This window comes from Tetrao urogallus (assembly GCF_951394365.1).
Source record: "Tetrao urogallus genome assembly, chromosome: 6".
Lineage (NCBI taxonomy): Eukaryota > Metazoa > Chordata > Aves > Galliformes > Phasianidae > Tetrao > Tetrao urogallus.
The window spans coordinates 32584435-32656523 of record NC_136819.1 but is presented as its reverse complement, the minus strand read 5'-3'; the positions used below and the strand labels follow the sequence as shown (position 1 = coordinate 32656523).

Sequence of the window (72089 nt, the reverse complement as noted above, 5' to 3'; positions counted from 1 at the left end):
AGTTTTTGAATCCATTTTCAAATAGACACTATTTTGGTTTAAATTTCTCTCATGGAGTTCTAATGGGTTTGTAGAATTTCTAGCATCTGGACAAGAGTCTGTCTTTTTATACTGCTTGTCAGCATCACCATTTATAGTCTGTACAGCACACAATCTACTTCCTGCTGTGAAAATGCTGAGCTATTCTAGCTTAGATGCACATGACCTATGAGTGTTGGATGCCTCTATCCTGTGCTTAATACCTCCAATTACTTCATGCTTATTTGTCATAAGTGTAGACATTGACCCAGTCTTTGTATTGGAATGTGTATGCAACAGAGGAATGACTGATGGAGCAATGTAATTGTGTGATGCAAATAACACACGTATTCTTCAGACATGGATGTTATATCTTGTAACTAGTAAAAATAGTCATCTTCTGGGCTGATAGGTGTCCATCATTTTCATCTGTCAAATGTTAGTTGATATGATTATCAAGTACTATATAGAAATTTTTAATCTTTTTCTAATGCTATTCAAACTAATTTTACATCATCAAAGGGACAGTATTTTCTGTTTTTAAAAGGCAAGTTTATTAATTATGATTTTAAGATACTTGTGCATATCTCATAGATACACAGCTTGGTGGTTGTGAGTTTGAACTCTTATGTAGCAGTGATGTCTTAAGTGATATAAATGACATCAGTAAGTAAGCAGGATAAAAAGATATTAAACAGGCCTATGCATAGCTTGTTTTCCATTCCCCACCACTTTTTTGTTTTTTTTAATAATAATAAAGTGATGAGATTTTGTTTGTTTGTTTTTTGTATAGAGAGATTTAGGAAAGATTCTTCTTGACATCATCTCCTGGGGAAAAAATACTTCAGGAAGGAGGCTACATTGTGGTGTCACTAAAACATTTTAGGCAATCACTAGCTATAAATGTGTGCTAAATGAGTCCTCCCCAGGAGGGACTGCATCTTTTAAAATGCTTTCCAGACCTGTCTTTCTCAATTTCAATTAGATGAGGTCAATTAATTTTGTGGAAGTCTAGCAACCACTCTCTAAAGATCTGTATCTTCTCATCTGAGGTCCTTATTGCCTTTCTTAAACTCAAGTAAGCACAAAGTCTTTGGTTCAATGTTGTAGTTGTCAGTGCATGACAGCTGATATACAGATGATATTACTGTGCAAGCTATGGTTGGGATGCACATGAAGTAAGTTTCCTTGACCATGTTTCTCTGCTGCCATTGGTTTTCTGCCCTGTAATTGTAGCCTCCATTCTTGTGTGACTTGTAGATTGTTATTTAAAACTTACTGAAAGCAAGTAAAAAAAAAAAAAAAAAAAAAAAAGCAAATGCTGTTGGCTTGATTCCTTCATTTATTTTTCCCTTTTTCACCATGAGAATGTAAATAGGTTTGCAATAAAAGGATTAAGTATAGACTTTGGATCTTTCTTGCTTGTTAATACATTTACTCAAGATGTTGCTAGTGTACCTTATCCTTGTGCAAATAGTTACTGATGGTTTAGAGACTTTCATCAGTTCAGCAGCATCAGGATGAGATTATTGAGAGGAACCAGGAACAAACACAGCCTGGGATGGTCTGACAGTGCTGTGGGTCCACAGGCAGCCCTCTCATGGCCACACAGATACAGGCTGTAGGCTCTGCTGGGTCTGATATGGAGACCTGGGCTGAAGAAGGGCAGGAGGAGCCCTGAAGTAGTATGATCAGAGACAAAAGGGCCTTTCAGGGACCTATACAAGATTTTGGCAGCTAAATTAAGATAACTGTTCAAAATGCCTATTTAAATAGGATTTAAATTTTTTTAAATAGGATTTAAATAGGATTTAAATACATTTAAATTTAAATTTTTTACATGGGGGAGGGAAGAAAAAAATAAAAGATTGCAGAAGCACCAGTGGCAATCATACATGTCAAAGGCTGAATTGATGGGCTGTGTGCGTGAGTGTGTGTGTATGCATACATAAAAACAGACATCATGAATGTATTTGTAATCCTTTTACTGAAAAAAGACAACATATACTGAAAAAAATAACTATGGTTTATTTTACTAATACCAGCATCCTAAATTACTGTTCCATAACAAGACTTGTTTTTCTGCTGATGGTAGTATATAAATAAATGAATGTTATTATGAACACTGTGTAGAGAAAGTTTTATGAAAGTATTTTCTCTGGAGTATGTGAACAGCATATTCAATTTGGGAGAAATGCTTTCTGATTCTCTGTAAGATAGAAGGTAGACTAAAAGTGGCATAATTTTAGTACTGCTTTTTACATCTCTGAAACTGGATTCATTTGGAGTTGATTAGGAAAGATAAAAAGGAAATGTGTCCTGGCTTTAAAGAAGTTATTTTGTCATTTCTTTGGATGTTACATAGTGATCTACTGATGGAGATGCTACTAACTTTCTATGAAATAACTGAGTTGTAGCTGTTAAGTTCTGTATTTTTGTATGTTTCTCAGGTGGCTGACAATGTAGGTTGGAGTGCCACAGTTGCACATTGCTTGCTTTGTTAAGAAAACAGAAAAACAGCTATAGTAAGAAAGGGGTGATTATAGTATTGTATTTATATTTTTCATATCAAAGTAAACATATGCTTTACAAAGAAATTATGGAATGCTTTAAATAGTATTAATTTTTTAAGTCACCAATTCAGATTCCATCTGTTTGACCAGACTTATTTTTCTTAATTTGGACATCTATATCTCTTGTCAGTGCAGCTATGCATGTGTTGTCTAGTTGCTGAAGAGTTTTTAGAAATTAATGTTTCAGCTATATGAATGCATGTCTCCTTTTGCCCTGTAGATTTCACTAAGATGTGAGGATTTAGCTTCTGCTAATATTCTAAAGTGCCAGCTTTTTTTCACTGAAATGCAATATAGATGCACCTTCATGTTGTAAAGAAACCAGATAAAAAAAGAGGAAATGTTATGTTAGAAAATAATGAGCCATATGCAAAATACGATACAGTGATGACAGAGGGTGGGAGAGGAGATAACAAGTATGTATCATAAGTAAATATATCTTTGCTGAACTGGTTGTTTCTGGGATTCTGTGCATTTTAGGGTTGGACAAAAATAAATATTTACAGAGGGTAACAGTTACTTAAGTTAATGCAAATCCAATGATATTATCCAAATGTGTAATGAAAAACACTTTCAAAAAATTAAGAAGTACTTCTAAATGAAACCAGTCCTGAAGATGAGAATGAGTCATGGGTTTGGCAACTTTGCTTGTCTCATTGGGGTAATGCCACGTGCTTTCCTTTGAATTGAAATGACTTTGAAGAAAGGAATCTGCAGAGTTAAGGGTGTGGTTTCAATACTGGTTTAGCAGAGTGAGCTGGAGGACATTGCAAGAAGTGGTGCATGTTCTTAGCAGTTCCACTGGGCTGACACTAATGATGTGCAGATGCAAATTTTAGCAGAGCACTACTGTTCTGATGAATCAGCAAAACACTGAGAGATTGAGGAAGCTGACCACTTTATTTGACATCATCCCTCAGTTAAACTAGCATAAGCTGGTGCTGGAAAGCAGCTTTTGGCTGAGGATGAAACTCAATTGATTTCTTTGAAACAGTTTTTCTTACCTGTAATTGGATGTGTCCATCTTTGAGGAGTTGTATGGCATAGCAGAGGCTTGGATTTGCACACCTGCAGGATTTTCATAATGACATTTATATTGTAGGAAGAATATTGTATTTGGGATAAGCATGCATGTACTTGCTTGGATTCCTTTTCTAGGTTGACCAGTACAATGGGATGCATGGCTGGCAGTTTTCTCCTGCATTGTGTTCAGGAGCCTTGGTTAAAGATGCCAACTTTTTCTTCATATTGTTCTGGCAGAAATCATTTGTTGGATAAAAAATACTAAGAATGTATGGGATATGTTCTTGTTCTTTCAATTAGATGTAGTTTTATCTAAGGATGTTGCCAAGAAGCTTATCTCTTTTGTTTTGTTTTTTTTAGATGGCTTTTGTCAGTAAACAGTTTCAAGGTTGGAGATGGTATTACAAAGAAAATAACAGTGTTTGAAGCTCAGAGCTGGGTGCGTGTTTAAGTTGACTTTGGCACTGCATTATTGCAGAGGGTTTGTTGCTGTCGAGTTTGTTAATAATTATACTTATGAATTCGATATGGGGATGTCCTTTGATCAGATGAAAACGTGCATTTCTGAACTCAGTGTCCTTTGGTGCTGCAATTACCTTTGTGTAAACCTATGAAGATACATTGTGAGATTACATTATGTAAGGCTGCATAGCTGTGCACACTTCTTAGAGAGAATGTTAATTATTCACAGGTTGATTTTTAGTGAAACTAAGACTGGAAGGATATCTGATACATTGATTAGTCTGGGATCAGTTTACTGAATGGTGTAATTTATTTTAAAGCAGCCCTCCCACTTTGCACAATAAATTGGTTAGATGCCTGAAGGTTATAAATATAATTTCTATATGGAAGAAGAGGAGATCATTCCTAAACTTCTGAAATTAATGTTGTAGGATTTTGTGTTGTGTGTCTTGTTTCATGACACTTCTTCTACCCCCTAAGATACTTCTTAGTCAAGTTTGTCACTGTTTCTCCACCTTCTCATGATATGCTGTGCTGTCATTGTTCATATATGTAAAACGTAATTCCTGAAAATGAAAGCATTAAGACAATGGTATTTCAATTTCTTTCTTCATAAGGATATGATAGAAGGAACTAAAGAATGATGGGTTTTAGTTTTTGGCTACTTAGGTTCCAAGTTATGTCCCTCTGTATTGTAATACTTGCTATATCAGAATTAACTGTAAACTAAAAAATGTTACTGTGCATTGTACAGTTATATATTGATTAATATGCAACTTCTCTTCAAGATATTTTTGACTAAAAGTTAATAGTTTTTGCATATTCTTAAGCCAGATGAAAAATTTCATGTATTCAAGAAATCATCATCAAATCATGGAATCATAAAATGGGTTGGGTTGTAAAGAACCATAATGATCATCTAGTTTCAACCCCCTTTCTATGTGCAGGGTTGCCAACCACCAGACCAGGCTGCTCAGAGCCACATCCAGCCTGGCCTTGAATGCCTCCAGGGATGGGGCATCCACAACCTCCTTGGGCAACCTGTTTCAGTGTGACACCATTCTCTGTGTGAAAAATCTCTTGTAATATCCTGTGGTGTGGTTATATACATACATAGTACTTTTTTTTAAGTCAGGTTTACAAGGACTTAACATATGGCAGGAAGATTTCTCTCCATTGCTTCCATGTCTAATGGAAATTTACCAAATAACTTTTTAAAGTAGAATACAAATTTATGAGCAATGATCAGTGGTTGAAATATGAAGCATCAAGGGAATAGAAAAAGCCATTAGTTTGTTTCTAGCTTTCTCTGATTTAAGTGAGACATTCATTTAAAAAAAAAAAAAAAAAAAAAAAAAAAGGAAAAAAAAAAGCATGTTGAAATCTTTAAGGGCTTTTTGCAGTAGTTTTTCTGTGAATTCTGACAAGTGCAGAGTTGAGCAATCAAATACATTTGGAGGAGGGGACAGCAATATAAATACAATTTCTAATAATTTCAGAGATGGTAACAAAAGTATTTTTTGTAGTTTCTTCAATTTGTAGGATTTTTGAAATCTTTCAAGCTTAATTGGGCTCACACATTTTTGGAACGTATGATACTTACTATTGGAGGATTAACGGGATATGTTGTTGGAAATGTCTTCAGCTCGTTACCTGCCAGAAAATCATAGTTAACTGCTAGAAATTATCAAGACACTACCAACAAATGCTTTACTACTACTGCATGGTTCTTCTTTTCTCTCGAGTAAAATGCTGGTATAATACTTTACGGAGCTTTTATTATCACAGAACTGGGCAGTGGAATAAATCTTCTGATATTGGACAGTTGTTACTGATACATTCAATTATTTTATATATATATATATATATTTATATATATAATGCATATTTGCACATCTATTTTGAATGATAGAAAAAAAAAAAAAGCTTTCTACTTACCTGAAAAAGTGGAGTCACCTTGGATGTGTGAAGTAGAGAACTCGTCTTGGCATTATGTCTCATCCCACTTTATTGCTCTGTCAGTGTAGACACCTGTATATGTGGAAAGGCAGGCTTAGAACTGGATATGAACTTAGTACTGGAGAAATAGCATGAAAGTAGTAAACACAAAAATCCCTTGTTAAGTGGGAGTAGTGAGTGTCTTACATATCAAATGAGAAACTAATTGAGTAGTAGCATTTCTTCTGAAGAGGATTTGAAGAACGTAGCCTATGACAGTTCAACATCTTTTGCTGATCTGGGAAATATTCACATGTGGCAGTTTCACTATAAAGAGAAAGGTTAACTGTAAGATTTATGAAGTAACTCTTCCAGTTGACTTCACCTTAAAGAAACAGACTTGAGAATGGTGGTTCAAAAAAGATGTATGCCCATGAGAGGCAGTTTGGGGAGGCTAAGTGTCTGAAACCAGAAAAAAATCCATGAGGAATGACCAAGTAAACTGAGTTCAGTCTGCAAAGAATAGTCTAAGGGCAGATGCAATAACTGGCCTTAACACCTAAAAAACATCTAAAAGTCACATGAATTAAGCTGACATCTTAAGACCATGATTTTTCAGTATTGCTGTGCAGAAGTGTTAGTTCTTGCTGCTATGAATTTCCTGACATCTTGAAGTAATAAATATAGCTTTCCAGAAATGCAAATGTGATATCTATGTGGCTCTGTTATAACGTCTGGCATTTCCTAGCTCCTCTGTGAAGTTGTTTGTGAGGTTAAAAAACATTTTCAAGGGGTGGGGGATGAGGGTAGGGAGGGGGGCATAGGGATTATTCAGGAATTATTCCAAGATCAGTGTTCCCAACCAGTTATTGGTTGCTCTTTAATAAACAAATTCTTGTTTAGAATGGTGTTCATACTTCCTCAAAAAGTTATGACTTTCCGTTCTGGGACCCTTCTAATGCAAGCTTCTGTTAGTGTTCTCTAACCTGCTCACAGAAGCCTGTACCTCTTTGTGTGATGTGCATCCCTCATTGGGGCTGTCCCTGAAGCATCCCTAGCTGTCCATACTGGGCCCAGGGAAAAGTATGTTTAGGTAGCCCTAAGTTCTTGAGTTCTTCTCAACTGTAAGGAAATTTCTTAGAGAATCTTTTGTAGTTTTGAGAGAAATAATAATAATAGGCCTAACTCCTAACTGCCTATTAGGAGCAGATTTTTTTTTTTTCCCTGCAGTCATTTACAGAAAGGATTCCAGTACTGAAATCTTATAACTCTTACATTTTAATTTAATTTGTTTTATAGCTGGTAGTACCATAGGTCTGTGACCAAAAAATTAGAATTTTGTTGTGAACAAGCATGCAGATCCCACCATATTATTTTCTAGGGCATTTGTTTCTGGATCTGAAATTCCTTTTTTTTTTCTTGTTGTTGGGACCACAACAACAAAAAATTTGATCTGGAAAATGCAGTAACCTATCTGTCAATGTGTCTTCTTTTACCAGCTCTTTCATAGGTTTGCATACCTCTGCGGGGGAGTTTGGGACACAAAGAGCTGGTAATGGAATATAGCTGGTAATGCTACGTTTTCTGCTTTTGCTACCATCTAGCTTGAGGAAGTAAGGATAGTTGGTTACAATTATGTTGTATGTATGCCTCTTGCTGTATCAGAAATAGAATGAGGAAGATCTCAGGAATGAAAATGGCTGCTCTGTCTTCTGCACAGGTTCTCCTTGACCACTTGTAGAATTTCAGTGATGTTGCTGATAATTTGTCTTTGTGAGCAGTTATTTTGAGTTTTTTTTGAGTGATGAAGGGAGGGGAACGAAACTTAGGAGTATTCCAATTATTTAAAAAATAAGTATAAAAATTCATCATATGAGAGAGGCCCTGGATAATGTAAGCTCATGGTAGGAAATGAAAACTCTGAGTTGAAAAACTCTGTATTCCATTCCCATTTTTATTTTTTTTTTTTCATGAATACATATTCTGTTGAGAATTCCAGATGCTTTATAGAACTTTTTAAGAATGTTTTTAGGCTACAGGTCCATCTGAGTTGCATAGAACTCAAATCATTTCGCTTTGGGATGAAAGTTTGTAAGAGTTGCCTGTGACCTGAACAGTTCCTTCCTGCTTTGGGTAAAGAAACATGTCAAATACTGATATTTGGATGACCTATTACTTCTATCCATCTTTACTACTCTGTATTTCACCAGATTAAACTTAATTGGGTAGATAGCTTGCTGTCTAAGTATAAACACACTTTATGTGTCTCATCTGCCACTTAAGCAGTTGGCTGCACGAATACATTCACAATGTCTCAATTTTCATGTTTCGGAATTAATATTTATTCAAATGAACAACTCATCAGTGAGAGCTTATTTGAAAAAGCAAATTGGAAATGTGATTGAAAACAAAAACTCCAGAGAATGGGTTTGTTGAATTTGCTTATTTTGTTTGTTTGATTGGTTTGTCAGTTTTGAGGGGGGTTTTTTTGGCTTTTTTTTTTTTTTTTTTTTTTGTTTGTTTGTTTGTAAAACATTTCTTCTCTTGTTTCTTATGTCATTTCTTTGTGAACTTACTACTCATGAAATTCAGCGTGTTGAGGATTAGTTTCCTCAGTTCTGCCTGTCTTCCATTACATCAACAGATACTGTTATTTTCCTTTAAGCTTGCTTGCATGGCCTTGTGAAGTATCTGGATGCAGAGATAAGTCAGCTGTTTGTTGGAGATGTGCCAGAAAGCAGTCCAAACTTTTGACTGACCAAAAAAAAAAAAACAAACCAAAAACAGTCCTTGTTTACTGTTTTGAAGTGTATGGGATCTCTTAAGGTATTCTCTTATATTTATTTAAAATGTTTTTAGAAATTACCTTTAATTCCTATCTCTTCCTCCCTTTCCAAGCTTGTGGACTGATTGGCTGCTCCTAGAAGGACATTTCACTGATACAAAGGCCATGGAGATGAACTGTAGCAGAGAAGGATTTGAGGTGATGCAGATGAGCAGTGTGCTTCAGGCATCAGATCAAATATGTATGAGAACATCTTTTCTGTCTAATACCGTGGATAAGGTATATATTCAGGCATCCCATTCGATAAAATTGCAGTGGCTAGAGGAAAATGGATTTTTCTTTGTTCTGACAATAGCATCACGATAATTTGAGTGAAACCGAGTATGTAGAACAAACAAAGCATGTGAGACAGGGAACCTGGGTTCCCTTTCAGTATTCTTACATTTACTGAAATGTTCTACTTTCTTTTTCTTCAGAGGTAACACTGGGAGTGTGAACTTATTGTCTTCTGAGTGCTCAGAGAGCCTGCATTAATACTTTGTACTTTTCAGAGCATGTTTCCAGTTGTTTTTTTCTTCTTCATAAATATTGAAATGAACTCTTCTATTTACTTTTTGAAGGAAATGTGAATTTATTCAAGATAACTTTGGACAAAAGGAGCACCTTTTGTGCTGAGGCACAAAGCAGCTGATACAAGGACTGTCATGTAGAAAATGGAAGAGGTCAGAGGGAAAAATTGGGTTTTTGGCACATTATATCCAGAAGTAGGATGTTTAAGGTGCAATCTGTAGAGGGTCAGTCCCTCAGGGTTATTCTGATTCCCACAACTTCTGGATGAGATCCATGGAATAAAATTCAGAGAGGACTTCATGAAAGAAAAGGTGGACCTGGAATAAATTGCCTAATGTTTCAGAGCTGTGTATTTAAGAGTTAGATTCTGAGTCTTGTATATAAATGAGTGCATCAAAGGAATCACCTCTCTAAACTGATCCAGAAAGGGTTGTTATTTTTATGTATTTCTTACTCATGTGTTCATATTCAGGATGTTTGATTCAATCTCTACATCTACAGGGAGTCAGCATTTGGAAGTTGGAATGATGGCTTCAATAACCTAAATTGTATTCTGAATCTCTGTGCACCAAGCAAAAAAAAAAAAAAAAAAAAAAAGCTGAAAAATAAGCAAAAATAGCCCCGCATTGATAACAGGCATATATGTGTTAATAATCCAGGCAGTTGTGTGTCTTCCTTTTTCCATCTCTCTGGAAAAGATAATTGTAGTAAAAAGTCAATATGCAGTATTTCAATTATTTATCCATATATAAATATCTAAATTTTGACTAAAAATGAAGACAAGAAGCTGTAGGAGGCTGTGTGCTTTAGTGTGTGGATTTTGTTCAGTGCTTTCTTTTCATTGGTTTGTTTTGTTATTGCTTTTGGTATTTGTTTGTTGCTTTTTTTTTTTTTTTTTCTTCTCAGAAGCTAATTTTCCCTATTAAGTCTTCAGCAGTACCTTGACAGTAAGTCAAATACCAAGAGACTAAGGGTGAATTGCTTTCCTGGTGTTCTAAATACTTTCTATGCCTCATGAAAGAGTTATATTTTCACTTGTAATTATTGCTTCTCTTTAAAGTTCAGTAGGTTTCTGATGGCTAAAATAACTTGAACATTCATTAGAATAGCATATGGTGTGGAGGAAGATACTTGCGTTTTGAAGTGTGCCAACCCAAGTGCACCCATGGAAAACTGGTAATAATTTGAATTCCTCATGGAGCTAATGCCAAGAACATAACTGTATAAAGAAATCGGCAGGTACTACATGAAGTCTTGCATGTACAGACTGCTTTTTTTATGAAAGAAAAGGTATTTTTGTTGGAAGATTGGAGAAGTGGAGACTCATTTATGCATTCCCTGTTTAGTAGCAAAACAAACAAAAAAAACCCTGCATTGCATCTGCAATGCAAAAAAAAAAAAAAAAAAAAAAAAGAATACTAGAAAGTTTTATTTATTTAAAAGCAAAGGTTAAAGGTTAAAGTTATTTCCATGTATATTCACTAGTAAATATGTAAGTCTGCTTATTTACATTTAGCTGTTGATTTCTGACTTAGTTTCTGTTAAATTGTTTTGCTTTTTTTATCAACAGATGTGCCTTGGAAGTCTATTAGTTAGTTTGGTTTGTTTTTTGTTGGACTTTTTTTTCCACAGTAAACATTCTTTTGTTGCTAGCGTTGGTTCCCACAACAAATTCAGAAATCATGTCAAGTAAGCTTTATTAGATTAAGCTCATAATTCTGCCATCTGAGACTGTTGTAAGTAAGGTATTGAGAAAAGAAGGATTGAAATCTTCTAGGCGTGGAGTGCATACTTTGTCAGAGGTTTCAGTTGAAATGTTGGATATCTACTACTGTTCTTTGTGTGCAATTTAGGGTGGATGTATACAAAATAGCTTAATCACAAAGCTAATAAAAGCATGTGGATACAAACTGTGTGACTGAAGCTGTAGTCATGAATAGTTGCCTTGAATTTAAAAATTAAAATTAAAAAAATAGTTCTAATGTACCAACAGCATGCTGCTACAATATACACTTCCATAATACAGAAGAGCAGAAAAAATTTCATATGATAAGCAGAAGAAATATCATGACCTCTTGTAAGTATCTAGATGGTAGATTTTTATTCCTTTTCCATGCTGATATATTTGTTGTTACATGAAAGGTAACTTTTATGGTATTAGTTAAAAAAATCTCATCTCTTCAGAAGCCAAGCATTCATTTTTCAAAATTTTTTCTTTGAAATTGGTCTGGAAGTTTCTTTTGATAACAGACACTTTAAAATAAATCGATTTTTCTAAGGGTAAAGTAACTTCATTCTATAAGCTCTGTAGGTCCTTCAGAGGGACAGACAGGGTAGGAAGGGAGAGGGAGTTGTCCTTTATGCTAGGAAGTGGATAGACTGTGAAGAGCTGTGTCTGAGTAACAGCCTTGACCAGGTTGACAGTGTATGGGTTAAAACCAGGGATTGGTCCAGTAAAGGACATCTAGTGGCTGGAATCTACTACTGGCCACCTGATCAAGGGGAGCCTTTGACAAGGCCTTCTTGCTTCAACTCCAGAAAGTGCCGTGCTCACAAGCTCTTGTTCTTATGGGGGATTTCAGCCACCCGAATATCTGCTGGGGTAGTGGCATGGCAGGTGGTAGACAATCCAGGAGCTTCTTGGAGTCTGTTGAGGATTACTTTCTGGTCCAGGTACTACACGAACTGACCTGGGATAAGGCCTTACTGGACCTGGTGCTTACTAATGCAGAGGAGAACATTAGAGATGTTAAGACTGGAGGCAGCCTGGGCTGTAAGTGATCATGCCCTGGTGGAATTTGTGATCTGGAGGAGTGCAGGCCTGGCAGAAAGCAGAGTCAGAACCCTGAACTTCAGGAGGCAAGCTTCCAGCTGCTCAAGAAACTGCTGGATAGGATCTCTTGGGAAGCTGGCCTTTAGGGCATGGGAACAAACATAACTAGCAGCTATATAAGGACATCCTTCTGTGAGTGCAAGAGCTCTCCATCCTCCAGCGGAAGAAATTGCGCAGAGGAGGTGGGCAACCAGGACCTTCAGCTTTAATTGAGGGAAAAGAAGGAAATGTATGGGAAGTGGAAGCAGTGTTGTGTAGCCTGGGAAGAATACAGGGATGTTTTCTGCATATGTAGAGATGAGATCAGAAAAGCCAAGGCACAGCTGGAACTGAACTTGGTAAAGGATCTGAAAAATAACAAGGGGTTCTATGGGTACATAGACAGGAGGAGACAGACCGAGGAGGGTGTTCCAACTCTGATAAATGAGAGTGAAGGACTGGCTTCATTAGACATGGAAAATGCTGAGGTGCTCAATAAGTGCTTTGCCTCGGTCTTCACTGGTGATCAGGCTCCTCATGTCTGCCAGAACCCTGAACCTCTAGATCTGGGTGAGAGTGGTGTATTCCATCCTAGTGTTACAGTGGAAAATTCCAAGACCTCCTCGTGAAACTGAATATACATAAGTCCATGGGGCCAGATGAAATGCATCTCAGGGTTCTAAGAGAGATGGCAGATGTGGTTGCCAAGCTGCTTGCCATCGTATTTGAAAAATCATGGCTATCGGGTGAAATCCCCAGTGACTGGGCAAAGGGAAACATTCTTCCTTTCTTAAAAATGAGAGTAAAGGATGACCTGGGGAACTACAGGCTGGTGAGCCTCACCTCAGTGCCTGGAAAGATCATGGAAAAGATTCTTGTGGTTACCTGTTAAGGCACATAAAAGATAAAGAGGTGATCCACAACAGCCAGCATGGCTTCACCAAGAACAGATCTTGCCTGACCAATTTAGTGGCCTTCTATTATGGAGTGACAGCATCAGTAGAAAGGAAAGATGTCATCTACGTGGAATTCTGCAAAGCTTTTAATGGTCCCTCACCACATCCTTCTCTCTAAATTGCAGAAGAATGGATTTGAAAGATGGACTGTTTGATGAATTAAGAACTCGTTGGCTGGTCATAGCCAAAGGGTTGTGATCAGTGGTTCTATGTCAGAGTGGAGGCCGGTCACAAGTTATGTCCCTCAAGGCTTGGTCCTGGGACCAGTGTTCTTGGACATCTTCATCAGTGACATAGACAGTGGAACTGAGTACACTCTCAGCAAGTTTACGGATGATACCAAGCTGAGCAGTGCAGTTGATATACTGGATGGAAGGGAAGCCGTCCAGAAGGACCTGGTCAGGCTGGAGAAGTGGGCCCATGTGAACATAATGAGGTTCAACAAGTGCAGAGTGTTACACTTGGACCAGCAAAATCCCAGGTATTTATATAGACTGGGAGAAGATCGCAAGAGCAGCCTTGTGAAGAAGGACTTGAGGATCCTGGTGGATGAGAAGCTGAACATGAATCAGCAGTGTGCACTGGCAGCCTGGGAGGCTAACTATATCCTGGGCTGCATTAAAAACTGGGTGGCCAGCACCCAGAGGGAGGTGACTTTTCCTCATCTCTTGTGATGCCCTGTCTGGAGTATTGCATCCAGGCCTGGGACCCCCAGCACAAGAAAAATGCAGAGCTCTTGGAACTGGTCCAGAGGAGGGCCACTAAGATGATCAGAGAGCTGGAGCATCTCTGAAGAAAGGTTGAGGAAACTGGCCTTGTTTAGCTTGGAGAAGAGAAAGCCCTGGAAGAGCTCTCTGTGGCCTTCCAGTACTTGAAGGGAGCATGTAAGCAAGAGGGGAAACGACTGTTTACATGGGTTGATAGTGATAGGACAAGGAGGAATGGTTTTAAACTAAGACAGGAGAGATTTGAGTTAGATATTAGGAGGAAGATTTTCACCCAGAGAGTGGTGATGCACTGGAGCAGGATGCCCAGAGAGATTGTGGAAGCCCCATTCCTGGAGTCATTCAAGACATGGCTGGATGTGTCTTTGGGCAGCCTGGTCTAGTGGTTGGTGACCCTGCCCACAGTGGGGTTGAAACCAGGTGATCTCTGAGGTTCTTTTCAACCCAGGCCATTCTATGATTCTATAATATGTCAATTTCCACAGCTGTAATTCTGAAACTGGGCCTTACTATTATATAGTGTTTTGTACATGAAGGGTATAAATTAAGTCCTCAAATAAATAGGTTATTGACTAGATTTTAACTAAGTTGTGCACTGTTACACCTCCAAGAATACGTGTTTTGGAAGCAAAATCATAAGAGGTTACCGTGAAGAGATGCCAATAAAATGTTGAAGCTGAATAGGGCGAGACACTTATTTGCTAATACTATGCACACTAACATAATGATTCCATGGCTTTCTTGGCTTTATAATGTAATCTGACCAGAATTTATCTGTTTTCCAATGATAAATGTGTGGCAAGTATCATCTGTTAGTGTTTTCCTTCAAGTAGAATTTATTACTTCACTAGTTGAGATATGAAGGTTCTCACTTCGGGCAAATGAGAGCCTCATGTTGGACTGTCCTCTAGGAAGTTTGATTGAAATGCTTGGAGGTGCCACTGGTGAAATAAAAAATAAAAATATATCTTCACCCTCCAAGTAAACAAAAAGCTGAAGATGGTATTGTGGGAACTTGGTCCTAAGAAGTACAGATGATTCTTGGAGAGGATCAGGGACACTTATTTTAAGACTAATGTAAAGGAAGTAGAAAATTTTTAGAATGGAAAATCAGAGGCTTGAGAAGTTAGAAAGAACCTTGTTCGTTTGAAACTTTCCGGAGTCAACAACCACAGGGCAAGGTATTTCAAAGTTGTACAAGGATCAAGAAAAGAGATTTCCACCAGTTACCAGAGAGAACATTAATGAAGCTTTTATGCAGAATGAAGTCAGAACGTGTCCATCTGAGAAGACTTTGGGTCACACTAAAGTGCTAGCATGCACTGCTTTTGTCCAAAATAGGTTTAGCTAGATTGAGAACTGTGCATAACAAGAAGTACTTCTGGGACGACTCAGATAGTTAGAAAATTCTACCTCAAAGTACACAAAATTCTGTTGTAAATTCTTTAATGCATTAAAGACTTTATTTGAAGGGTCAGAGTTGCAAATACCAGTGTAAGACAAAGGGAATTTCACATAGCTTAGGGGTAGTTCCTAATAGTTTTTTATTTCTGATTTTGTTTTAGAGAGTGTCAGTCTGCTATATCTGATCTACAATGAATGCCAAATCTGCAATCAACAAAGAAATTTTTGCCCCACATGATGAAAGGATGCTGGGAGCTGTCCAAGTTAAAAGAAGAACGAAAAAAAAGATTCCTTTCCTTGCTACTGGGGGTCAGGGTGAATATTTAACATACATCTGCCTGTCAGGTAAGATTAAAGATTTTGACATCCAGTTGTCTGTTTTAGTTTATCTTCAATTAATTGATTACATGTTACCCATAGCTGTGCAGTGCTGGCTGACTTGAATCTTAGTAATGTAAGCAGAGAATAATAGCATTTGGAATGCAGGCTATTAATATTTGTGCTTCATAATAAATAGATTAGGTGTTTTCTTTGTTTAAAAAAAGCAGCTGATAACAGCATAACAGCATAGCTGAACAGCATAACTGCAGATTATGAAGAAAGAACATTTGGAAAAAATCTTTTCCTATCAGGTTTAAGATATTTCTTGGAGGGATAAAATTTATGTTGTACCTGCTTTTTAAGCCCCAAAATTTCTGATTTGAAGCAAATATATTTTCCTCTTACTTTCATAATTATATCTGTGTCACTGGGTCCTTAAAAATGAAACTTTCATCCAGAATATTTTTAGCTTGTTGACATACAGAACCTCTGTTGGTCTTCAGTCACTTGACTTTAAAAAAGTGAAGGAGGAAATAGATGCTTTGAAGGAGAAAATGATGTAAAGACCTGTTTTGAGACATCACAGGTTACAGGGAGTAATGACCTATTTGTCAGTAAGCTGTTCACGTGAATCATGAGTTTCTCCAAGGTCGAAACAGTACTAGTGAGAGTCTGAATTTTAGTTTTGTAGAACAGGCTGGGTAGTAGTTGTATGTTTTGCTACATACTTTTTATATTTTCTAATGAAAGTGGTGTCCAGTTCATTTACTTTAGTATATATAAATAAAACACATTGAATTAAGTCCCCTGTAGTTTTGGTGTCTGCCAATTGAGTTTGTGTGAATATATATGGTACCCTAAGGTGTTGTAGTCATGTTTTTAAGCATCAGTTGCTTCCTTAGAGGATGTGCACCTTAACAGAGGTAAAATCAGTAGTCAGAGGATAAGTGCTCTGTAAAGATCAGTAGATTACCATTGTGTTTGAAGTAAGCGGAAAATAGAGTTTAACAGACTCTGTCAAATCTTTTTTCACTGCAAATTAAATTAAAACTTTCAACATATAGAATTTATAGCAACCACGGAAATGCTGAGTTTTGAAACATGGTGCATAGGTGCAGAATTTATAAGTTGCCAAATAACATTTGTGTATGTATGTAAATATGTAAATAAGCATATATTAAACGTGAGCTGCACAGCATCTGTACACTCATACTGATCACAATTAGGCAAAACAGATTTAATATTTTCTACTTGCCATTTTCCCCCTTTACAATAGTTTAAAGAAAGGGTTTGATTCAGCTAGGATTTTTCCTGGATTTGTGGTTGGGATATCCTCTTAGGATGTATGGATTGGAGGTTTCTATTTCCTCACAAAATGAAGAAAAAAGGAGTTCTAATTTCTGACTTGTTATGGATCAAGGCTCAACTCCTTTTTGGTGGTCAGTTTTTGGAATTTTAATTTACTTTTCCTGAGTGGTCTTATTTAAAATAATAATTCTGTTTTAGGACAGCGCGGACATTCAGAGTGCATACGTAACACATCTGTGTTCATGAGTATAGGTTAGAGGCATGAGTTATGCTCACAGTATTATGTAGGTGAATTCTATTCATCTGATTGTTGGTTTTTTAATTTATTTTATCTTTTTACCATTCTGAGGAACTTCTCAACTCAGCCATCCCCATGTTCATGTGTAGCAGCCAAAATGAAAAATGTACATTAAAGATGTTAAATGATCTGGGATGCATCTAGTGTCTTTCTGCAACAGGATAATGTGTCATGAGTAAGAGAAATAGCAGAGGTCTTGATTTCAGCATAGCTTCTCATTAATGACAATGAGAAGTATTTACAGTTTAAATAAAATTACTGTGTGTTGGGTACTGGAAATCTGCATTATTATATTAGGAGAGTTATATGTGCCATGCTGTTAGTAATGTTCTGCAGTAGTATGAAACAGATTTGTATTAAGTATCATAGTAGTCTATGGTATCAAACATATTGTATGACTGGGAATTTCAGTAGATGACAACAAGAGACTGGGTCTACCAGGCTGTACTCACGTTTGAGGGCAGATTTATAATTCTAACATAATCAAAAATATGATCAAATGCATAGGATTGCAGGCACGGTTAGTCAAGAGTAATTGATGACACAAAACTAAAGGGTAGGTAGTAACTCTTTCTGCCACTATTATTAAAGGAAATTGAACTGATAATGATCTTAGTTGCAGCAAGGAGTTGTGTTATCTTTATGGATTTATTTTATTTTTTTTTAATTTATAAGTTACTGTATGAATGGCAGTTCTGCTGTATCCACAGCCAAACATGAATTTTATCTTGGGGTTGCTGAATGTACTAATATACTCTGTTACCATCATTTTTCTGTGATTTAGCATTAAGTGTGAGAAGCATTGGTGGAGAGCTCTGAATGTTAGTTTCCACTTAAAATGAGTGTTGCTGAGTGTTGCAACACTAGTTTTAGAAACAAATCTGTAAGCCTTTCACTCTTGTCCAATTTTTTACCCCCTAGGTTTCTGTATATTAGGTAAATATAGTCAGTGACTAAAATATCTTCGTGTTCTTAGTTTCCTTAAACCGATTCAATCTGTCTTTTGCTAAGGGAAATTTGATAAAGTTTAAGGCAGAATTCATCAGTTGAAAGAATCTGCTTAAAAACTAACTTGTTAAGAGACTTATAAATGTTTGGGAATACAAATGTGTCTTGCCTAGTTACAGTTTAATTCAAGATTAAGCGCAGAAATCTAGATACCTGACATTGTAATAGCTGCTTTTACTTTCTACTGAGTTTGTAACTGAAAAATTACACAGTTTTTTGTAATTTAGTTGGTTCGTTTTTTGTGTTGGATTGAAAAAGCATTACAACCTAATTGTTGTCTACCTGCTTTTTTGTAATTGAGGGCAGAGATCCTGAGCAGGGACAGCGCACCACTCTCACCTTTAGGATTCCAAGATAACATAGCTGGTGTACTGAAGCATTAAAATAATCAAATGCTTAACAGAGCAAAGTGGGCAAGTAAGGGAGGTTCTTCCTTCAAAATTACATTTGTTGTATATACTGGAGTTTGAGTTTGAATTGTTTAGAAGGAAATACTCATTAATGCTCCAAAGAGGTGTACCTAAAGCCTGACTGTTATGACTGAAGGCAGGAAAGAATGCTGCTGCAAAACTGCTTACTGCACTTGTGAAGACTGAACAGTTGGATTACCTGCAACCTTCATGCCCTTTGTATTTACATATATGACAAAGACAGATGGGCAAGCATAGCCCAGGGAGATCCTAATGGAGTTATTTAGCTAAAGAACTGCAAGCAAGGAGTAGACAAATAAGAAAAACAAAGGTGAGGTGTGGTTGTAGGCAGAACAGAGAATATAAAAACTGGAATTATCATTATTATTATTAAATGTAGGAAATTATTTGATATAGAGAAAAGGCAAGAAATTCAGAGCTGAAAGTGGGAATTTATCACCTCCTCCACACTAGGAGACCTACTAACAGTTATTGGATCAGATTTAAGTTTTCATTTTATAATCATTGTCTCATAATTCAAACAAATCTGTTTAGAAGAGCTCTCAAACTTATTTGGAATGTTATCTGAATTATGAAATACTTAAAAGGTCACTTCAGAGGTATAGGACGTAGGCAATAATTTCTGAAACTAGTTCTGTGTTATTTCCTTTGACGTGATATCATTATGATTTCTTAGTAACTTTGAATATTAAAAGGGGTTTTAATTTGTTATAATGCATTGGAAATTTTCCAGTTTGTACATATGGAATTGGCATCGACCTTTCCAGAACTGAAAGTATGTTGCAGTTGCAAGTAACTGAATGAATCAGATGGTTCCTTCTGAACCTGAATTCTTATGTGCCGTAACTCTTAGCTGCACCATTGTCTTTCTCATCCTCCTTGTTAAAATGTTGGAATTTGTGTGTAAATATTAAAAGATATTATTGTTTAAAACTTACGGTGGAAACTTTCTTTTTTGTTGTTGTTGTTACTGTTCCTCTCTTTACTGTCTCCAAATTAAATTAACATGCTGTCAGTTCAAGGATTTATTTATTTTTAGTGACTTCTATGTGAAACTGCAATTTTCTGAGAATGATGAAAGAAAATCTGAAAGGAAATGGGGAGAGAAGAGGGAAAGGCATATAAAAGAGTATACAAAAATTAGGTGTACATGCAGGGGAAGAGCATACTTATTTTCTCTTCTTCCACTAAAATGTAACCTTATTGACCACATCATGTTTTTTCTCAAACAAAAAGTTAATAAGCTTTAAAAGAGATTTGTAGTTACCACAGTGTGTGGGGGTGGATTTTTCCCTTCTCCTGCTTCAGAGTATACAGAGAGACAGAGATATACCTTGTTATCTTAATTAGTTCTATGAATACCCTCTGTATTGGGCTCTTAGAACACACTTCAGCTAAAATCTAACCACACCACTAGGTTTCACTTTCAATAATAGCTTCATATTCTGTTTTTGTCTCCAGCCAGTGGTGCCATAAAGTTGTTTTTCAAACATAAACTTGTTATTCCTTTCAAAGTGACTGCTTGTGGAATGGAAAGTTACTTGAAAATGACATATATCCCTCCTTCCTTTGATGGTAAGTTAATGTGGCTGCCAGAAATTCACCGTAATTTAATTGGAAATTCCAGGGCAGGTTTTGTGCAATTGATTTTTCAGTGTGGTACCTGAGGTGAAAATTGAAAAGCAGTGATAAGGCATTTTTGATTAAAATAACTCACTTTCTTGTGTGTTCTTACTTGTCATGTCAGTTTTGATCCTGTGCTGAAGTTACCATTTCCTAATTTATTTCTTTAATTTTTCCTTTTCCCATTTTCAGGATCTTATAATGAAGAGAATTCTAAAGGTTTCTTTTTGTTAGGATTCAGGAAATGAAAGTAAATTTCATTTTTCCACTCTTTTTCCAGGAGAATTTTGTAGGTACTTTGTCATATGGTGTAAAGAGTTGTTATTGGTTATTTTTCTAGGGTTATTTTCTCTCTGTTTAAACATAGTATTAAGGAGTGAGGATAATACTGCAGTGTTGATGGTCAAGCATAGGGCACTCATTTTGGAGGGGTCTCTGGCTTACTTAGGTGTCAGGCTTTGCACTGTATGTTTCATTACTTATGCTAAGTAGAACATAAATCATGTCTTCTGCAGGTTCTGTCCAACATGGACAGCTATTTGAGGGCTACTGCGGATCAGTTGTAGTGGTTGCTGTAACCTCGTGGACTTAGATTAGAACAACAGGTGGAAGATCAGGCCTTCTATTGATATGTGAGTTTTATTAGGGAAGACATTTCGGGATCTGTACTCAGTGCAAGGACTGCCAGTTACATACAGTACCTATAAGGTAAAGAAGAGTGGGGCTACCATTACCAGTTCTCTGCCTAAATTTTTTGCCATTTTATCTTAAAATATGTGTTAACTTTCTGTTGGTCTATGAAAAAACTTCTCCGAAGTTCAATTCTTATTGACTAAGTCAATGATGCAGTTCAGTAGTGTGAATGGAGTTGCACTGCACAGGTGTAATTCAGTTCCAATTCAATGGCAGGTTCTTAGCATATATTCTTCTGTGCACTGAAGTTTGTATGTCTATATAGTGAGTTGACTCACTCTGCTTACAGAGGCTTTTTGTCTGAAGTCATACAGCTGAGCTAGTGCAAGTACATGAATATGGCTCTCTGGACACGGGAAACAGGAATAACTTCAGTTGACTTATGATGTTATAAAACAGTTAAGACTCACATGAATGAAGCACAATGATAAAGATACTATAAGGAAAACTGTTTTTTAATGGTAAGATCAGCGAAAATAAGCGTACGCAACTTCGAAAAATTGTATAATCTGTCATTGGAGACTTTAGTAAGAAGCTGTAGAATTGTGCCAAGAATTGCATAAATATGACAAGTTTTACATTTAAGATGAAGAAGATGCTCTGAGAGATCATTTGGGTTTACTTCTAGATCAGTAATTGTACTATTTTCTCATGCATAAGCTGCTGGTTATTATTTTCCTAACTGTACAGCTTGATATGCTTAGATGTAATTGTTGATGTATGCCCCTGTAAAACACAATGATAGGCTGGTGCGTGTATTTGTTGCCAGGCAAAGTTAAATTCACTGATGGAGTTAATTTCAACAGTTTGTTACATACTATACAAAGAAAAATGAAAAGCTTACTAACTCCTGTGGAATTAATATTAAAGCCATTTCTGCATAACAAATTATAAGTTGGAAAACATGCTTATATTGCCAGATACACAAGAATGATTATGGCTTTTCACTGATCCATTTCACCCTTATTAATGTTGCTTCAGAAAGGAAGTAGAATCCCTTCTGAAAGCTATAGAAGATAATATGTCTCTTCAACATTCTCACCTTTATTTTACCAGGGTTTCTTTTAACCTTAATTAACCACATCAGGAATTTGGATGAATTTTGACATTGATTCATGCCTCTATTTTTCTATTTAAAATAGCTAAATCAAAATGTACTGATGATTGTTCAGGTATTTTAAAATATTTTAAAAACTTTAACTAGAAATGTAGTTATACAGAGGCATAATGTTTTCATTAATCTGTCTATGGAGTAAACAAAGGCCATTACAGCTACATTTTTCTTGTAAGAAAAATAAAACATCCAAGAGATGCCTCAGGACTTCTTTAATATGAGCCTTAACTGTTGCACTTATTTTGCTTTGAGTTTAAGTATTAGCTGAGTGGATTTTTTTTTTTTTTTTTTTTTTTCTTTAAACAGTACTTAAACATCAGTTTTGTAATGTGCTTAGTCCTGCAAATGGAAATCCTTCATAAACTAGAACAGGGAGAGGGAAAGATAATAAATGTGAAAAAGCAAATGAACAAAACAACACATGCAAATTTCTCTTCTCCCAGTTCTTTCAAGGGGAAATTCCTAAGCATCACTGTCCTATCTTGGTAATAGCTTTAAGACAAAGGTTCAATTATTCAGTTACCTTTAGGATAAATGCATGTCTTCGGTGTTGTGCTCAGTGACTGGTATTCATTGTTCATACTGGCTATTAAGTTGGTCAAAGGGAGTATTGATATTTGTGTTTAACTTGACATGATTTGACATTTGAAACTTGACATGATTTGATTCAGGCTGTGGACATGTGTGTCCACATATTGAATATATACATGTCTATATATACATACATGTATATCTATATATACATATGTACATATACATACATCTATATCTATACATGTATGAAGTCTAATTCATACTCAGCTACTAGCCTCAGTGCTTGCTGAAACTAGCAGAAATTGTTTGCAGTAATGCTGGCTGATTAGAGCTGGTGGTGTTCAGACATAGCCTGTGTCATGTCATGGAAGACTGACACTGCTGACAAGGGTAATGTTAGTCTCAGAACAGCTTTCCTGTTCCATGGCAGCCTAATGAATTTGCCACAGTGTTGAGATTGCAGGTGCAGTCACTGCTCACATGAAATTGTTGAAGTATAATTGTTTTCATCTACTTCTAATTATGATGGGTTGTAATACTCAATGCTGTTCTTAACTAAGCTTTTTTTTTTTGAATCAGAACTTTTTATCGGGATATTTTTGATATCTTAGCTCTTTGGTACTCAAAGGGGTTTTTAGAAGTCTAAATACCACTTTCTCTTAATGCTCATGCCAAGTTCCATTTTATAAGGGAATTTCCAAAACGTCCTCTAAGAGTCTTAGAAAATCTTTGAGCAATAAGATAGGCAATTGATTGCTTTTGGAGTTATCTTTCTGTTCTTCATTATTGATCTTTGTATCTATTTAAAAATAGAAAAATAAGAGGTTTTTTTTGACAGAAGAACTAATTTATTGATGGTATTAAGAGTAATACCCTTAACATATGTTGATGCTCTGAACATTTCTGATTGTGTCCAGTTGTTCAATTTAATGTAACCAAAACTTTGCACAAAATGTTTGCTTAGGTGGGAATCCTGTTTTAACAAACCTACAGAATTGCTTATTTGAAAGTATATGGTCTAGGATTTGTGATTTCTTTCTTTATTTATTTTTCTCTTAAAAGCGAAGGATGAATGCTTATAAGCTCCTGTCAATCTATCTTTCTGTGCTTAACCTAATTTACATGCAGGAAACTTTTTTTTTTTTTTTTTTTTAATTTAAGATGCAGGTATGCAGTTGTGCTTCTGATCACTGCTTGCTGTTTCATAGTCTTGCCAGTGGTTTGTTTTTCCAGTTAACTATCATGTATGAATTTCAGTTTTATAAGGTGAAATGGTCATCTGGGAATCTTGTGTTACTGCCTCTTATTTTATGGAGAGTTAAGATTTTTGTGTTATTTTATCTTCCAACTCTGTGCACACATGCACTTCTTGGAAAATTTTCAAAACCCTGAAGTGTGATGTTGCAGAGGAGAGGGAACAAAACAAACAAAAAACATGGATAAAAATCTAGAAATCTGTATGAGATAAGTAAGGAATCAGGCATAACTTTGCAATAATAAATGGGGATAGACTTAACACTCACGTATAGGAAATGTTTATTGATGCAGTAAAGTTATGTGTAAAAAAAAAAAAGCAACAAAAACAAAAAACAAAAACTTCACAAAGCTGTATGTTGGAGGCATTATATTATCCTTTTACTCACAAAAGAAGCTTAATGAGGTTATTCTTGGCTGGAATTTGTAGCCTTTCCATGGAGGCACCCCAAAATTACTAAATGTCTTACAGAAAGTAATTAGGTTGCAGAATGCTTTTCCTCCATTGCAAAAGATGATGGCAAGTGTATTTCTTTATCCATTCATTGGAATTATTTCTGATGGGTAGGTTTACATTCCTGAGGAGATGGAAGTAGCTTCCCTCAGTGAGCACAGCATATTTTACTGCACTTTTTTTGCTCAGAACATGACAGATGCTAGCATCCAGTTTACTGGCAGGTTAAAGTGTTTGAATGTTATGCTGTCTTTGGAAGTAGTTTGTTCATTCTCTGTGCAAATGACTTTATTTTTATTTTTATTTTTATTTTGGCAGAGGTTAGTGCTACCTTATATGTGATTTAAAAAAAAAAAAAAAAAAAGTAAAAAAGAAAAAAGAAAAAAGAAAGAAATAGAAAAGCAGAGCTAAAAATAAGAATGTAATCTGCAATGTTTTATGATAACTTTGCCTTCAACTTGGAATATGGCAGCTATGGAAATAAGACCTATGTGAGTGTCTTCTGATTGCTAGTTTTTGTATAAATCACTCTCACTTTACAATAGTAATTCAAATTGTGTTTTGCTTTTAGGCAGGATTCAGTTTGAACAATTTTATGAAGTTTCATGGTACTGGAGTTTAGCATTACTGCACTCTGACTCATGATACAAAGTGAACAGTTTGTATCATATGGGGTAGGAAACATCTGGAGTTCTATCCAGTTGTATTTCAGAAAATGTTTCTGTCAATTACTATGTAGCTTTGCTCTTGTAACAGCTAGAAGATCTCTTTCTCCTAGACTATTAATTGCAGTGTTATGAACTCGTATAGATAACATCAGCTTAAAATCTTATCCTGTTACTGTACTGTAAGCTGTAGGAATTAAATCCACTAAGTTTTTTCATAGTTCTATTTGAAGTCAGTAGCATCAAACAATTTCCAGTGTAGAGCAGCCCATAATAAGTACTTTAAAAAGAAATTGCTAAGCCAATTAGAGTATTACATCAAGCTCCTCTGTCATTAGGTGGGCTTTTATTGTTGCTTTGTCAAAGACGAGTAACATGTTCCTGATCTCCAAACATTTTTTTGTTTCAACTGCAAATAATCATTTTAAAGTGAATTAAATACAAAACGGATCAGGATTTATAACTTCATCTGCTGTTGTGCTGTTGTGGTATGATTGTGACCCAAGGTCGTCCTAACTGCTGCCACAGAAGCTTACATGCTACTCAAGGAACAGGCCAGTTATGACACACTGCAGGGGAGGTATTTAGAGCTAATGCTTCCCAATTCTCCCCCAGTGGTGTAACATCTGAAAATTTCCAACTGGCAATATATATATTTATGCATACATGCTATCTGAAATAATTGTCCTGTATGTATGGAGCCAAACCTTTTAAGATTTTTACAGAAGTTGTTTTTTGTAATCTGATAATGCTTGTCCTAATAAGAAGGAAAAAAACAACATATGAAGGGTGGGGAGGCTGAATGAATATGAAGTATGCAAACTCTTTTGGCCTTGTGCCCAGGAGGAACTGCCCATTTGTGTAAGCTGAAACAATCTCTAGTAACTGTTTAGCTGGAACTGCTTCACAGAGAAAGCCTGCCCCACCCTTTCAGTGGCTCTTTTGCTGTGTTTTTTTAGAGCTCTGTGGTATGTAATAACCTTTTGTAGCCTCAGGGAAATGATCATGTTACAACTGTACTGCAGCTCAAATTTTCCAGTGTTAGGTGTTAGGAAAAAAACCCTCATTTTCTTCCTATGAGGAATCTCACCTATTTCACCTATGAGATGAAATTTTCCTCATAGTCTTTTGACTTTTTTTAATAGAAGCTTAAGTATTTACCTTATCTTTGAATGATCCTTCTGAAACACAGATCAGTTTTCTACAAGCAGCTTTTTTGAGATGACTACTATTAAATTACAGTATATGTAAATATAATAAAACCTCCATTAACATTTTTAATGCTTTACAGATATTTCATTTAGTATGTCAGAGGGCATCATCTCAAAACAAAAAGCAAAAAACGAAAAACCAACTTGAGCAATTTTAAGAGGAAGTCTGAATCTTGATTATTTAGTCTCCTTGAAAGTTGTTTGACACAGGATTTTCTCATTCCTGTTGGGATGTTTAAGCTAATGAAGGACATTAATAAGACTTAAGGTAAATTCATTTTCAGGGGATTAATCTGAGTTATCATTTTAATCTGAAACACAGTCATCATGTATGTAAAATTCCTCAGGCAATTTTATGCTCTAAATGCAGAATCGGGTTGTTTGTCTGTATTGCCTCCTCAGATGTGTCTTCAGAGGAGTCACTCAGCTGGAAGGGAAGCTGCAACATAAGCTTCTTGCTGGATGAAATAACTACTAAATGCTGTTCATGGATAATATGATATTAGCCCCTGCTGTGTTAGTTTTCTTAAATCTCTGCCTCTTTTCTCTCTGTAGTAAGAGCTATTTTCTGTGCCTGGATCATTGACTTGGAAGATAACGGAATTTTTAAATCAAAGCACTATTCTCTTAGCAGTAACTTTGGTTTCAAGGCACACATACAATATATACTTTTCCCACATGAGAGGAAAAAATGAAACTTTAAATAAATATTTATAACCTCCAGTTATTATGTTTGTTCCTCTGTAATCATAGCAGGTTACTAAAGAAATCTTGATAGCTCTCGCACTAGGTTATCTGAAATTGTCTAAAATAAAGTCTGATAAATTTTGCTGGCCTTGTTTGATTTTGGCACCTAAGATTTGTTTTTTTTTTTAAATCTACTTGAAAACAAGAGCTAGGTAAAGAACTTACAAAAAAGTTATCTTTTTGTCACAGAGTTGACCAGATCAATCTATGTCCGTGACAGGGGCGACAGGCCTCTGCCCTCCCCCCCCACCCCAGTCCCACAAAAATGGGAAGGAAGGAAGGGAGGAAAAGAGCAGCGGCAACAATCTATGGAGGAAAACTTATTTTACTATAATATTGGAATACAAAATAACACAATATATACAATTTAATTGAAATTGAGATTAATAAATCAGACAAGATGAGAGAGAGAGAGTTCCCGGGACCGATTCAAACCTGAAAAGCTTGGAACGGCTAGGAAAGCACCCTCCAGCACCCACTGCAAGGCAGTAAGAGAGCGCACCCCCCACCCGGAAGGGTCAGATCCCGTGACTGCTGTAATGTACAGGGATAGGTACTTGGAATTGGGGCAGTGACACTTTAATGCCCCATACACTACATGATGTTTTGATGTGGAATACTGAAACCCAAAAACAAAAATCAAAAACAACAACAACAAAAAAAACATAGAACCATGACACTTTTTTTTTTTTTTTTTTTTTTTTGTATTTAGATATTACAACCTCTTTTTAATAATAGTTTTCTTAAATTTTCTTAAGTTTTAAATAAGAAATTCTAATTTCTTAAGTGAATGTAGCATACAAATATGCACAAATGATTCTTCAGCTGCATCATATGCATGAGAGAATTTTGGTTATTTACCCATTCATCATGTAATGCAAACTAGTTTGGAAGCTAAAGAAGAGAAATGATCTTCAACTATGGAGAATGTAAAATTTGAAAAGGCTTGAAGAGATGATGTGAAACTGGAGAGGAAAAGAAAATGTCCTACTTACAGCTTTTGAAGGATTCTAAAATTATAGACCAATGTACTTGTTGAGTATTAATTTGTTCAGTTAGACTCTCGAACACTGGTATTTATTGCTTTATACAGAGGTGAGCTTTTGGTTTTCTAGCTAGACACTGATGTACCTTTCTAAAGTATTTTTTGTTCTAACATTAACTAGCTTATTTTCTTAGCAAGGAGGAGGGCTTGGGAGGTGAGTGATGTGTACAGTATGATGCCATTTTGAAAGACAGATGTTTAAACCTGTACTGCAATCCTGTGAGACTAAAGCATTTTAACATTAAGATCCAGTGGTAGTGGTTTTGTTCATGAGAAATAACACAGATTTCATTCCAGTTCATGAGAAATAACACAGATTTCATTAATGCTCTTATTGTCTTTTAAATGGAGTAAAAACTACCTTTTTAGTCATGTTTCACTACTTATGTTATGCTAATTAAATAGCATCTCAAAAAATTAATGTGTAGTGGGGCAATTATGTCTGTCTGCTAAAATTACTCAGAACAGCCGTGTAAGCAAGTAGAATTATTTGCCAAGAGTTATATTTGCCATTCATTTAGATAATACAAATCTTGAGTCATCAGTTGTGTTATTTCTTAGTACCTCTTTGAACTCAAAACTGAATAGAGGAAATCTAGTGATTAGAGATCTTTACAGAAATTCCACAGCTGGAGACTGACAGCTGGAGAAACGTGTGTGTTGCTGAACAAATGCTGTACCAATCTAGAGACGTTCTCTGTGTTGGATATTCTTCTATTTTGTTGAATTTTTGCATGACTTCTGATGTCTACCAGATAAAGACCATTCAATGTTTAAAAGCAGTGAATCCTGGAAGTATTGTAAACAGTTTAATTTGATGATTATTTGCTTTTTTGAGTTAGTATGGGCAGTGAGAACTTGTCTGAACATTGAACTCTTAGGAACAATATGAAAATTGTCCTTTTTTTTTCCTAAGTACAGACTTTGAGCTCCTATATTCACTGATGACGTTGAGTGAGAATTCCATGTCAAGTTCAAGACAAGGGTTTGTTTTCCCCGTCATTTTGCACCTGATCTGGTTATTGTATGCCCATTTGACTAAAAGATTCATGAGAAATTGAAACAGTAATGCATCAAGCAAGACATGTTCCTCAAAATGTTTCCAACAATAGGTACAGCATTGTTCTTTAATCTGAGAAAAGGAGGGGATAAGGAATGGTCCTTCAGATACTTCTCTAGTTATGCTTTAGGTAGTCAATACCATGTTTGTGTTACAGGTGTATTCACATATGACTCCACTAGTTTTTTGTAAATGCATTACCACTTGAAATCCTAACAGAATGCCTCAGTCTGCAAGAGAATGGACTCTTCTAAGGAAACTGCTTCTGTTCCCCAAGGACATTTTTTATAATCAAATTATTAGTTGTAGCACAACAGAGTACTGTGAAATCCATTCTTTAGGAACTGAATCAAAATATTAGCATTCAGGCATGAACTTACTCTTAAATCCATTTTCTTTTAGAAAGTGAGTACTTCAACAGCTATCAGCAAGTTGAGAGACTAAAGTTTGCCTTAGGAATTAAACACGTTTTTGACAAAAATCTTGCAATGACATTCTCTCAAAAGACATGAAGTGTGTAAATATGTTTTAAAGCAGGAAGAGAAGGAAGAAAGATTGCAAGGTGGCCAGGTTTCATAGGTTTTCTTTTTGCATCCTTCAGTTCAATTTCTATTTTCCCTTTTCCAATCTTGTCTGTCCATTGTTAGGCAATGTAACTTATGGATATATTTTTGTTATCAGTCAGCTTTGTTGTGAAAGCAATTAGCAATAGCCTATGCTATAAAACTCAGGAGGTAAGTTCTCTTGAAAAGTGGGAAAAAAATGTGGTTATATAAACCTTGAGAACCGTGAGAAGTAGGAGGATAATATTTTAAAGGAATTTCAACAGTCCACATTATCTTTTTTGTTCTTCCACAAACTTTTCTGAACTCAGGATAAGAATCTGTGAATGTTTTAAAAGAAAGATCAGTCTAGGGAATATTTCTGTGAGTTTAAATTTCAGCCCTTTGGATCTCTAACTGAAGTTTCACCTAGTTTGGAGATAAGAGGCTTAAGGAGTAGCCTTAGAAGTTAGACAGGTGTACTGCAACTTTACAGAAAGATTTTTATCGCGATAAAAAAGACAGCTTGCTGGAGAGAAAGGAAAATGCGTAGTTCTGCAATGAAATTCTATCAGCACGCTTCAGTAAAGTGGTTTGTTTATTTCTGAGATAAGCTGCAGGAAAAAAAAGAATAACAGCAAGGAAATGGACTTTGCATCTTCTCTTCCAGAGAAAGAGAAAACTCCTTTGTTTTCCATAAAACCAAGTTTCAAAAGCTATTTTGAAATCCTCTCACTTTCAAGGTAGACTTCAGCTGCTTACTGTACAGCTTACTTCAAATTCCCACTGAACTCTGAATGTTATAGCATAAATCAAATATTATGGTAAATTTCAAAAGCAATTCTTTGAAAACAAAACCTAATTTTTTTTTTCTAATATTTAGTAATTAAGCACAGCTATTGTCTTCAGAAAGAGAGAGTGGGGCAAGATTACATCAGTGACAAAAAGTGAGAACAAAACAAAAAAATCACCCTCCTTCCAAGTATGTCTTATTTCTAGTTTCCTTAGTGTTAGTTTGGAATGTATGAAAACAGCTCTCTCCATTGATATGCTTAACTATTGCACTGTTCTTGAACAGAAAAATATCTGAAGACACGGTTTTTTTTTCCAGAAAAATTTTGAAGATAAATGAAAGTGGCACTGACATTTCTCAGAATAAAAATAGCTGTCTAATTTCTTATCATGATTGCATAAGCCCATTAATTCGAAAAGTCAATTGGAGGACTACTAATTCAGCAGGCAAAAAGCCAGATGATCAATAAAGGCTATTTTCATGAAAATAACATATGTAAAATTTAAATCTCTTTTAAATGTAGTGTTAAAATATGATGTGAATCTAAGTTGTTATACTTCAGAAGGAAGAGTTGTTTCTTTTTGTGACTGCCTACAGCTCTTTTTTTTACCTGTTGTAAATAGTTTGCTCGTAACTTTCCAGGTAACAAATGTTCAAGCTCAGTCTTTGTCATATGCTTAATGAATTTCATAGACCGTTTTTCCTCTTTGCTTGTGTACCTGTTCAAACCTTTTTTTTCACTCCACTTGCCTTCTTTTTAAAACCTATGTGACTTTAGACATCCCTGATCACTGAATTAGGGGAATTAATTTGATTTCATGCTGTCTTTCCCCTTTCTGCATATCTATAATGACTTCAAATGCTGGAAAGTATTTGAAAATCTTGTTTCTGTAAGTATTTCCTACAAAAACTGTTATGGGAAATTTCTTTTAGTATTCTTATTCATGAATAACTTTAGCAAGCATAAAGTTGATTATTACTTCCATTTTATTTAATAGTTTTTTTATGGCTAGTTAATTGGATTCTTTCTGCTAGAATGTGTATTACCTCTTTCTAACTGTGTTCTGTCAGCTGCTTGTCTTTGATTATCTTAGACTGCAACATCTTGGAGAAATTTATGTCACTAAACATAGTTTCTTCTCTACAAGTTAGTTCTCATTTTAATTTTCTGTACTTGCTATCTAAATGTGGCTATTCAATAGTAACAAGCCATTGTCAACTTGCCTCTATTTCTGTTTAACTTTCAGATGTTGAGCATTATAGAAGAAACTGCCTTTAAAAAGAAAACAAACAAAAAAACAAAAGAGATATAAAAGTATCATGCTTGTATCAACCTCTTTAAATTCCTAACCCAGACTAGATATAGAGATATAGAGGATTGGGTGGCCAGCAGGGACAGGGAGTTGATTGTCCCTCTCTACTCTGCCTTCGTGAGGCCCCATCTGCAGTACTGCATTTAGGCCAGTGGCCAATACAAAGAAAGACAGAGAGCTGTTGGAGAGGCTCAAGTGGAGGGCTATGAAGATTATTAGAGGGCTGGAGCATCAGCCCTATGAAGACATGCTGAATGATATGGGCTTGTTCAGTCAGGAGAAGAGAAGGCTGTGAGGTGACCTCATTGCATCCTTCCAAAAGGGAGCCTAAAAACAGGAGGCCAGCTCTTTGAAAGGGTAAATAAAGGCAGAACAGGGGGAAATGGTTTTAAGTTGAAGGAGGGAAGATTTAGGTTGGATATCGGGGGAAGTTCTTTACCAAGAGAGTGATGAGGTGCTGGAACAGGTTGCCCAGAGAGGTTGTAGGTGCCCAATACCTGAGGATGTTCAAGGCCAAGTTGGATGTGGCCCTGGGTAGCATGGCCTAGTATTAAATGTGGATGTTGGCAGCCATATCTGTAGCAGGGGGTTGGAGCTTGATGATCCTTGAAGTCTCTTTCAACACAAGCCATTCTCTGATTGTCTTTTTAACTTCGTGTGATTATTCCACCTCTTTTTGCCTTTTTTTTTTTTTTTTTTTTTTTTTTGCTTTGTTTTATTTTTAAAGAAATTCTTCCTTCTCTTACAGTCAACCATGCTCATTATTTCTCAATACTTTATCTGCTCCATTGGGGCATATTTTGATTTGGCTTCTCTTTCCTTCTATCTCCTGCTACAGCTGCAAACCCAGATTTGTTTTTTACCACTTCCGTGAAAATTTGATATCCTGACATTTGACATTATTCCCTGCTCAGAAGGAATCATATGGAGTTTAGAATTCCAGTTTTATTCTTTCTGCACTCTGTGTTCAGCCTAGATAACATTTCTTGGGTTTTCTAGACTCTATTCTGTGATCATGAGCATCTAATATAAGGCTAGAAAGGATTGTTCAGTCGACTTGTATAATAATCAATTATCTCAATCCAAGCATTTTCTCATGAGTTCTGTACAGGGAATCACATAGTAGAAAAGCAGAGAAATTTTTCCTGAAATGTTTTGACCATAAAGATTGATTTTTAAGAAGTCTGGAAAATCAAGAAGGAAAAAGTTAGGAATATGTTAGATTTATATGCATAACTCTGAACAAGTTGTCATTAGGTCAAATTTGCGTGAATGAAATATTGGAAACAGATGTGTTAGATTCTCTTAAACCTTTGAGATTCAGCTATTAACTTCTACTGTAGCTAGTTCAGCTTTGTCTTGCTTTTCACTTGTTACTTTTGCAGTGCAAATAGGTCTTCTATTGGCTTTACAGTTGTTCATGCTTTCTTTTTTTTTCATATGAATATTAGTGCAAATAATTCACTGCTTCTCTTGCTTTTCGCACAGTGCTCTCCATATACTGACGTGTATACATTAGAAAAAATAGAACATTACATCACCCATGTTTTGAGGCTTCCGTGAACAACACAGGAAAGAATATAAATTCATTTCCCTCTTGACGTATTCAAGTTAATGTGTTTTAAAACTAACTTCAGACCTAGCTCCTCTATTTGTTGTAAGTAATCTCACAGCATTTCTTTTGAAAACTTGCAGATAAAAATTGAATAATATGGTGATTTTATTTGTTCTATAAAATTTTTATCCTTGATGGTGTAACATCTTGATAACACAGTTTGTCAAAAATCAGTCTATAAAGAAAATTGAATTTTTAAAAATGCAAATTATTTGAGCCTTAAAATGCTGCAAAATCAGATAATTCCTCCCACACTATACCAGGAATAAATCAATTTGAGGGCTGATTTAAAATTAAATAGTTTACATAGTTAGGTAAAATAACTTTATATTTAAGGGATTTTTTTTCATTTTGAGCATTATATGCTTACCTGAAGAATTGGGTGATATTCAATAAATTCTAGATTTTTAGCATAATAGATACACATGCAACATTGTCAAGCTATGTTCTGACCGCTTTATCTATCAAAGCAAAGTGACTCAGAGTACACAGAATTTCCTAGAATAGGAATAAGTTGAGTGAGATGCCTTTTATTTTAGGATGCTATTTTTATTGAGCCAGTAGCTTCTTGATCTAGTTAACAATATTCTTGAAACAAAGACAGTTACCACTAAGTTGCTAAGTGACTGTAAATTTGCATAAGGGGAAAGTATTACTATACAGATAAGGACTAGACAACCCACTTGTAATGTTTCTAGTTTAAAACAGAATTTTTCACTTCTCAAGTTCAGTCTTTTGACACTAACGTGGCAGCAACTGGTGCAAAGAACAGTTTTGTCCTCTTGGATTCTAGGTATGAAGAGATACATTTGAATCGTAATGTGGCCCACTGCAGGATTACCTTGCACAAGGAGCTCTATTTCCTTTTTACTCAAAGAAGTTGCTTTCCACTCTGAAACAGAAAGACCTTCTTAGTGTTGTAATAATTGTATTGCTATGCAAATGTTCTGTGATGGTTGGTTGATCTTTTTTTAGCACTGTAAAGCACTGTATTTATTAGAAGTCTTCGGACTACTCATGCCTTCTGAAAAGCTTAGAGCTTATAAATCCTGAGGGGGATAGACCTGTGCCACAGTTCTTCTCACTTCCACTTTTTGGCACATCTTTGTATAGTACCAGTATGTAGTATCTCTGTGTAATATGTTTTAGCTAATGATACTCGTAGTGATTTTATTGAAACAGAATCTGTATTAAGGGAATAGCAGACATAACCTAACTTACAACAGAGAAAAAGACACTGGGAGTGGTGGTGGCTACAGAATATGCAATATCAGATTAAGCAAATCATCAAGATACTATTTCTGGATATTTCAAACATTTTGAGGGTCTGTATAATTTTCTTCACATCTGTAGTATGGGTATGGATGTGATATGGATGATAGAAGTAATAACTTATCTTGTGCTACGTTTGGTGTTGACCACAATGAATTGAACGAGGCGAAAGCAGGCAAAAAGATATTGATTTACAAAGCTGATATAAAAACTTGCAAACTCTGTGTTGGTTGTAGTGACGTACGGAATCAGACTCTATAACAACCAAGTAGTTATAGAAGCAGGTATATTTAATCAGTGCTGCACATACGCCAGGTGCAAGGGGGATAGCTCCTCCTAACTTGCACGTCAGGAAAAAGCATGCTACAGATACAGGCTGAACTAATAAATAATCAGTAGTTTCCAAGAATTCAGATACATATTCAACACATTCCTGAGAACCCATTAGCGTGTGGCCCCCCCACCACATCTGCATAGTGAGTCGTGAGGGTCTCCTCCTTATGGCTGTTGGATGAAGAATCCTCATCTTTGTCGTGAAAGCTTGTAGTCTTTCTCCCTGTTAACTTTTGACCCTACGGGACGGGCAGTCTCGCCCAACCCAGTTTCAGCTTGCACTGTGGACATCTAATCATCTCACTGCCAGATGTCCTCAGGCTTCTCAAACCCTTATCTTCACGGCCTTCATCCCCCTCTTTATTCCAGACTCCGTGTCTGACATCACTTATTTTTCTAACAGCTTCTACATTCTTGCTTCTATAAACTATGCCTAGTCCCTGTGAAGCCTTTTTCTCACTTGTACTCTTTTACTACGGGGCCCTTCTCACCCTTCAATAGCATCTAGAGTCTGGAATGAGTCATAATATTTGAACAGCAAAAGATGTTTATGTACATCTCTAAGAAATTTGGTGCATTTTGAAGGCAAATATTAAGTTATATATGTATGTTTTTCCTTTACATAAGAGCATCTGTAGAACACTTACATTTCTCTAAAGTGCAAGGGATTTTTCTAAAACAACTTGGTTGTTATCCCTTAATCTTTTCTCTTCTGCTCGTAGTGTTTGACATAGTGCTGATGACAGTATTAACGACTTCTAAAGATTTCATATGTTTTTTTTCCATCTTCAGCATGTTTATTGTTTGAGATGCAGTGTCAATGGAAATTGGTGAGGTGCCAGAAAGCATAACCCATGCAAAGAGGAGTAGAGAAAGGGAAAAGAGCTATGGTTCATATCTACAGCAGCTGTATCCTGGTGATAGTAAGCCGACGTGCATAATTAGATGAATACTACTATATCCAGTTCCACTAAGTCTTATTTTATTTACTATATGCAGTATCTGTATTGGCACAGAATGTCATTAAATTTATTACACAGCTGGATAGTTGTCTGGTGTTCCATTGCATTGTGTTCAAACTTGGTTATTGCCGTTCCGCACAAGCTGTAAGAGGGTTAAAAACACACCATGTCTGAAAAGTAAGCTATTAGTTTTAAGTTAAGACATTTATATTTATTTTGCTAGGAACCTTTAACCTCTTCTTGATGTAACCATTTTGATACAGTGCAAGAGACCAGAAGTTATTATTTTTCCCATCAGAAATTTCTAGTCTGAAGAGTACTGAACCACTACTTCATCCAGCTCTTGGGATATACATTGTACTCTGACATACTGCCTAGGATATCTTTCTTTGAAGATTAGAAAGCTTTTACTAAGTATCTTGTAGGGTCCTGCTATTCTGGTTTCTATTTCACAGTAAGTTAAGAAACATTTACATTCAGTTATAAATTGTATATAAATACTAAAAAACAAAACAAAACAAAACAAAACAAACCTACAAACATACAACCAATCACAAACAAACAACAGTGACATGCCTACATCCTGTTATCTGGAGCCTCCCTCTGTGATAACTGCATGGCATCTGAGGTCTTGTAATATTAAACTGTTTATATGTAAGATCTCTCACACAATCTGTAACCAAAGTCTAAAGAGAAACGTCTATCATATTTCAGTAATTAAATTAAATAATTTTCTGCTCTTTCATTGCTGTATTTTTTTAAATCTGTAGGGCCATCCATGTGATAAGCATTTTGGGCTTTATGTTATCTGTATTATGTATTCTAAAAGATCTCTGCTTGTGATGTTTGTGTAAACTTTCAAGATGCAGCTGCTGCTTATACTGTTAAATCCTGGTTATTATATTTTCACTGTAATAGGTTAAATAAAAATAGCAAAAGAACTTGGCTATATACCTGGGCTGTACAACTGCAATTTGTGTAGCATTACATAGTGTGTTACCTCCAATATTAAATTTCAAAATGATTAATATAATACAAATACACTGTAAATTTGCTGTATTACTTATAAAATTACAAAGTTATAATATGGCATTCTGGTTTAATTGTCAACCAGTAAAAAAAGAAAACCAAAACAAACAGTAGTACTAGGTCTTAGTATTTATTACTTGTTCACAGAAAATCTACTGAACAAAAGAGTTGTTCAGTGACAAGCAAAACCCTATCTATAATACCAAGCATTTTCTAATCACATGAGAAACAACTATATCTAATAAGTGTTCAATGTGAAAATTGCTCTCAATTTCATATGTGGAAGGCTAAGAAATTCTAGAAATTTTAAATATATATTAAGATTTTTGACTTTGCACTAACAACTCCGAACTGGAAAAAATGTAAATAATGATCAGTCAAGGATTAGTTTGTTTCTACTGTAGGTACTTGAACAAGCTGGTGTCATGCCAAACACATGGTCTTTTGAATCTGTGTTTATTTGCTTCATTTTAGAGATTTATGTACAACTCATACAGTTCTTTACCTTTTTCAGAGAAGGAGTATTAAAAGAGATTTTGTGGTAGTGAATTGGAATCTCAGAAACTTCAAGTAGTATTCTTGTATTTCTGCATAGGATTCACAGACCAGTAAACATTCTAATTCTTGAAGTGTAGTAAACGGACTGTGTGCTCACAATCAATGCACACATTGTACAGATGTTCTCAGGACCTTTGGCTTATGTTCAAGGAAAGCTTCCATGTGGAAAGAGAGGAGAATATATCTGAGGAAATCAAAACATAGGGAAGACCTGTTGATTAGTTCTGCTCTATTTTTAGTTTTCTGGAAATTGATAATGTTGCCATAATAGCCTTGTTTGATAATTTTTAAAGAATTGACCTGCAATAAATGTCAAATATTTATGTAGAAATTCTTAAAACCCTATTGTACTTAGTGTGGTGTAGAACCTGGGGACACAGTACAAATCAGGCTGGATTGTAATTTTTATTTATTCTGCTAGACTAGAACTTTTTACTTGCCTTTTTACTCCTCCTATTTTAAAATCATTGTATCTAGGGGATATTTATTCTTCATATATTAAACACAGTCTTTTAATCAACATCATAAAGCTACTATTCAGGTTATGCATCCCTAACAGTGGCACATAGTACTTGCCACGATACTGGTATAAGTACTTATACTATTGTTAACTGTTTGGGTGAATTTGATCATATATCCAGTAGCATTTTTTTTTTCAAGGCTTATTAAATTTCAGTTATCTATTTCATTCTGGTACTGTTTACTGCAGTTATTTCCAAGTTCTAACTGCCGATACTGGTCTGTTAAAGGTACTTTAACACTCTATAGTCAAAATATTGCAATAGAAAGAAGCTTCTGTCAAATTCAGTAGTAAAAGTTAAATTAGATGCTCCTCCTGAGCAAAAAGTATGCCAAACAATAGCTCTAAATTTGACTGTTTGCAGAAATAAATTGCTTATTTATAAATAGTTGCTTTTACTTTTCCTTACTGAAATAGATTCAATCAAACATTAAATCATTAGGACGGTTGTAGCTTAAACTAGAACTTAGAAAACACAGGATTAATAAGCCTGATTTTTAATCTACTTACTCCTCTTCTGTAGCATAGATCACTAAATACTGTGCAGTAATTTGGATTTGAATTGGTTTTTAGTCTTCTATTATCCAATTTAATTCAGATGAGATGATTTGGAACAGTCTTGGTCATGTAAGACAGGGAGTTTGCCCATTAATGTAATGGGGGATGTGTCTGAATGCAAGGAACTTAGGTCTGAGAAGAGTCTTTCAGGGCCAGTCTCAACAGTCATGACCTCAAGATCCACATGGGGAGATACAGATTGGATGTTAGGAAAAACATCTCTTCCTCTCTGATAGTTCTGCATTTTGTGCAGTCGTGTACTCATTCAGATGAAATATATTTCTATTTTCCTGCATATTTTCACCTTGCTCACTTCAGTCTGATTCTTACTTTGCCTTTTTGAAACCTATAGTATGCAACATTATGAGGCAAGGTGAGAACTCACTTGATAGCAGAGTCTGATATGAGTCATGCTTATCAAGCTTCTAACCATACTCTGCTGTCTCCACTCTGGAGTTCTTACTTGGTGTTGCTACATATTATGAACAAGCTGATTCCAATTATTTGTTTAGAGCTATATTTGAGATCAGTATGGTCAAGTGATGTCCTTGATAAGTAAGTCATGTATTAATTAAAAGTAAAATAATAAAAAACAGCGTATGTAAATCGTAATAAGAACAAAGCAAAATTTATGTGACCAAGATATTTTGCAAGTAGCAACCAGTAGCCATTACCATTATTTCAATATTTCCTTCAAATATGTTTTTATAAAAGAAAAGGAAAGCAGTTTGTGTTGAGTCACGCTAAGGAATTTGTCATATACACTAATATGTTTTTGGAGGAAGCTAGGGGATGCAGCTGCCCATTAAATAAAGATTGTTGGGAAGCTGCTTAGCATTCTCAGCCTCAGGAGTGTAGATCACAGTCCAAATAAATATTCCATGCTGGTCACTCCAGCCTCTCAAAGATGATTGTGTGTCTTCACACTGTGAAGATGATGTCTGTCATACAGATATTTAACCTTATCAGATTTGTGTGAAATATGATTTATTTCCTTAGTTAGTTGTTCTTCATTCGCAAATGATACAAGATTTAGTATCTATTGACATTGATTGTAGATGATTTCAAGTCTTCATTTTTATATTTATTGTAATAACTAACTTAATTTAGTTTTTATTTCAAAAGTGACTGTAATATCTCCATTTTCATCTTCCTCAGGAGAAAAGTTGTTCTAATTGGCAATATTAACAAATTAGAGGAGAACATACGGCAATATTAGTTTTGCTGTCACATTCTTATCCTTGTGAATATCTTGAGGTAGCATGCAAGTACAGAACTGCTTCTGTCTTAAGCAAAAGCATTGCTTCAGAATAATGTCCCTCATCTTGTGTTTATACGTGAGTGAGATGCTAATGTGTGTGCTCTGCGGTTATTAAAGAAATCTATATACATAGCTCACACTGAAAGTAATGCCTCTTATTTACTTCCATGGAAACTACAATGGATACAATGAGCACATTGTAGAGGATAATTGATAGAGAAAATTCTCAGTTACTAAACAGTGTTTTTCAGCATAGTCATGTTAGCAGTGTATTTTCTCCAGCACTTAACAGGAGGCTGCATGCAGTGCATACAAAAATCTGCATGGCTGTCTAGAACATGGCTTGTCTTTCATGTTGCTGTCACTGCTCAAATACACCACCCACTGCCACACTGTGCTTTCTTCCACTGTTTGGTCTCCATGTTCAGCAAATGTCAATAGGCACCATTTTTTTTTTCCACATGAAGGAATTCAATTACATATCTTTACTTAGTGTGTACTTCCTTGTTAGATGCTATTTTGTCAGACTACCCCTCTAGTACTATCTGTAGCATGGCAAGAAAATGTAACATAATATTTATGGGAAGGTTCAACCTCTACCACCTACTACAAACATCCACCACTGATATTATGGGCTAACTTAGCAAAATAGGAGGCATTACTTAAGAAACAGCCCATGTATTTTGGAGATCTTTGTTACTGTACAGAGACTTTCTGCAAGGCAGAAGGCTATTTAAAATTAAATTGATAGCTTTTCTCTGTGGGCAGTGTGGAAAACACAGAAGGGTGAAAGAGTTTCTGTCCATACTTTCAGGTGCCTTTTAAAATGTCTAGTGTAGGGAGGTGATTATGTTTCATGTTTGTTCAGAAGAAATTGATGTGGCTCAAATATTTTCTTGAAGGTAATCTGACCCCTGTTGTTTTTTCTTCTACTCATGTCAGCCATGTACTATACCTAGTATTCTGGGGATAAGCCATCCCAATTGATTGCAAAATGCAACACTATGAGAAATACCTTTGAAATATACCTTTAAGATATAACTTAAAACAAGAGTTGGTACTGTACAGTAATCTTTGAGAATTTGTGATTTATTTGAATGTTTCTTCAACCAGTCTGCTCATCATTACCATAGCTGCTTGTATGTTTCATTCTGTTGAGTTTGATTAAGGAGACTGAGAGTTTAAGATAAAGCCTTTTCAAAGTGTGTGGGACTGCTCAACGCTTTTCTCCTGTAATTTTATTTCTTGCATCTTTTCAATCCAAGTGCCTTAGCCTTTTTTTCCTGATGTTATTTGTAGATTCTATAGCTATTCAGTTTACTCTGGATCACATTAAATTTCTTGTGTTGGCAGTCTTTGCAATTATGCTGCATTCAGTAAATCTCTGATGAGGCTAAATTGACTTCTAAAGAGCATTTGAAGGCCTCATTACCATCCATTTCTGTCCTGAGATGCTATAATAGTCACATATTCCTGAATTTCTAGCACTGCCAAATAATTAAGTACTTGATTACCTGTCCTTTTGAAGTATGAATTTTCTGGGATAATATCTGTATCTTTTTGGTTCAGATAGCATAATCTTTACAGCTGTGATAGAAGCTGGGATGCAGATGCAGATGTAACTGTATGATAACTGACCAACTGATACAGTAATGTACCACATGTATGTAGCTCTTTTCAAGTGGCAAACTAAAATGCTTCTTGGTTTATAGATAGTTTGGGATATAAGTTTCTTATTCAGATAAGAGCAAAACATTTCAGTATCCTCAGACTTGGGAGGAGGACAGTGGGGTTCACTTGTGTGACAGTAGCTCTTTGTCAGCAAATATTGTAAGCAACGGTTGCAGTAGTTAAACAAGTCAAATTGCCCATACTAATTTACTTTAACCTAGATTGTCCCAAACATTCTGTTGTCTCATTTATCATTTTATGTACCAAGCCTGAATTCTAAAGAGAAAGTTGTTGCTTTATAAAAATGTAATGACAGAAAATGTGCCAGGAAAGAAAGAACTCTTTAAAAAGTATTAAAAACAGTGCAGGACTATTTTTTTTATTATTTGCTCTTTGATTTCTGAAATTTTTATATGAAGACATAAAAGAGAAGAATACGCTCAGTTTACCTCTCTGATTTCTTCACCTTTTATTTACTTATTTTCAAGGGGAAACAAAGTCGTTTGGTGTTATTAAAGTGTTCTATTCAGCAGCAAAATGCTGTTCTGAGTTTCTTCACTGAAACTGTAATGTTTACAACCGGATACAAGCTAGGAATAACTACTAGATGGAAGCTGTTGCAGAAATATATATCTGTGAAACTACAAAATGTTTCTCACGAAGAGGATGAGCCTGAAGACTAGGTTGGTTTTGATGTTTTATTTCTTCCTTTTCAGGTGTTGTCTTCTTCCTACTATTAAGACATACTTCAGCACTTTAAGCTAATTAAGGCTGGTAAATTTTTTAAGCTTCTATCTTGAGAAGATTTATTTTATTCTCTCTTAAATCTTGGTCTGAAGGAGTGTGAACAAATCACGCAGTTACTTCTTACTGAAGCAGAACATGGTTTGACACTGTGTGCTTGAAATCTTTCTCAGTTTAAGAAAAAAATATTGTTAGATCAAGTGTATAAAATGATGACCTAGAGCTTTCCTCCTGAAACATCAGCCAAAGGTGTGAAACTGATATTTTTTGCTGGTGACGACTGGCTATGAAATGGAATGGGAAATGAACATATAAGGAAAAACAGATTGTGCTAAAGCTTCCTGTCTTGTTTTCCTTTCATTTCGACTGGATAAGGTTGTAATGATGTTACTGCAGGTTTTGGATTGGAAAGGAAAGTGTTACAAGTCTGAACCTTGCAAACAGAAGTGATATATGATACAAGTGCACTGTTCCATTAAGCGCTGAGAAAAACTGTGATATATTAGGCTCTAATCCCGAACTCTCCAGCTCTGGTTCCTTTTCACCACTCAGTATCTTACTTTAGAGTCCTACGTGGGCTTCAGAGAAGACAGCTAAGAAATACTGCTCTTGATTTTGTTTTATTTTCTCTGGGTCAATAAAGAGTTTGGTAACTTGCATGTAAGTGAGCAATAATGTTTATATTGTATGCTGCAGTGCAGTTTGACTGAATAACTTAGTACTTCCCTGTAAAGAAGGATAAGTCTGTCTCTGATAAGTCTGTGGTGTTTGCAGCATAACAGTGCTGAGAAGGATCGATCTAGCCATGTTTTCTTTGATGCTAGTTCACATCACTGTGCGCACATATGCTCCAGCTCTTACTGAACTTTATATTCTTAAGTTCACACTGAATTTGTTGTGAGCATCCTTTTTGTGAATTCATAATCATTGTTAGTACTCAGTTTTTGTACTGTTTTTACATCAATAGTTCCACAGTTTAATTATGAACTGTGCACAAAAGTAGAGTTTCTGTTTTTTATTAACTTAACTTGATGCCTTGTAGCTACTGTGAGAAACTTTGAGAAAACTGTTCTTCCTTTTTGATCATCATTCAATTATTTAAGCTAGGACTCGCAGCCCTCCTCTGTCTTGACTCTCTTCACACCCATTAAGTGTTTAATGTCTCTGTGTCCCATAACAAACGTAGCTTTAGTGGATGTTGTCCAATAACGTGTTCAGAATTTCTTTTCTGAATTGTTACATCTGAATACAAGTACAGCTGTCATACAGTTATTACTAATTCAAAAACTGCAATTTTTAATTGTAATTCTTTTAAAAATGAATGCATTTTTTTGAATAATTTTATGCTGGTCTTTTTTTTTTTTAATAAACACAAACTCTTGTGTGTTTGCAAAGTAGATAGCTAATTACTGGGTTCTCTAGCTACTGCTGTAAGGATTTGATATGTCTAAGATTTTCAACAAACAGTGAAATTTTATTTCATGTAGTATAACATCATAAAGAAACAAACAAAAAAAAAGATATCAAGCTATTAGTACTATTACTACTTAAAGCTCAAGATCATTCTGTTGAATTCATATAATAAAAAAAAAATTTCAAAGTAGTTCTAAGGCATTGAGAAAAGCAGTAATACATTTAAAGCAAGTGATGTGCACTAAGGACTGCAGACGTATTTTATTGGTTCCTGCACCATTTAATTGGCTTTTTCCTTGAGTATTTATGGATGTCTATAACAGTATAATTACAAGGTAGCCTTCGTAGAATGGATAGCAGATGAGACACAACTCACATTGATTTTTGCCTAGAAACTCTGCAGCTGGGAGAAGCACACTAACAAAGAGGTTAGAATAATAGAATATATTAATACTGTGTATGAGAGAACAAAAATCAAGAAAATGCTGTACTACACATACAATATAAGTTTAGATAGAGAATAGGATCTTTCGGAATGGAATCTGAATCTGTAGTATGTAGAAGCTGGGAACAAAAATGAAAAACGAGAAGGTAATAACCAAACAAAAATGTTTAAAAAGGTAAGTATAAATATATATAAAAAAAAAAAAGAAGAAAAAGAAAAAGATGTATAGTAATACTTGTAATAATAAAGTTCATACCAGCTAAAAATAATTTGATTTGATAGATGCTGAAATTCCAGTTGTTAGTCCTGGTGTTTGGAAATTTTTCAGTTACTTCATGTGAATTTGAGTGTGAATGGAGAGAAATAGGAGAATGAGTAGTTTGGTAGAGATATGGGTGGATTTTGCTTTTCTTTTATTTAATCCTCTCTCTTTAGAGTGCCTGCAGTTTTTAGAATAGTCAGTACACCAAAAGTAATTGTGACTGAAATGTTAAGATATATAATGTATTTGATCAGAAGAAAATGCTGACTGACAGAAAGATGGCAGTTAGTTTAATTGCATTATTTCCAAGTACATAAATTGTATTTATTTAGAGCTCATTTGAGTTTCTACTGTAAGCTTATATAGCCATTACTTAAGTTGAAATTTGTAAATTCTCTGCTCAGTGTATGATGCATTGTATGACATTGTATAATTGGTCATTTCTTAAGTGTTAGACTCTGAGTCTTCCATACTTATGTAGTGTTAAAATATAGACTATTGGTTAGGGTAAAAATTTAATGTAATATAAAGCTCATATGAAAAGACAGATGACTTGTTCACTGTTTCTCATTATAATAGTAAATTGAAGTATTGATTTTTGTAATGGAATTTATAGATCTGATATAAATCTAATACTTAGTAACCACATGGGATCATAGCTACATAGAATGGTAGTGGGGCAGGGACTGCAAGGCGAATGGGATTCTGTCTTCTCAGTAGTTCAAAGTTTAGTAAGCCAGGTGCAAGGCGCTGCATGCAGAAGCTGATGTTATTGAAGCTGATCCTAGTTAGCATTCTGTTCTATGACTGGAACAATGAAATATTCTGTGCTTCCCTTAGTTTTGAAGGTCATACTATTCTGGAGCAGAACAGATTCAGAGGGAATACGACTGTTCACCAGCTTCCTCTAGTTCAACAGGAACATCATAAAGCTAAGCAAAGACAGGCCAGAGTGCATAAGACTGTTGCAGATGCCAACAGATATCTTCTATTCAATATTAGATTTGGAGATATCTATTTAGTCAACTCTGCTTTTAGTGTTAAGTGCATTACGTAAGAACTGGGATGATGGCACCTGCAAAACAGTCAGTTAGAAAGGGAAGTTTCTATCAGGATAAAACTAAAATTTCTTTATCCTTGTTTCTGTAAATATTGCCCAATGTAGTAAGCTTGGTCATAAGCTTCTTGATTATCTTTTTCAAATCTTCTTAGCTATAAGTGTGGCAAGATTCTAAAAACATCATGCTGTTAGGGAAGTTAGACTTTATTTTAACCTTTCCAGATCAATTAATTTTCCATATAAGGAAATTCCAGAGTAAAGTCCGATTTATTAAATTTGATACTTTAAACTTATTTTGTTACAATTTTTTTTCTATGTATTCTGCAACTATTGGTTGTAGATAGTTTTTTCTTGCATGTTTCTGTACCTCAGTGTAGAATGAATGAGTTGAAGGTAGTTTTCTTTAGATTAAGTGTTGAAACAGGCATAAGAAACTGAACTTGATTTCTGCAGCAAGTGTACTACTGATCCTAGTTTTCAGTGGATACATAGCGTAAGTAGCTTCATTTCAGAAATCCAATTTTCAAGTAACTTGAATGTTATTTTGATTTGGCCTTGTCTGATTCTTCTAGTGCATGTTTGGAAGAAACAAAAACCATTTTCAATTTGAAGCATGCTTCCAGAAAGTTTCCTGTAAGACATGTACAGCACTAGTATGGACTGGAAAAACAAAACTCCATGAGATGAGCAAATGTCATGAGACAAGAAAGCTGTACTGTCAGATTTAACTTTGAAGGGTGTGCATTTCTTCAGGGGTGACTGTATTTATAGATCGTAATTTCAAATGTATGCTTTTAGAAAACCCTAGGGAATTTGTTGCATTTTTTTCACCTCTTAGCAATCATTCCCATTATCAAATTTTCCTGAGTATGTGCTGGTCAGCACCTCATTTCTTACCACAGAGAAGCTATGATTTAGTCAGAAGGATTAAGTATGGGGCAATAATGAGCAGTTCATCCATTTTAAAATAAATCTTTCTAATTGCAATGAGCAATGATTATATAGCAACAATAGTAGGAACAAATCTGCAAGGTATTACAATGCCAACTGTGCTTGTTGCTTATTTTCTTTATGTTCTAACACATGATTAGTCATGTAATGGAATAAAGGTTGCTTATTTTTGGCAGTATTTCTGCATACCCAGATTCTTACTTTTCTTAACTTTTCTCTCCCTTTCTCCCTTTTTTCCATTTTAATTCTCCTAGGTTGAGGTGCTTATCCACCAGATCACCAGATACTCCCATAGATTAGGGTTTTTTTTGTGTTACTGTACAACTAGATTTTTTCTCTCCTAGTGCATGACTATTTCTAGAGATAAATCTTATTAAATTTAATTGCAGCATTACTAGTGTCCCTTGTCAAAACCACCTACCAGGACAGCAGGTAATTCTAGTGTTCTCTATCTGTCAGATCAATGGTCACAGCATGGTTCTGAGCTGTAAGGGCATATCTGATAAAAATTGGAATTACTGAATGTCCTAGCTGTATAATTTTTGCCGTACAGATTGTAGAATAGTAAAACTATGCCGAATTCTTCATATTTCATACCTGTTCTTTTTCTTCTTTTTTCTTCTGAAATCTTTAATCTGCTTCAAAATATCTTTAGTTTTAACCTTTGAATGTTAATGAAATCATGATCTGAGGAATACTACTTTATTTTTGTTCCACCTGATTTTGATTTGACTATCAATGCATTACCGATACACACAGATTACAAAAGATTACTCAAAGATTAATATTGCAGATGACTTTGAGTCTGTTGAACAAGAATTGGAGTAACAGTTTGGATGCTAAATATTTAATTTTTTTGTTTCTGCTCTCACTCTTACAGTGAAATCCTGTTAATAGAAGTGTATGCAATATTTATATCTCAAGTAATTTAAAATACTATGCAGAGCAACTCAACTATCTGCTCATAAAATCTTCAAGTAAGATCTCTTCTTCTCTTGCAGTTTAAACGTCATTTTAAGACTTCCAAGCATAAGATATAAGAAAGGATTAACATTTTGTTTTAGTGGAGTAAACACATACATATTCTGTGAGATTTCTGGTTGTTTTTTTTTGTTTTGTTTTTGTTTGTTTTTTTTTTTGTTGTTGTTTTGGGGTTTGTTTTTTTGGGGGGGTCATTTAATGGACTTCATTTAAATAACTGACTTCAATTAAAATAATATCTGATAACTTGGCATTGCAGTTTTTGGCCCACTTGTTTTCCTTCCTGTTTGACCTCTCTGTCTCTTTTATGGAAGTAACTATGTAGGATCTCAAAAGTCATTGGACAGTTTATTCCAAAACATGAAGGTTGTCAAGTTATCTAAGCAAACATAATTGGAAAACTATTTCCTAATACAGTACATTTTATGAGGTACTGAGAATGAACTAGAACTTTAGTTTGCCCCTCAGGACACTTAAACATTGTTTTCAGGATGGTGAGGTAATTTCTACTGTACTCACTGCATGCAGATGCACATCTGTTAGATTGTGTAGGAATTATGCCAAATGCCATTTATTAAGAGAAATACATTTGTGATACAATCTTCAACTAGTTATCTGTGACTGTTTTTTGTTGAAATGACTAGAATGTGATAAATATCTCAAGCCTCCTATGTAAATATACACCATAGTGAGTAACTTCAGCCTTGATTTCCAAATTGGATTGAAGTGAGATTTTCTGAAGTGAGCATGAGTGCTTACAAGCTGCTTAAAATATCTTCTTCAGTAATGGTTGATTATGATACTACCTTCATTTTAAAGAAAAGAGAGAGAATATTGGAAATGTAGGAATTCCAGAAGAATACAGAAGGGTTCTTCCTGGCTACAAGCAAAGTCTGCCACTCTTCCCACTGTCAACTGCAACCGTTTGCAGAACTGTGCCAAAATGGAGAGCAATTCCTTTGGTGTTAATACCTTAAGTTATATTGCTATCATATATGAAGAATACATTTAAAAAGCCATTAATTTATTACTATCGTGCTTCTACTTCCCTAGCTTTGAAAAATTTGATAGGAATGAAAAATGAGAGGCTGACTTTTGAGATGTTCTGAGGAGGGGGGTTAAAATGATTGAATAGGCACGAAAACAATTTATAAGGACATGGATTTACATTGTTCTGTGAAAAGTAAAGAATGGATAACCAGGTATAAAACTAAAAGAAGGGGCATTACTTAGAGGAATCTGTTTGTTATTAATGCCCTTTTTCGTAAGTTTGAAAAATGTGTAGGCATTCACTTAGAATATGTCTTCTTGTCTTACACAACATAAAATATTTGTTATCATATAGATATTAAAAACCAAAGCAATTTTTTTATTTTTTTTCTTTGAAAACATGACTAAACTGTCATGTCTAATCTTTCTTCTTGGAGAAGTATCACATACATTTACATAATAGTCTATTTTGAGATTAACTCATTTTTAATGCTATTCTTTAAATTTATGTTTTTTTATTCAGCAGACAGAGGGAACTTGCACGTAGAAGGAAAAAATATTACTTAAATTATAGTGTGAAAGATAAACAGCTAAGTAGCTGTTTATTTTAGAAGAGATAGGCAAGGTAGAAGGAGAGGGAGAGTTTCCCTCTATTCTTTCAATATCCCGTATTGTTCAGATAACTGATATGGAATCTCTTCCTCTTTCCCACATTCTCTTTTGACCAAAACTTCTTCCCCAGGAAAAAAAAAAAAAAAAAAAAAAAGGCTCAATTTTTTCAGAAACAAAATGAAGAAATCAGCTTATCAAAACTATATGCAATACTACAAAAATCTTAGTGAGACTAGGTATTTTCTGCTGTAAGCAAATCTTTTTTTCTTTACCTGAAATTCATTCTGGAGGAAGCAGTGTGTGTATTTAGTATCACTGTCTCCTCAGAGCACCTCCTTGCTCTGGGATATGAGAACCACGGCAGGTCTCAAGTTTGCAGGAAGTTGTACAGCCACAGTGGTAAGGCTCAAAGTTCTATAAGGAGGAATTTAATCTCCATATTAAATCAGTATGTTATTGAAATTACTGTGTGAAAATATAAAATACTATAAATTTTTGTATTCAAACTCAAAGCTGAAATTGATAATAAAGCTCACAACTAGCATGTGAAGCAAACTATTAATAACTTTCCTGAAATCCATGTCATAAGGTGATATCATATATCTGGTTCATTATTTAACACATAAATATGTTGGAATGCACCAACTTACTTAATCCTCAGCTTCTGTCTCAGTGTTGCAAAGCTACTTTGGAAAATTTGGGATGTATTCTTTTCTTTGAGACTTTATACATTTAGAAGAAAGTGATATGTTGTGGGTTTCCTTAAGCATTTGAGGCTTTCCCTGAAGTTACTCTTGCTTTATTCTCTGAATATGAAAACTCAGACTGTGGGATGGGGAAGCTATTAGAGACATAGAAAAGTCAGTGTTCTTTTGAAGATCAGAAACTCCAGATCATTAAACTAACTGCTAGACATAGTTTACCAGAATTCTGTCTGTCAGAGTTTTAGTCAAGCAGCTTTTGCAAGTTCATGAAGCGGTTGCTTCCTGGGAGGCTGAGAGTGGGATTTGCTGAATTAGAGTGAATTGCACACACAGAACTCTGGAGGGAAAAGGCAACTTCTCATACGTAATTCTGGAGAACTGCAAAGTATGGAGGAATAATGATTTCTTTTACGGTCTATTTGTAACCTACTTTCTATTTTTGGGAATGGGCTTGTGAAAAAAAAAAATTTTTTAATTGTGCCAATTTATTAACATTTATTTAACATTTATTAACGTTGTTAATATTATTGTGCCAATAATATTAACAACTCATTTTATCTATTTCCTCATAAAATCTGGAGTCACCTTAGACTAGACTAGAGGGGCCTGGAGCATCTCCCCGATGAAGAAAGGCTGAGTGAACTGGGTCTGTTCAGCCTTGAGAAAAGAAGACTGAGAGGAGACCTGATCCAGGCCTATAAATATCTAAGGTGTGGGGGGCAGAATGGCGAGGCTGGACTCTTTTCAGCAGTGTGTGGAGACAGGACAAGGGGAAACAGCCGGAAACTGCAGCATAGGAAGTTCCGCACAAATGTGCGCAAGAACTTCTTTACAGTGAGGTGACGGAGCACTGGAACAGGCTGCCCAGGGGGGTTGTGGAGTCTCCTTCTCTGGAGATGTTCAAGACCCGCCTGGATGCCTACCTGTGTGACCTGGTGTAGGGAACCTGCTTTGGCAGGGGGTTGGACTCGATGATCTCTGGAGGTCCCTTCCAACCCCTATAGTTCTGTGATTCTGTGATCCCTTCAGTAGTTATTTCAGTCACTAAGGATTTTAGATACATGCTACAATATGATTGGAAATTTTGTGAGGCAAAAAAACCATTCGTCCTATGAGTACTAATTACTTAAAGAGTTTAAAAGTTATTTAGCATACGTAGTAATCCAAATTTAAAGACAATTCAAAACTGAACTCAGATATCCAGAATCAAGACTTCAAGCACAGATGAAAAAAAAAAAAAGAATTCTGGACTGCAGATGAAATGAATTTTAGACCATTAGTTTCATCTCCCTTAGCTTTCAGTGTGAAAAGCTATATTGATTAGTTGCTTAAGATTCCAGCCACATGTTGTACAGAATTCTAACTTATGTCTGGATTTCAAATAAGTGTTTCAAAGTTCTTCAAATCTTTAAAGCAGTGACTTTCTTGGCTTTCTCACAGAGGGATTTAAAGTTAATTCTTTCTGCCTCTTATTTTCTAATTTGCTTTTGAAAAATTATTTCTCTTAAAGGCATCCCTCTTAAATTTCACCTGTCTTTGAAACAACACCGTGATGTATTTTTATTTGTGATGCAAAATAGTAGTATCTTTAGTTTCGGAAGTAATGCTCTTTCTGGCTCTTTGCTTTTTGATTATTTGTTAATATAGTGCTGTGTTTTCATCTGCGTGTTTGGTTTTTTTTCTATTTGTTTTGTTGTGTTTTTTGTTTGTTTGTTTGTTTTAAGTAAAATAGCCCTTAATTTGTTCCATCATTAATTGCTGTAAGTTGACTTCTCAGACATTTTCTTAATTTACTAATAAAGGTATGTTCCCTTCAATTAAATGTATAAATAAATCTATTTTACTGAATCTAATAATATCTAATAAGAGTTCTTTGTGCATGTTACAACTTGATATTTTGAAGGATTAGTGTTCTGTTAGAAAAAAAATCAAGCACAGAATGAAAAATCACTAAAATCAAAACATGATTTTAGTACAGTCTTTTATTAAGGTAGATAAAGATTGTGACAAATTCAGTAAATATGTCTGCATGTCTTGTCAGGAAGAATGTAATTGCTTCCAATTTTTTCCTTCTTATATTTGCAATTTAAGGCATACTCTGTGGCTTCTCTGCAAGGCAGCTGGTGAGCATTGCTCTTCCAGATGCCAGGGAGTCTGAGAATCTGGAGTGTCTTTAATGGCTGTCTTTGATGACTGCCACACTACTGTCAACCTGTTATGGTATAAATGAAGATTTTTAAAGCATATTTGGTAGTCTTTTGGGTAGCTGCTTTTAGAATGTTCTAGAAATTCAATTCTTTTCCTTAAATACCTAGATAAAGAAGGTATAATGCAACTAGGTCTGTTTCATTGCACACAGTAACTACAAGTGAGAGACCTAAAGGGAGAACTGCCAGTATTCCAGGAGTGTCACAGCTCCTGACTTCAGGCTGTGTTTCTATTTAAAGCAATGACTGAGATGCTCAAGAGTGCTGTAAATTCTTCTGTACGACAAAGCCTCTTCAAGGCTGACTGCATGAATGATATAGAGCCAGTCATCTAATCAAGATTTTGTTTTTGTTTTTAAACTGTTTATTTCTAAGAGGAATTGTTGAGAGTAGCTGAAGAATAGGCTTTCACTGAAAAGTTCAAGGAAAATCTGTTCATTGTTAAAAGGGCTATGTAGAGAAATGTAAATAATTAGATTATTCAAATAGTAAATATGTATTAACTGAGCAATCTACGGAGTTTTTACATCCTGCGTCTCACCATCAAGTCTGTAAAGTCTGATATTTTTACTTGAAATAGTAAATGATCTCCGTTTTCAAAAGCACTAGAAAGTATATCATGTAGAATCCTTCAGAGCAGTTGGTTGAAATCAAGTTTAGGCTCAAAGTAAGCCTCATAATCAATTATTCATGAGATTCTGAAGGAAAAAAAAATACCATTTCATCACACATAAGTAATTGTTTTGTCTAGTTCTTCCAATTTTTGAATGTTTTGTTTTGCAGTACTGCTAGCATTAATCCTATATGTGCCTTACATATTGTATGCACAGTTTTTTCTTTTAACAAGTGGGTAATTCAGCAGTAGAATATTGCCTGATCTCTTTAGAAAGATAATACCGCAGGGATGCTAAAATTAAGGCCACTCTTAGATAGCTTTCTTCTGTCAGCCTTGTGTAGAAGATAAGTGGAACTGAGCCCAGTGCATTCAATTTGCCAAAATTAACACAGGTGTTGAAAAAAAGATGTGAGTAAATATCAAAAAGGATTAATTTAGAAAGCTAGTGACCACAGTTTGTGTTGTGCTCATGTAATACTGCTTGTTTTCTACTTCATGGTCTTGAAAACTTTCAGTAAAAGCAGAATCTGTCTGTACAGTGTAAGTACAGGTATGGTGCCTGTCATCTCTGTTTTGTTTAATTGTTAGGCTTTGCTTTTTGCAGCTCAATTGAGCTGTTTTTCTTGCAGAAAAATATTCCAGTACAGCCTGAAGTCACTGAACCCCTCATGGTAACTTTTTCTTTAAGTCAGAGTGGTCCAATTGAACATACAGACCATTGAGAAATCAACTGATATTTAATACTTATCTCACTTCTAGTTTTTGCATTTCAATAGCTCTTATCTAATTTTGCTACTACCTTTCTGGTATACTACACTGATTTCCTCTCTTTAAGATCTGACAGTGTTTTCGGCTGTTGACTAAGAGACTTCTGTTCTACATATAATATATATAAATATACATATAATATATATATATAAAATGTTAATTATATTCTCATGAATAGTCCAGTCAATATACTGAATCCAGCTGTGTTTTCTAGTCTGAAGTAATTCCATATAAACAGTTATCTGTTATGTGAAATGTTAATATCTAATTACTTTTTAACCTACTGAATTTTTCATGAAAGTGAATTTCTTTCTAAAAACAAGTTCTCATGAAGATTCTTGGGATTTTACATCCACAGTCTCAATTTAAAAGAATACTTCTGAGATATTAAAAAGATTTTTCATATTAATATGAATTTGCTATTCCATTCTAAAGTACCTTTAACATCAAGTCACTGACCGGTGCAATAGTAAACTTTCATCCTGAAAAACAATGTTAGCTTTTTTAATTCTGTGGAATGTTGATCTCTACATCAACATTTACAGTATATATGTCCTCTGAGTACAAAAGTTTATGCAGTATATACCTTCAGATTTGTCTTGTTAGTTTTCCTGAGAATGTGGGTAACAGGAGTATACAAAAAGAGTTAATCTTACTATTTAAGACTTGATTACTTAAAAAGTCTTTGTTAACTGCCAACATTTGAAAGCCAAGAGAAAAGTGGCCATTCCCAATGCTACTCTTTATGGAGGATCATATAAAATGAACAGAACTATGTTTTATTCTGAAAAAATGAGTGACAGACCAATTTTAGTAGATTGTGCAGTACAGTGCTTCTAGAAATCATCTTTTCACTGGAAATAGAAATGTGTTTTGGAAATAACATAAAACAGCAACAGATAAATAATATGAATATAACAGTGAATATGATTGTATTAAGTGCCTAAAATTGATTTAAAATTTCTTGTAAGAATTTAAAATGTGTAGTTATATTCACAAAAATCTATTTGTTTACAGAAAAAGTCTACTGTAAGAACATATTTTGCCTGCTGTTGAGAAATTAGCGTTAACTTTTTGAATACTTAATGATGAGTTAAGGATGTGCTATCTTTACAATTTAATATTAACTTTCTCTTTATTTCCAAAAGCAGAACTATATTCTATGATATTGGGATTTTTTTAACATATGTTTTACTTGGAATATGTAAGATTGTTCTTATTTATGGTACCTAGTATTTGAGGAGAAAAGATGGAATGATTTTAATTTCTTGATTTTATGTTTTCCACAGATTCTCTGTTGTTTTGTGGTTTTATTTTCTTGGTGCACTAAGCGCATATACTTTTGAGTCTGTTGAATGTAAACTGGGGAACTGAACGTCATAGGTGTTGGCATGTTTTGAAAAGACTAAAGAAACTTGTATGGGTTTTTTTTTTTTCGTCAACTGTCAGCATGGAAATCAGTTCGAAGTAACAGTTAAATAAAATTAAAGTAACATATGAAATTATGCTTTCATGCCATTGCTGCGTTAGTTCTCTTATCTAAAAGAAAAAAGTGAATGATGAGATAAATGAATAACAAGCTGTATTTGAGAAACCATGGCTACTTAGGATGGGAAAATGAAAATGCTAAATTGTCTGTAAAAATTCAGACGGAAAGAGCTTACTTTTCATTCTGGTTTTCATAAGCTGTTGGCAACTTAACCTGTCATGAGCTGAAATGTACCTAATTTTGAGTTATATAACAGCTGTTTGGCATTGTGTCATCTTTCATAAGGAATATACTTTTCACTAAGTTATCTATGAAAGAGAATGCTTTCTACTGTCAGAATTAGCAATATGTTTTTAATTTTGGGGGACCTTATAGAATTTATATATATATATATGTTATTACAGAACCATTAACCTAACTGATACACTGAACTAAGCAGAACGTTTCTGAAAAATTCAGCCCATTACTGTTGCATGTTTTTTCTTTTATGTGTTTAGTGACAAACAAAAAACCAGCTCAAGCAACTATTACAAAGGTCAAGCAATTTGAAGGGTCTACATCTTTTGTTAGGAGAACACAGTGGATGCTTGAGCAGCTTCGCCAGGTCAACGGTATTGATCCTAATCAGGTAAGTTTGAACAGTTCTAGAAAATGGAAACTGAGGTCTTACAACTGATTTTTGGAACAAGCATCTTTCATTATTCAAAAGGCAAATGGAAAGATAAGACACAGGTTTAAGTGCAAATTCTCAAACAAGAAATTATTTGGTGTACATAAAATAGATTTTAATGGGAAAGACAAGAGGAGGCCAAAGCTTGTAAGCAGATATCTTCTTTTTTCCCTCTTGTCTCCCGTACCCTTTTCCCTGCTCTGTCTTTTCTTTTAAAGAGAAAAATAAGAGCTGTGTTTGTCTTGTCTTCAACTATAAGCCTCTTGGGTTCCATTTTGGCATGCAGCTGTGTTGTAAGGGCGGTAAGTAGAAACAAAGAAAGGAGGGGTTACTGAGGTTCAAGTTTCTGGAAATACTGTGAACCTTTTCCCAGGACAGTCCACTCCTCAGATTCCTACACCCTGATTATCCACAAAAGGCTGTAGTGTACCTTTGCTGCCAGTGTCACATGACCACTGATTTAAAACAAAAATCAAACAAACAAAAAACCCACTCAGTAGTTTTGGAGTTGTTTCCAGAATTTTTGCCTACATGTTTTTTTTAATGTGGAATGTGCAGTCTGACTTGAATTCTTGGGGAAAAATTGTACTAACGTGTTTATAAATGCAAATCTTCAGTAGTCAAACAGCAAAATTAGAAGGTAGCAATGTGACTAATATTGTGTGATAACAAAATTATTTACTGCGTTCATTGTACAGCAGAATGTTCATGGTTAACTGCACTTGGTTTCTTCAGGGTTGTGTTCTGATCAAACAAATAAGCATCTTAGTGGTGCACCAAATTTAGTACAGTCCTGCTAACAAATATTAAGTTCTTGGGCCACTGCTAAGTGAAAAGCAGGAAGCAGAATTTTATTTGGATAAGAGGGATGGTGAAAATGAGAATAACGACATAGATATGGATATAGATATAGATATTTCACATAATCTGCAAAAGAACTCTGTAAATAGCATCTGGAGATACATTCAATGTCAAAGTCCTATCATGTTCTTCAGCTTAGACATTCCTTTCAGACTTATTTTTCTATAGTTCAGTGTCATTGATTCAAAATAATATTTACTGGATTTGTTTACAAAATGATTTTTAGCAAATATTGCTAAGCGTATAGCATCACAGCTTTCGTAGAATCCATCAATTTTGGCAGCCGTTGCAAGGCACAGAGCTGGAGGTTACTTGGTTCTGAAAGTGATCTTTTGTTCTTGTTATCCTGAGATCTATACAACACTATGATAATAAATTAAATACAATGACTAGTGCTTTCTGTTTATTTTCTTTCTTTGGGTAAATATGGAGACCAGAAACACATTTACTGTAATGCAGCATGAGAATATATTGTAGACTGAATGGCCAAACATATTTAAACAAAAATCCTTGTGTTAATATAGAAGGTAAAAGTAGCTACGTACCTGTAGTTAAGAAGAATTTCTTAACAGATTCCAACTTCTAATAATTTGATCTAAAATATTCTTGTCTTCAGGTATTTCTTTTCTTAGCTGAATATTCCGCATTAAAAATACAAAAGAAAATAATTCCCACATGTGTTTTTATCAGAAATATACAGGAGAAAAAATAATGCTGGGGTGATATGAAGTTACATGATCTTCATGGGGTTTTTTTGTTTGTTTGTTTGTTTTTTCCAACATAATTGCTTTTTAATTTTTTTTCCAAAATCATTTTGGAAATCTTTTTTTCAAATCATTCATGAAACTGGAATAACAGTTGCATATTCTTTCTTCTAGGATTCGCCAGAATTTGATTTAGTATTTGAAAATGCTTTTGACCAATGGGTAGCAAGCACTGCTTCAGAAAAATGCACATTCTTTCAGATTCTTCATCACACATGTCAGCGATATCTTACAGACAAGAAGCCAGAATTTATCAACTGCCAGTCTAAAATTATTGGAGGTAAGTCAATTGCAACTGGAGTATTCTGAGCATGTGGACATGAAACAATGGTTTGCATGTGACTTATTCTGTGCTTAAATGTGGTTATTTATACTTTGATATCATGAGTCTGAATATGCTAATCTAACAGTAATGAAATTGTAGGTTTCACCATCAAACATCTCTTCAAATTCTTCCAGTGTCTTTGTTTCTCAAATATTTAGTTTAAGAGGTAGTATTCACTACTCATTTTCTGAGAGTACCTTCTTTCTACCCACAGCAGCAGAGGATTTCTCTACCATATAAATTTGTACAAGCGTGCTCAAAAGTGTTTATTACTAAATTTCCTATATGGATTTTGAAATTTCATAGAATATCCTGAGTTGGAAAGGACCCATAAGCATCACTGAGGTCAACTCCTTTAATTTGATTTTGGCAGAAATCCGTGAAGGTTTTTGTTACATTTCACAATTCATTTGTATCCTAGAGGGGACATCAGGTTAAAAAAGCTTTCTTTCTTTCTTCCTATTTCACTAATCTTCCCATCATTTTCAAAAGCTTTTGGTTTATATTATATTTAAAACTTCAAAATGTATGTATCTAGTGGAAACATTCTTCCCGCACTGAGTAAAAATAAACAAATGACTGTGATATTAAGTATAGAGATAATGTGATCAAGTGAAAGCTTTGGGTGCTAATTCCTAGAACAAAGAGCATATTCAAATTTGGAAAGACTGTAAGTATAAGATTCCTCCCAGTGTTATCTTGTATTAAATATTTCAAGTTCCTCTCTTGAGGGAAGAGACCTATCTGTGCCTTACATGAGGTTTCTAGATAATGCTTTGTAGAAGAAAAGAAAGGCAGGAGGAGAGAGTTGTCTTTTTTTATTATTATTACTTATTATAGTAGGAAATGCTTTTCAATTCTGTATGTTTCTAATGTGCTGGTAGTGACACTGGAATGCATCTAATCTGAGGTATTGTTGTGTTACACAAATTGTTAGTAAGTAACACAACTAAACAAAAACAAACCTGAATTCTGAGCCTGTAATGATAAACAATTGCTGCCACCTTCAGACACATACTAGAACTTCAGAAGGAAGGAAGACAAGTGGAAGTAAGGTGATGATCTTGCAATTTTTTTTTTGTTCGCTTTTTTAAAGCTTTGTCCTATAACCTGTAGTTATTCTGTCAAATTAATTAAAATATCCCTAGAACCCAAATAAATTATATCTTTGCCTGTGTAACCTTTTCTCTAGGACAACTGACAAAAATTATTAGTGGATCACTCTTCTCTAAGAATATATTGCCAGTGTGAAATGGTAATGAGTTTCTTTTTTTGTAAGCTATTGACTCAGCTTCAGATATCAAGGAATAGGACTTCATGATGTTTTCATTAATTCTTTGGGTTTAATTATGAGGATGAAATTTCTACATGAAAAAAGCCAATTTGAATTCAGTTTTTCTGTCCTATTTTAGAAAGCCAGTTGGAGACTGGAAGTTTCAGAATGTAGATTTCACAGAAGTTTTGCAGTTTGTTAGTAACTGTCAGCTTTAAAGCAAAATACTTTGTTGGTGCTATCTGGATACCTTTATGCATTAGAAGAGATGCTCGTGAGTGATATATGGTGGAATAAGTCATTTGAAACTGAGTAAATGTGTATTGGTTTCTTTCTTACTGTTCTAAGCTGAATGAATGACTTTAGAAGACACGTGAAATTAAGAATTAGGATGGGAAGGCCCCTTTTCTTTCAAATATCTGATAGTTACTGCTTTCATTTCTTAACTGATAGTCACTTAAAAACTGTGTTCTTGAGCATGTGACCCTTACAGACTTGCACATGTAAATTAATTCTATTACTCTGAATTAAAGTGAAAGTACTGTGATAAAATTTATCTATGTATTAAAAAAAATCTATCACTTGTTTTTGATAGTATTTTGTTATTTTGAAATAACTGAGCCAGAATGTAATTCTGTGTTTTTCATCTAATTAATAATAGTAAATTTTCTGGTCAGTAGACTTTTATTTGTATTAGTTTAGATTGAAAATACTAACTTGGATTTGTCCTGATTTATATGAATATATTCGAGTATAAAACTAAGTTTAAATTTCTCAGTTTGGAAGAGAGTAAGAAAAAGAGTAATAAGGAATTGATTCAAGTTAAGAATTCCTTTCTTTGTATCTGATCCTCAATGTGATAACATCCTGTCCCAGCATCGATGCCAGTGTTTAAAAACATCAACAGAAGTACACTGGAAACATAGAAGGTAATTTTTTTAAGAAATGCATCAATGATTTGTCAATTTTACTTTTCATATTTGTGCAATGTATTTTCTAGTTTTTAACTGTTGATTTCTGATTTCTGTATTTTTCTAATTTCTACAACTTTTGCTAAACCTTTCATTTCAGCAGAAAAAGGTGGGGCATCTGAACTATATGATAATATTGAACCTTAGAAGATAACAAAGTTTCTGAATGTAACTGTTGAAAAATTATAAACAGTATCTGATCCTTTTATGTTTAACATCTATTTTTAATAAGTAAGATTAAGACAGAGATTGAGGTTAGAAAAGAAAAAAGAAAATAGCTTTGGCAAATCATTTAATGTGGTGCTCATGTAAAAATACTGAAAGGATTAATAAAATAATGATTAATTTCATCTGTAAGTAATAATGTACAAGGTTTGGAAGCACTTGTTCTGCTGGTCAAGAAAAGTAATAAGTATTGAGCCTTAGGAGAAGGCTTCATTATGTGTATTCATTCCAGTTTACCTACTGTTGTAGTAAGGCCCCTTGAGAAGGCAGTAATGCATACTGGTAGATAAAGCAGTAGTCAAAGCACTAGCCTGATCCACTGTGACAGTTCTGTTTTCTTACTTGCACTTTTTCTTTCCTTGGTAAATAAAATACAGTTGGCCTACTGAACTGCTATATAGCGCTAGTGGTGCATTCCATCACTTCTGAGCCCTATGCTTATTTGTATTTTGCGTGTCTATGTCTCTGCTTTTGTTTTGCTTTTGTGTTTTTTTCCTAAGAAACTGCATTTAAATTTAAATTATTTTCTGTTGTTGCTTGCAAGTTTCTATACTGTTGGTTGGAGTTTGTTTGTTTGTTTTTTAATTAAAGTTCCACCTGAAAAATACTTCTGTGGAAGAAAATGAGCAGCTTATAAAAGTAGAATTGACAGAGAAATCAGTTTCTGAATGTCAATCACAATAGAAATCTACAACAATAATCTTGTGTGGTTCCACTGCTGCAATTCAGTGAACACGAGATATCATATACTCCAGCTGTAAAATGTTGCTATATTTCAAATGAAGTATAACTGTACAGACTCACAAACTAATGGTGTTATTGATAAGAACTTTGTAACATTATTGCAGTATTCCTGGGAGTTGATATTTGCTGTATATGCCTAAGGAAAATTGCTGAAGAGAAATTAATTTGATGGCCATTTCAGAATGCTCAGTTTGCTATGGCGGTAATTCTCCCAGGATACAATTTGTTGATTTTATGTCTTTGTCTTCAAAGTATATAAACTCACTCATAAATTTCATGCATTTGCATAACCCTCACTCAGTGTAGACTTAATGCATTGTATTTCTTCTGTGCAGCTGATGGAACCTGACATCTTGAGAGAGAGGAGGTTTGATAGGGAGGCATCACTGCTTTGATTTCCAGGGGCAGAGACTGATGAAATCTGAAATAACAATTCCTAAAAATACTTAGCTTTCCTATTTTTGAAGGTGTGAATTAGCAGTTGGTCCAAAATATTGTAAGAGCATTTATAACTATTAATCCTGGTAAATCTTGTACTGCTATCAGACTATGAACTAATCTAGTAAAGTCATTGGTCTAATCTCTGTATTCCTTTTGAAATGTTTCTTCGTTGAAAAGATATGTAATTGATGAATTTACATAGCATTTTCCATATCCTCTCTACTGCCAGACCACTGACAAGATACAACATCAAAAGACTTCTTTGATTCTTTGGGAAGGCCTCAGTTTAAACATGTGCGTGCGCCTATATAAACAGTGTCTTTTATCTCCTCCCCTTCCCTCCTTCTAAAGAACTAATGTTAAAATAATGCTTTATAGCTAACTACGGATTTCAACAGGAATTTGGAGTCCTCTCAAGTGTTGACTTAAATTTGCACTTAGGGAAGTCATTGCCATTCTGACTTGAAGGGTATCAATAATACCCTTCAGATTTCCCCTGTCACCCTGCAGGAATCATACAGATTCCTCTTAATACACTGTGAACTTCAACTCATTTTATTTTATTTTTTTTAAATTATATACTTTGGACATAATACTGAATTAGATGCATGTATGAAATGCGATTGGCTGTATCTAAAAATCTCTGCACTTCAAAATAGCACGCAATATTTATATGTGTTTTTCTATTCAAAGCTACTTTGAACCATCACTGGCATTAAAGAGTAATAAAAGATTTTTTTTAAAAGTAAGTAAAAGAAGTTACCTACCCCACATCAAAACTGTGGAAACTAATGTAATAATTCTTAATTTGAGATTAACTCTTATTCTGATACTTACGCTACTTTCACATGCAGATCCGGATTTTTACAAAGGTGAAAACATCGATCTGTGACTTGAGAGCACAGAGCTTTTGATGTTGTATGATTGGTACAAGCTAAAAGATGTGAAATCTGACACCTTTGTGCTAGCACTGCCACCTGCAGCTGAACATCCATGTGTTTGCTTAGATACTGATCTGCCTGAAAATTCTTGTTTTCTGTTCAGGCTTTGGCCTTTTGTTTAATATGAATTTTCTGGCTGTGAACTTAGAACTTACTACTGCAGATTCAAGGAAGACAATGGAAAAGTCCAGTTGTAGTATACGGAACTTGCAAAGGTGCGGCTAATCTTGGAAACAGTTTTCATGGAAATTAAGAGCCTTCTACCAAGAAAATCGTCAAGAGTATTATAAGACAGTCCAGTGTTTTTATGCCTAAGATTTTGCAAGCCATAGTGAAGAATTTAGATCCAGCTTCTTTGGGAAAAGGGAATTATTTCTTAACTGAAATTTTAATTTTTCAGCATATTTATCTCTCTCAAGACCTTCATTTTTTATTGGATATTTTAATGGTGCAATGGCCTTTGTTCCTGGATGATGAGTTCACAGACAGTTAACAAAACATGAAATAGTGAAGATAAAGTCATTCTTTTCAATTATAATCGCTGTTTCCAAATTTATGTTGAACTTTTAGTGACTTCAACATATAGTAGTGAAAATAGTATGTATGGGCAGAAAGAGTAGATACGCTGTGTTACAGTCGGTCTTGTTCGTGAATTTAAACTAATTGCTGTTACTCTTTTAACCTTACTTTATTTAGTAATGCAAGTCTAGTTTTATTGCAGATCAATAGAAAGCATATATAGCTTATTTTCTTAAAAAGAAATAAGTTGTTTTGGTGTAATAGAAAGACCTTCTTAATTACTATAAATATTCACAATTATTTCCTTCTCAGAACAGAAGATAATTGCTAAATACACGCACAATTAAGAATTGAATGCCTGTGTTTACAAATCAATGACTGTAAAGTCTTACCGCTGATGTACATATGAAAATCTGGGTTGAAATGAAATATTTTTTGCATGGTTAATAGAGAATTTGATGAAATTTTTATGAATGTATGTTAAAACAGGTCATGGAAACACTAATGGTATCTCAGGACAAAAATTAGTTCTTTAAATTGATCGATTTCCATGGTGATTGATGATAGACTCTGTATATCTTTCAGGTACTGTGTATTAAGAACACAGTACTGGATTAAGAATGAAGTTTTTAATGCATTCTCTGAAATAGTTTGTTATCATAACAATCAAAACCTAAAAATGAAGTTGGCAGGAGCTTTAGTGCTTCCTGGAAAATGTTTCTTCATTGTCTCTTCATCAGGAAGTAAATCCTCCAGGATAACTGGTCTAATGCACTCAATACAAAGGCTGCTGCCCTTCCACTGCTTCTGCACCTTTGCGTCTGACACATTAAATACAATTACACAAGCCGCTAACTGAATTTTCTAACGAAAAAGAGGGGTTTAATTCCAGAAGTTTAAGTTCTGCAGCAAAAAATCAAAACAAAATGTCTGATTTGCTTAATAAAATAAAATGAAGTAAAATTTAAAGAAAGGATTACTGAACTGCGTAGCTATTAATTGATTTGAAAATCTGAATGTTCAATTCCTTTTCAGATGAGAAGACAATTTCAGATAAGACAAAATATCATAGAAAAAGCTGTATTAATAACTACCAATTTAAGCCAATCATTTGAGCAACTGAAAATAAATTTGTAGTATGTTTCTGTGTATATAATAGCAAATTTTCTGTTGAAAAATACTGAATTAAACCCAGTATCCTTCTTGATAGTTTCATATGGAAATTGACATAAATGTACACATTTTGCTAATATTAGAAATTAACATTAATCTGCTACTTTAAGTCATACTCAATCTGAATGCATATTTTTCCTATGTTATCTGGCAGTATTTATTTGCTCCACTTTGTAAGTCAGCAAATACTGCTAGGTTAAAAAAAAATAAAAATAAAAAGCTGTGTGTTTGCACTTAATAAAAGCGCAGTTTCACAAAATTGTAAAATATGGAAATTTTTCTGCTCTATGTTCATGTTTATTTGAGAACATCAGTTCATCCATACCAGTTTTTTGGTACGTTTTTCTCCTCTTGCAAGTGTTAGAAAATCTTTCCCAAGAAGACTTTATGTGAGAAGTTGTTGAAAGCTTTATTTTGAGCAGATTCTGCATCTGACCTGAAGATCATCAGAAGTCATGAAATCTTTATAAAGAGGAAGGGCAAAAAAGTTAATGACAGTTTTTGCATGTCTAATTGTTTATTTTGTGTTTTTTTTTTTTTAAGTGGTTCTGTGCACATCAGTTGGTTGAAATGAATTTAATTATTTTCTTCTTAGTAGGTGCAGTTCAGGCAGTTTTGGTGTTCAGTCACAGAACTAACTTGTCCAAAAATTTGGAACGTTGGTAATTAATTCCTGTACAGCAGCTTGAAAGTTTTGCAGCTTATAGGAAGAATTTTATGTGATAGGAATTCAGTTCATAGGAATGCTTGTCTGGTCAATGTAGTACAAATGTTACTATTTAGAGATACTAATGTAAGAACAAAGCATAGTCAATCATATCAGGAACCACCTACACATGCTCTAGAAATAAACTGATGGAATTCAGTAGAATACTGAGATATGAGTTTCTGTGTTGCTCATATACAGTATAGGATTGTTTGTTCCTTTGTTTGCCTACATTTCAGGTCAGCAATCTGTTAACTTCTATTCTCCAACAAGTTTTAAGGCTTTAGATGATTATGAGTTTTATGAAATTCTCCACATACTTTGCTTCACTTGAATTCAGCGGAAGTTTTCTGTCTGCACAAAGCAACAGGCAAAGTTGAGAGCTTTTAAAAAGTCTTATCCCAGAAAACCAGCACTGATTTGTACAAGAGGTACAAGAGGCCTTAAATCACTCCACCAAAAAAAAAAAAAAAAAAAAAAAAAAAAAAAAAAAAAGGAAACTATTTCCAATGCAGTATTGCCTAGTATGCCTGTTTACAGGAAATATGACCTGAACAAAAGCCAAAATAAGCTTCCAAGAAAAATTAGTGGAACTGGCTTTAAACAAGCAAGCTATGAACAAAGTAGCAACTGACTGAGAAACACTGAAGTAAGAAAACATACAAAGTGATCTGATTGATTTTATAACCAGACTTCTCAGAGGCTAAACAGAGACTGCTGGAAAAGATGAAGTTCCACTTACGTCTTAACAAATGGCAGCTCATAATATTCTTAGATATTCATGTCTTTAGTTATAGTACCAATTTTCTTTTATAAATGCTGCTCCTTTGTTCTGTGCAAAAACGAAGAATTCTGCCAATGTTCTATATCTTATACACATTTAATTTTTAATTACTAATGTGTGTAGCATTAGCAATATTGATAGACGTGTTATCAGGAGGTCTCAGATCAGTATTTCTATTATGATTCATCTTCCACAAGTCAGCATATGGTAGATTGTTGGGTCCCTTCCATATCTTCATTTTGTGATAATAGTTCTGGTTTAGTTAATTAAAATTGCAAGGTGGTTATTTTTCTCAAGAGTTTATATGTGTGTAGTTTGCACTGTTGTTTCATAGGCTATCTGAAACAAACTCTGGTTTCACTACTGAGTGTTTGTTTGCTGTTTCTAAGGAAAAAGGTATTATCTGCATGGTTAGACTCAATGAATCTTTTGTTCTTGATTTTCCAAGTGAAACTAGTAGCAAAATAATCATTCAATGTAGTGTTTGGGTTTTATTTGTTAATCTGTGATTATTCTTAAGTAGTCATATCCCTCAGATTAATAGTAAAGGCAGTTGGTTTTTGTTGATTTAAAGTTGTCTTTGTATGTCTAAGAGCAGCAAACTCTGTTATAACAAAAATTTACTATGCTGCTCAATTTTCGATTTGAATGTTCAAATTGCTGTTGAACTAATTTTATACCTTTACCAGCATAAAGAATTTAAATGTTATATATTTATGTTTAATGCTGTGAAGAAACTGTCTGAATACAATATTCAGAGGCAGTTCAGAAAACTAGCAGTTATGATGTGCCCAGTCGTTAATACTCTACCTACTCTACCTGTATTGATTTTCTGTCTCTCACAGTGACTTTGTAGATGTCTAGATAAGTAATTATTGTAATGTAGATTAAATTTTAAAGCTTTTGCAGTTCTATTGGAAGACATTACAGAATTTTCATACCAACAATTTGGGGAAGGCTGATATTTTACTAGTCCTTTTGCTGAAAAGGTAAAAGGATAGAATGCACATTTTTGTCATGTGTATTTTAATACATACTAGTTCATACTTAAAATGTACAACACTGTGTGAGCAGTTTTCAGTTTGTAATGTAGTACATATCATAAACATTCTTCAGCAATTCCTCCAGAAAAAAGAATAAGCTCTTCTGTTTAGAAGCAGTATATAAAACATAGCAACTGGAGTGAATGTTTAGAAGTGGTAAACAAAGAGGAGAAATTCACAGGAGTTTTTCAGTCAAAAACTTGAAGAAACAGCTACACAGTATTCTAGAGAAGAAAAAGATAAATTAATTAACAGCTAAAGGCTTTAATAATAATTAATTATTTAATAATTAATTAAATCTTAAGGGCTTGCTGTAACTTTAAATATGATCAGTTAAATTCAGTATGTTGTCTCACAAAATCATGACTAGTATTTCACATGGACAAAGTATGAAGTTAGATTAGTGTGACATTAGATGACTGTAGCAATAGTGTTACGATGGACTTGTACATGGAGGTTGATTAGGATGATTATTTAATATTGAAGAAAGTGGTTGAATTTATAAGAAGCATCATTCAGTGGTAAATAGATCTCAAGCATAGATATGTGTTGGATGGAGAATGGCTTGACAACAGCCCTGAAGAGAAGGATTTGGGAGTGTTAATTTATCAGTTATTCAATATGAGCCAGCAATGTGTGCTTGCAGCCCAGAAGGAGAACAGTATCCTGGCTTGCATCATAAGAAGTGTGACCAGCATGGCAAGGAAGGTGATTCTGCCCCTTTGCTCTCGTTAGACCCCACCTGGAGTATTGTGTCCAATTCTGGAGCCTCCAACACAAGAAGGACATGGAACTGTTAGAACAGGTCCAGAGGAGGGCCTTGAAGGTGGACAGAGGGCTGGAGCACCTCCTTGGAAGGACAGGCTGTGAGAGAGCTGGGGCCTTTTCAACCTGGAGAAGAGAAGGATCTGAGGAGACCTTATAGTAGCCTTCTAATTCCTGAAGGGGGCCTACAGAAAAGCTGTGGAAAAACTTTCTGCAAGGGCAGGTAGCAACAGGACGAGGAGAAAAGGTTTTAAACTAGAAATGGGTAGATTCAGACTATATATTAGGAAGAAATTATTTACTATGAAGGTGATGAAACACTGAAACATGTTGCCCAATGAGGTTGTGAATGCTCCCTCCCGTTCAAGACCAGGCTGGACAGGGCTTTGAGCAAGCTGGTCTAGAGGGAGATATCCCTGACAATAGCAGAACTAGATGATCTTAAAGGTCCCTTCCAACCCAAACCATTTTATTATTCTGTGGAACAGTGTGACTGTTTCAAAAAAAGTTACTCTATGTTAAGATGAGACTGTTTGAAAGAAGCTGTACCTTTGTAGTCTGTAACGGATTTATTAGAGAAAGTTTCTGAAATAATATGTAGTATATTATGTAAAATATATGTAGTATATACTAAATAATATTTAGTATGAGGCTAAAAAAACCAACAACTCATAGTTAACCTGTGTCCACTGCTTCCTTTTACTCTCCAAGTACACTGTTGTATGGTATTATGGTATTTTTTTATAGCTTACAAGTAATATGATTTCATTGAATACCATAACTAATCCCACTATCCAAAATGTGACTAGATGATGAAGTGGCAAGTGATGCATTCGCTCTATGACATTATAAATGAAAGTATTTGAATTTAATGCAAAACATATGTGTATATATATGTGTGTGTGTGTTCTGTTTATTTTGATATTGCAGGAAACAGCATACTCCATTCAGCTGCGGACAGTGTGACAAGTGCAGTACAGAAGGCAAGTCAGGCTTTGAATGAGCGTGGTGAAAGGCTAGGTCGAGCAGAAGAAAAGACGGAGGAACTGAAAAACAGTGCTCAGCAGTTTGCAGAAACTGCACACAAGGTAAGATTTTGGTAGAATAAGGTTCTCAGTAGTTAAAGTCATACATTCCTTTATTGAGAAGGGAGGAATGTCTTGAAAGAATTGCAGACAGTCATTGTTTATGATCTCTTTGCTTTCTCACTGACTCACTCACTGGAGATAAATTCTGTCCCTCAAGGGTCAGTGCTGGGAGGAATACTCTGTAATATCTTCATCAGTGACATTGCATGTAGGGTTGAGTGCACCCTCACCACGTTCTCAGATGATACCAGGCTGTGGGGTGCAGTCAACACACAAGAAGGACAGGATGCCATCCAGGGGGATCTAGATGCTTGAGCAGTGGGCCCAGGTGAACCACATGAGGTTCCTTCCAACTCTAAGGATTCTGTGATTCTTTGTAATTGTTCCTTATTTGAGTGATTTCTGCTTTGTAACTACTTCTGTGCATAGATCTGTAGCCAAACTCCTTGGAAAAGAGATCAAACCTTAAGATAAAGAGTTACAGCTGTATTATCCAATTATTTCCATCCCACTAATTAAAAAAAAAAGGTACTTAGAAAAAAGTAACCTGTTTGACATACAGGTAGCTAATGCTAAATTAAGACATGGAATTTTTGGTCAGATTAATTACTCCACTTTAAAGCACTTGTATAATTCTAGTTAGTACTAAGAATATACAATTTTTGGCTTTTAGCACATCTTCCTTGGGCTTCCAAAACCTATGTACTTGTTGCATGAGTCTGATTTTCATGGTAAAAGAAAGAAACTGGCCTACATCTTGGTGGATAAAAGGCTTTTGGCTTTATTGTATATGTGCCAAACAATCCTTTAGGATGAGTTGCACCAAGGGATGTACAAGTTGGATATTAGGAAATATTTCTGCTCACAAAGAGTGGTAGTCCACTGGAATAGGCTGCTCAGCAAAGTGGTGGAGTAAGCAACCATCCCTGGAGGTTTTGAAGGAAAGTGGATGTGGCAGTGAGGAACAGTGGACAATAGTGGTGATGGGTTGACAGACTAGATTATCTTAGTGGTCTTTTCTAGCTTCAGTAATTGTATAATTCTTTATTACATTTCTAGTAATTAGTATTACATTTCTAGTATATTAGTGCTAGAAATCTTGGATTGTTCCCTTTCAGATCTATACAAATCTCTCTCTTATACACTCATGAACACAGAACAACTCCATCAAAAAAATAGTTGTCATCTTTTTTGAATGCAAGGATAAGTCTTATTAAATGTAATATGGTTTTTTGCAATATTTTTTCTTAAAATATTTTCTGTATTGTTTCCCTAAACCTTGAATTGCATATTGCAGTATGCAGTAGTTCTGCAATTCTGCATCTGTTATCTCACAAAAATGCATAAGACAGCTACCCAGCAGTGTATTTTATTAGGAAGACTTGATTTTTAGCAGAAATGGTGAACATTTTTAATCAAATCAGAGTTTTTGTTTTGATTGCCTTATAATAGCTAAAGGTTGCCTTCAGTAAAGAATAAGAATTAAAATTGTCAGCCCATAATTAATTTCATCACTATAGTATTATGACTGAATAAGAATTTCTCTTACCGCTTAATTTTGTGCATGTCTGGATGTTATTTTGGCTATGTCTCAGGCTGTTTTAATATATATGCAACCTCATGCACATGGTAGAAGATTCAAGGCATGGGAATGATCTTTCTAGCTTGTTTAAAATATGTCTTAGTCATCTGATGGCAGAAAAAAAAAATTAGTTTGCACTAGAAACAGTATACCATACAGAGTGGGCTTACTTACATAAAGTCTTGAACTTAGTTCAGGGTTTCTCCTCAAGTTCTCCTCATGATAGTGTTTTTTAACCTTCTTTCTCTCTGAAAAATTGCCCATGCTGGTGAATGCATAGAAGGTGAGATTCTGTATAAAAATATTTGCTGTCAGATTTGCTTACTAAAGTATAATTTTCCTGAAAAATCTCTGATTTCTAGAGTGTTGAGAAGAACACGTTGGTTGTACTTTTTATATGTTGAAATTTTTTCCAGTATGTCTCTACAAATCAGAGTTTTCAAAAATAGTGCTTGATAGTGCTTGAATATAAAAGATTTCTATCACTTCAGTTTGAGTCATTTATTGATCACTGTCAGGAAATTAGGAAATTTTAACTGCATGTACTGATTTTGCTTTCGAAATAACTTCGTAGAGGGTTCAATCATCTCATCTTTCTGTACCATGCTGTTATGTACAGATATCATTTTTATATCATATGAAATTTAAAACAAAGTTCTTTACTTGCTTTGGCAAAATCAGTATTTCTGCAGTTTTTATATGGCTTTCATCTCGTGTTAGCTTTGCTTTATCCCTCTTTCACCAGCTTTCAGTCCATTTTTTATTACTTGGAATTGAAATATTCAGTAATTGCAGAGGCAGAAAGACAATCTTTTTTCATCATGTAATGGCAGAGCTGCTGGACAACTCTTAAAATTACCTGTATAGAACTACACATTGGACTTAAATAATTTAGTATTACTTTTATTACATGTGTGCCTCTATTTCAGGGCTCTTGCTAATACATACAGCCATCATAATGTATAGCAAAAGAATAGAACACTGGGAAACACAGCTCTGAAATCAAATAGATCCTTTATTTCATTTTTCTTTTTTTTCTTTTCAGCTTGCAATGAAGCACAAATGCTGAGATACTGCCCAAAGTTGAAATATTCTCGAAAGAAACTGAAAAGCCTAGGTTGAGCAGTTTTTACAGGAGATGAAGACTTGTGTGTGTTTTTTTTCATTCCAGTTCAGTGGAGATGCATTCTTTCAGCTTCCGTGCAGGAAAATATGTTGCTTTTCTACCTTTTTGACTTACATTTTGTTCCTCTTTTGTAATACTGCAACACAATCTTGCAGTACTTTGTACCTCTATTTCTGTTTATTACAGGAGCTAAAGTGAACAAGGGAGCTGGACCAAATGACAAAGTTGATCCAAATTAAAATAGTAATATTCTTTGCCAGTACTCCTCCCTGGTATTGCATAGAAGAGTATTTTAATTAAGTGCAGACATGCATGCAGAAATAAAATCCAAAGAAGGGATACATGTTTCTTGAATTTATGTAGCATCAGCAGAATATGAGTGTTGGAATTAAACACATGAGGATTTAACTGTGGTGGAGAATACTGCCTTGGGAAACAGAAAACTTGTTTAGCCTACCTAGTGTAGAAAGTTCTGCATGTGCCAACACCAGCATTCTGAAGGGCATATCTGAATTTCACAGGGGAATCTGTTTCCAGTGCTGCATTTTGAATATTTCTATTTTAACTTCCAGATGGATTGTTTGAAGAGAAAAATGAAAGAAACATACAGTGAATGTATGTGTGATGTTTCAAAACTGAGGAAAAAGAGAATGATAAATCTATATATATAGCTGTGCCTCAGAAATAAACTAGTGTCTAGCAATCTGGTGTAAAGTAACATCTCATATTATTTTTTAGCAGAAGCTTCAGTCTTCATCTTCTGGAGATGCATGCACTTTAAAAGCAATGCACTTCAGAAACATTTGTCCTCGTCTTACTGGAGAGCCAGAGAACTGGCATTAAATGAATGCACTTTGGTTTTCACTTTCAATGTAGAATAAGATATTTCCATTGTTAATGACACTTTAAACAATCTGAAGCCCTCCAAGCAGTGCTAGACAAAAGATAAAATCTTCTGTCACAATTAAGATACTTCAATTACCACAAGCTGATGTAACTGAAGTTCTGGCTTGGAAATACTCATGTTGTAAAAAGATGTTTGTCTTTAGAAAAACTTTAAGACATTACATTCCTATGGCTACATTCAAAATGTGCATCTATTTTTTAAATAATTAAGCTGTTTTAATGATGCTTATTATTTAACCCAACACTGAAAACTGACAGAAGGTGTATTTTTGTCATCTATGTAGTACCACACAATCATTTATACAGATTTAGCATCATTAAAATGATAAGAATTTTCTAAATTCAGATAGAAATATAATAGATTTTCAGACTTTTACATGAATTTCTGCTGAAAAGGTGAAGGTCACAGTTGCACTGCTAAGTTCCAGATCTTTTGTGAGTTCAACTGCTCTAAAACACTGCTTTAATCCCAATGGCAGTT

The 72089-nt window shown here is 34.8% G+C and overlaps 1 protein-coding gene across 3 annotated transcripts; it reads left to right on the top strand.

The window, feature by feature from the left end:
* Positions 1–15457: 15457 nt before the first annotated feature.
* Positions 15458–70645, top strand: STXBP6 (syntaxin binding protein 6; the record flags this gene model as incomplete). 3 transcript variants are annotated; one of them, XM_079537327.1, is made up of 5 exons in its annotated part: positions 15458–15611; positions 55199–55329; positions 57111–57276; positions 67858–67994; positions 70622–70645. In XM_079537327.1, the coding sequence occupies 5 exons, from the start codon at positions 15458–15460 to the stop codon at positions 70643–70645; spliced, it is 612 nt and encodes a 203-aa protein (XP_079393453.1). The 3 variants fall into 3 exon arrangements, with proteins under 3 accessions (XP_079393453.1, XP_079393452.1, XP_079393454.1); XM_079537326.1 differs by having other exon boundaries at positions 67837–67994; XM_079537328.1 differs by lacking the exons at positions 55199–55329; positions 57111–57276 and having other exon boundaries at positions 67837–67994.
* Positions 70646–72089: the final 1444 nt, after the last annotated feature.